At 44.3% G+C, this 60,948-nt stretch overlaps 1 long non-coding RNA gene and 2 pseudogenes across 1 annotated transcript; 2 read left to right on the top strand and 1 right to left on the bottom strand.

Moving 5' to 3' along the window:
- Positions 1–1,303: 1,303 nt before the first annotated feature.
- Gm39023 lies at positions 1,304–30,702 on the top strand. The gene is made up of 3 exons (XR_882151.2): positions 1,304–2,256; positions 9,849–9,948; positions 29,895–30,702. It is a non-coding gene; the product is annotated as a predicted gene, 39023 (long non-coding RNA).
- Positions 26,760–26,963, bottom strand: Gm44720 (annotated as a pseudogene).
- Positions 42,558–43,161, top strand: Gm7482 (predicted gene 7482; annotated as a pseudogene).

Below are 60,948 nucleotides of genomic sequence, written 5' to 3'. Positions count from 1 at the left end.
CATAGGCATACCTATGTATATATACATGTATGTATGCGTGCATGTCTGAATGTGCATATACATGCAGGCAAACAACTCATACACATAAAACAAAAATTGAAAAGAAACAAATAAGTTTTTGAAATTTTTTTTTATTTATTAACTTTTTGAAGGGTGGGACGTGTGCATGCCACAGAACACAGATAAAGGTCAGAGGACGACTTTTGGGAGTCTGTTTTCTTCTACCCCGTGGATCTCAAAGATTGAAATGAGGTGGTCAGGTTTGGTGGCAAGCGCCTTTACCCACTGAGCCATCTAAGCATCCTTTCCTGGTTGGTTTGTTCGGCAGTGTCTCATGTAACCCACGACGGTCTTATACTCTTTGTGTAGTAGAGCTTGGGAAGATGACGTTGAACTTCCATCCTCCTGTCTCTACCTCCTGAGTGTCAGCATTACAAGCTTGAGCAACCCCCCCAGCTTCTCTTTTCAACACTGAACCAACTCATGTCAAATCCTTCACTCAGCACTGTGTAACATGGAACCACGCGTTGGGAGCCAAGGCTGTAACAAAACTGCGGTCCACTGCTGGCTGAAGTGTAGATGTGATTGTTGCAGCTACAGAGGCTCATCTTGGACCGTGAGGCATTGTTGGGAGTGGAAGCCACAGTAAAGACCCAGACTTTATGAGTAGAGCCTACATTTTCAGTAGTGCGCAGACAGCTTTTGCTTTTGTGTTCTTACATGTGTGGTTTGTATAATCTACGATTGAGTTAGGGTTTCTTGGGCTGGAGGTGGCTTTGCCATTCAAGGTTAGACTCATAACTAAAAATATAAGCACTCAGGTTTCTTTATCCTATAGACAAAGACAATATTAACTGGCCGCTCTTAGTGAATCTACAGATAATATTTCTCATGCAAAAGTTAGTCAGTGGTTGTGGGTGGTTGAGACGCCACGGCTGAGGTAAGTCAGTTAACTTGTGGGATGTTTTGCCTTCGTTAGGGGACTCCTCCCAAACACTGACCTGTCACCAAGGGCATGACACTTGTCAGGATGAATGTTTGGGAGAGAGGGAACTACCTCAGCTCTGATGCTCAGAGGGAAGGGTGAACACCCTTCTTCTTCGCATCTCACAGAACTAAACAAAAGCAAAGTTGCAGGAGGGACAGAGGAGAAGCAGGTGGGCAGAGGTGGGCATCTATGGCCCCAACTTTCATGGACTTTCAGAAAGAAGACAGAAGACTCTAGCTGTACAACCCTGAGCAGTGGTAACTCAGGAAAGCATCAGGAGGGACTGGAAGCCCTGGGCAATGGTGAGAACCTTGGTGAACCAGACACTTCATTTAGGGGTATGGATATGAAAGAGAACAGTGGTGTTAGGCTCTGCTTGTCTCTAACCCCAGCTCTACTAGGCATGTGGCAAAGAAGCTGACAGTTCAGGGGTTGTACCAGAACAGAGCCAATGAACACAGGTTGGACATCTGCAGGGAAGCCTCACCCTGAAGGTGGTGGTGTAGGAGGCTGTGGTAGGTGATTACTTCAGGGTGGAGCCCTCATCAAGGGGATTAGTGCCTTTCTGAAAGACAGGCCAGGGAGCATCCACTGCATCCCAGCATGTGAGGACGCAGCAGGCAGAGGCCATCTGTGCCAGGAGGAGTACTTGCTGCAGACACCAAGTCTATTGCTCCCTTTGCTATTGGGCTTTCTAGCTTCCAGAATAGCCAGGGATAATGCTCTTGTTGGCATGGTGTTCAGAGTGTGGAATCTGTTCTCATGGCCCCAAATGAGGAAGGGGGTGCAATGGGGAGGTTTGGTGCCCACCAGAGAGCGGCCCTTGCCAGCCTGGCCCTGTGTGGGAAGAGGTGCCCTGGCACCCTCTAGTGAAGGCTGCTGGTTACTGTGACTCATCCACAAGGACATTCATGCCACCCTTCCCAGGAAGAGGAGCGGCCTGCTGAGTAAACAGACCTGGAGGCAGCAGGGATCCCCGCCAGCACTTGGAGCATGACTCTGCCTTCCTTTTGTGTGTGAGAACAGGTAGCCAACGATGACAACCACACGATGGAAGGGCCAACCAGAACAAACACTGCTCCTGGAGGAAATGGGTTTGTGAGTCGAAATTATCATCTCAGAGACTTCGGCGGGGATACTGTATCCACAAAACCAGAGCAGAAGCTGGGGAAAGGAGATAGCAGAGAAGGCTGAATAAAGGAAGGTACTGCTGTCAACATTAAAATACTGAGGGGAAGATGAGAAATTCATGCAACACAGTTCCCCAGGTATTGCTGTGTGTGTGTGTGCATGCATACATGTATGCATGGGTGTGTATGTGTGTGTCTGTGCATGTATACATCTATGCATGGTTTGTGTGTGTGTGTGTGTGTGTGTGTGTGTGTAAAAACAGATAGTCTGAGTGGACAGCTGGACTTACATATTGAGTGAGAAACTCAAATGTTCTGAGCAGGAGTTTAGAGAGAATAAACAGCCATTGAGATTGGAAGGGAGGTGTCCTGACTCCTACCATTGTTGGAACAAACATTTCTGAAAAGGGAGGCTTAAAAAAAAAACTCAACTGGGTTATGCTGCCTAGCTACAGCCAAAATGAGGAGCTAGCAGGACTTCTGGAAGCTATAGAAGAGGCGACTTCTCACCTTTCCCAACATCTAGAGGTCACCTTCATTCCTTAGCTGGTGACCTCTTCTCTGATTTCAAGGTGATCTCCAAATCTTCTGTGATTCCTGACTCTGTTATTACATCACTTTTTTTCTACCTACTGCACTATTGTATCTCTCATCTATAACCACATTGTCTGTATCATGTTTGTCTGTCTGTCTTAGTTTAGGTTTCCTTGCTGCGAAGCGACTCTACTACGAAGGCAACTCTTATAAAAGAAAGCATTTGATTTGGAGTTGACATAGTTTTCAGCGGTTTAGTCCATTATCATCATGGTGGGAATATAGATAGACAGGGTGCCGGGTGCTGGAGGAGCCCAGAATTCTCCATCTTGATCTGAAGGCAGCTGAAAGGAGACTGGATTCCACACTGGGCAGAGCTTGAGTATAGAAGACCTCAAAAACCTGCCCCCACAGTGACATGCTTCCTGCAACAAGCCCGTACCTACTCCAATAAGGCCACATCTCCTAATAGTGCCACTCCCCATGGGCTAAGCATTCAAACACATGAATCTATGGGGGTCATACCTATTCAAACCACCACACTATGTTGTATGTATGTATGTATGTATGTATGTATGTATGTCTACTATCATCTATCCATCTATCATCTACCTATACATCACTCTCTCTCCCCCCTCTCTATCCATCCATATATCATCAATCTATCAATCTGTTTTTTGCTATCATTTATCTGTCATCCATCCATCCATCCATCCATCCATCCATCCATCCATCCATCCAATCATCCTATCAGTTCTGTTCCTTTAGATAACCCTAACCAATACAGAGGCCAAAAAAGGGTCTTTGAAAAATTGGACCAAGAGCATGGAAGATGGTGACTGTTTGTACACAGATGTTCCTCATTCTTCTGTCACCCATCCAGTCAATCATTCATTCATTCTCTCCCATCCCCCCATTGTTGATTAGCTACCATGAAGTGATTAGAGGTGAGAAAAGCCATGGGAAGTGTAGATAGTCTATGTGTGCAGGTCATAAGATATTGTACTTGAGAACTTCAATACTCTACAGGAAAACGGATTCTCCAGGAAGGCAGGAAGCTGATGAGAAATCCAGCTTGCCAAAGCAAATAGACCACCATATGCTACATTTTCTTATACATCTGAAATTAAGCAATAAAACCAACTTCCTCAGGGAATCCACAAGGAAGAGCAAAGAGACTTGGCTGAGATTCCTAGTGGTGTGGTAACATCTCCATCTTGCCCCATTCTATAATACATAATGGAAAAGTCATAAGCTGGGAGAGGAAACTAACAGTGTCTTCCTTATGAGACGCTGGTATAGAAGCCTTAGCAAAAACCTTGCAGTAGCACTCACCTAAATAAAGGAGATGCAGAGTAGAAACCTTATTACATTGTGGGGTGAAGGCACCAGTGTGCCTTTCACTCAGCCCAACTCCTGGCCCAGTAAAGAGAACACCTCTATTAACATTCCATCAGAAGGGCTGGAGAGATGGCTCGCAGGGTAAAGGTGTTTGCTACCAAGGCTGATGACTGGAGTTTGACCTCCAGTTGGTTCAAAGAGAGTGCTAACTACTGCAAGTTATCTTCTAACCTTCATGCATGCACTGTAGTACATCTACACACACACACACACACACACACACACACACACGAATTAAGATATTAACTAAGTAAAATATGATAAAACATTAAAGACCCAGTGAATACCTATGTACCAGAAGTAGACAGGTATTCACTTTCTAGAACGAAAATTATTTACCTTTATCTGATTTTTTGAAGAAAAAAATGCTAGATTTTTTTAACATGTAAAAAGTCACTAGCATGTTAAACCTGTAAAGGAAAAGCAGCAATATTCAAGATTAGATGAGTCATTTTAGCAAAGAGTTGGAAACTGCAGAATCCAGGGGAAAAATGAGGAATGACAACCACCAGCAGCAGCACCACAGAGATGGGGATGCTCTCAGCAGCCAAGGGGAACTCGAAGCCAATCTCACAGAAATATTAGAAGAAAAGCAAGCAACACCACAGCGGTGAAAACAAAAGACCAACAGCCCAAGGGCAGTGGGAAGAGCACACCTTGGTTGCTCTTCTCAAGCTGAGACCAAATATCTGACACAAAGCCACTTAAGGAAGGAAAGTTTTATTGCAATCATGGCTCAGAGGAAGGCACTGGAGAGGAAGCAGCTTGGGCTGTAGTGCCAAGGAGCAAGCCAAGAAAAGGTAATACTCCTGCCTGGCTGGCTTGCTTATTTCTCCCCTTTAATTCAGTCCAAGACCCCATTCTACAGAATGGTGCTGTCCATACTCAGGGTGGGTCTTCTTCTTCAGTTAAACTTCTCTGGAAACTTCAGTTAAACCTCACATGAATACACCCAGAGATGTGTCTTCTAGGTGATTCTAAATACCACTACATTTGTATGGCTAATCATCATAAGTGCACCTCTTGTCATTTTGACACCCAAGGCAATGGCAATAAGAAGGCCACAATTCTTCCCAGAATGACATAGCCATTCCACTCCTAAAGCCTCCAGAATCCTAGACTCCCAATATTGTTTAAAAGTCCAGTTTGAAGTCTCTTCTCAGACTCAAAAGGAGCTATTATCTCTGAGACTCCTGTAAAGCCTGAAAAATAGACCCAATTCCACTTGCTACCAGGGATTCTCTAACAACCACATGTGACATGGACTCAGATAGGCTATCTGCAGTCTCCATTCATTTGGGTTATCCTACTCTTTTGGCTACTTTCCATGACACCCACCTTCTCTCATTCCATCTCCCTTGCCAGATGCCAGTCCAATCCCCACCAGGTACTCTTCAGTCATTACATATGACCCAGAGTGTCAGAGTTCTTCCAGCTGCCTGACTGGGACCCTTCAATTGTTCTATCTAGCCTTCAGACATAGAACCAGTTCACACTGCCAGGGGAACCTTGTGGAGTCTCCTTGAACAAACTGCTAAAGGCAGCAGACTGTAGCAGAGAAACACAAACACTGGATAGAGACTGTGATCCCCAAATACCAGACAGACAGCTATATAATACCAGGTCCCAACCCAGCTATAAAGTAGTGCCACCCTGAGTCTTATAAACACCCCTGTTTAAAGAAGAAAGGTGAATTGAGCAAGAAAGGAACTACAAACTCCACATGTACAAATCTGAACACACAAGAACAACGTAAAATCAATAGTATGTCACCTCCAAATAATACAAATCCCACAGGAATGACCCTAATGACAACAACATGGGAGAGCATCCAGACATGGTCAAACAACTCAGACATAACAAAGATATAGAGATGAATGCAATAAGGAGATGAAAATGAAATTTGAATTTTAAAAGAAATCTCAAAACGGAGGACATGGAATTCAATCATCATATATATTTTTTTAATTCTTAAGAAAAAAAGATTTGTTTATCTCATATATGTGGGTGCACTGTCACTGTCTTCAGACACACCAGAAGAGGGCATCAGAGCTCCATTATAGATGGTTGTAAGCCACCATGTGGTTCCTGGGAATTGAATTCAGGACCTCTGGAAGAGCAGTCAATGCTCTCTCCAGCCCTCAATCACCATTTTTTAAAGAAACAAAACATATAAGAGGTTGAAGACATAAAGAAAAGAGTTAACCTTTGTATTATAGGCATAGAAGAAAAATAGTGAAAACACAGAGAATATTTTTAGTAAAATCATAGAAGAAAACTTCCCAAGCTAAGAGAAGGGTCTCTCAATATTGAAGAATCCAACATAATACTGGTGATAAATAACTCAATCTTGTGCGCACAATAAAGCTTAAGACAAGACTTTGTAAAGTAGATGTGACATGTTCCATAAAGATGAGGGTTTTTTTTTGTTTTTTTGAGACAGGGCTTCTCTGTATAGCCCTGGCTGTCCTGGAACTCACTTTGTAGACCAGGCTGGCCTCAAACTCCAAAATCCGCCTGCCTCTGCCTCTGAGTGCTGGGATTAAAGGTGTGTGCCACCACACCTGGCTTGTGACTCCATCTATAAAGATGAATTCTATAGATTGACAAGCTCATAAAAAGGATTTGAGGAGAACCTGGTGTGGTCTCAGCCACACAGCACAAAGGACACCAGGCTCTCAGTCATATCTGCTCCTAGCTACATAAAAAACACAAACCAAGCTACCTTCTCACCTTGCTTGATTCATTACTCTGCCAGTGATGTTGGTCACAGAGAACCCTGCCGAGCACACCAAATAGAAAAGACCAGAAAATAAATTCTCCCTGGCATATTATAGTTCTAAGGTAAAACACAGAACAAAGAGAGTTCATTGAAACATTGAAATCTTAATGGCGAAACATCAAGTTATTTGTAAAGGAAAGCCTATTAGAATACCACTCTATAGGTGTTTCAACAGAACCTTTTTTTTTTTTTTTGGTTTTTCAAAACAGAGTTTCCATGGCTGTCCTGGAACTCATTTTGTAGACCAGGCTGGCCTTGAACTCAGAAATCCGCTTGTCTCTGCCTCCCAAGTGCTGAGATTAAAGGGGTGCGCCACACTGCCTGGGCTCAGAATCTTTTTTTTTTTTAATTGATATTTTCTTTATTTACATTTCAAATGTTAACCCCTTTCCTGGTTTCCTCTCTGAAAAACACCCTCCCCCTATCCCCTCCTCCCTCCCACTGCTCACCAACCCACCCACTCCTGCGTCCTGGACCTGGCATTCCCCCACACTGGGGCACAGAGCCTTCATAGGACAAAGGGCCTCTCTTCCCATTTATGTCTGACTAGGTCATCCTCTGCGGCATATGCAGCTGGAGCCATGAGTCCCACCATGTATGCTCTTTGGTTGGTGGTTCAGTCCCTGGGAGCTCTGGTGGTACAGGCTAGTTCATATTGTTGTTTCTCCTATGGGGCTGCAAACCCCTTCAGCTTCTTAGGTCCTTTCTCTAGAAACTTTTAAAGCCAGAAAGATCTGAAAAGATGCTCTACAAGTCCTAAAAGACCATAACTGTCAACTCAAACTATTATACCCAACAAAACTATTAAAATTGAAAAAGATATAAAAACTTTCTATCATTAAAACAAGTTAAAGGGATTTATAACACAAAACCAGCTCTACAGAGATGTTAGAAGGACTACTCAATCTGAAGGGAAAGATTAACACATTCAAGAGAGCACAAGGAACAAATAAGTCAGAATAGGTAATCAAAAGAGATGTGAAAACACACACACACACACACACACACACACACACACACACACACACATATTCACAAATGACAAGAATTAATACATGTCTTTCAACACTAACTGAATGTTAATGATTCCCAATCCCCTCTGCCCCTCCCCCCCAAAGGCATAGAGTAAAAGACTGGACTGAATAAGAAGATACATATTTTGATGTTTCCAAGATATACACCTTACTGTCAAAGACAGATACTTCCTGATGGGAAAAGGATGGGAAAAGGTATTGCAAACAAATGGAACTAAGCAACAAGATGTATAGCTATTCTAATATCTGACAAAATAAATATCAAATCAAAAGTAGTCAGAAGAAATAAGAAGGACAGTTCATACACATTACAGGAAAATTCCACCAACAGGGTATTACAATCCTACATATATATGCACCAAACACAAAGACATCAAATTTCATAAAAGAAACACTATTAGATCTAAAAATCACACTGATCCTAACGATAAGTATTAACTGTTGGTTGCAATAGCCCACTTTCATCAACAGATAAGTTATTTGAATATAAATAGAACAGAGCTACCCTGAAATGAAATGACACCATAAATCAAATGAACTCAACTTATATCTGCAGAAAACCCCACCCAAACATGAAAGGATGCATTTGGGAACTTTCTCCAAAATCAAGCACATATTAGCACACAAAGCAAGTCTGAACAAATATAGAACAAATTAAAGGCACGTGCTACTTTCTGTCTAAACATGATGGAACAAAGCTGGCTACAAAAGCAATAGAAATTACAGAAAATACACAAACTCAAGGAAATTAAACAGTGCACTACTGAATGACATTATTGGATCAAAGGTGAAAATTTAGAATTCCTAGAACAGAATAAAAAAGAAAATACAGCATGCCAAAATCTATGGGACAAAATGAAGGCAGTTCTAAGAGGAAAATTTATAGCTCTAAGTGCTTACATTAAAAAAAAAGTTCAAGAGCTCTCAAACTAATAATTTCATGATGATACACTTGGAAGTTTCAGACAAACAAGAAGAACCAACACACAGAAAGAGTAAACAGAAAGGAATAATTAAACTCAAGGCTGAAATTAATAAAATAGAATAAAACCCAAATCATACAAAGAACCAATTAGATAAAGAGTTTGTTCTTTAAAAAGATTTAGAAGACTAACAAACCTTTAGGCAAATTAACCAAAGAGAGCAGACCTAAACTAATAATATTAGAGATGAAAGTGAGATGCTATAACAGATACCACTATTATAATAGACATTCTAACATCATTATACCAGAATCATAAGTACATACTCTACAAATATATATTTCAGCAAAGTGGATAATCTAAAAGAAATCAATTTATTTTGAGATACATAAGTTCTCCAAAACTAAATCAAGATGAAATAAATAATTTAAATAGACTCATGACAACCAATTAGATAGAAACAATAATTAAAACTTTCCTAACTGAGGGAGAATTAGCTTTTCCCAGGCATGAGCCCTGTTCCTGGTTGTCCAGTACAAAGTAATCAGCCCTGAAACTATATCTACAAAAACAATGAAAACAAACCCAACAGCTTGTATTTATATTTTTATGTATGTATGTGTGTATGTGTATGTATGTACATGTTCGTATCAGAAATAACCAGAGGAAAAGAGGCTATCAGTTTGAAAGTGGAGGTGCATGGAAGAGGTTGGAGGGAGAACATCTGGGAGAGGCTGGAGGGAGAAAGAGGGTAAAGTGATGTAATTCTATTTTAATTAAAATGTATTAAAAAATAAAACTCTCCCAACTTAAACACAACAAAAACAAAACCCACAGGGCTAGAGAGATTCAGTGCAGGCTTCTACAAAATCCTCAAAACAAACAAACACAAATTTAACAATACTCTCCAAATTATTCTTCAAAATAGAGTAACATTTCCAAATTCTTCTTACAAAGGCAGCACCACTCTGATACCAAAGCCAGACAAAGATCAAACAGAAAAGCTCAGGGCTGGAGCGATGGTTCAGTGGTTGAAAACACTTGCTTCTCTTTCAGAAAGAAGATCCAGATACAATTCCCAGCATGCACACGGTGAGTCACAACTACCTGCGACTCCAGTTCCAGGGGATCTGAAGCCTTCTTTTGATTTCCTCAGGTACCAGTCATGTACAGAGTGTACATGCAGGCAAAGCATTCATACATGTATGCAAATAAAAATACATCTCAAAATTTAAAAAGAAAATTATAGGCCAATACATCTAATGAACATGGATGCAAAATTCCTCAATAAGACACTTGCAAACTAAATTCAAGAACACATTGGAAAGATTATCCACTGAAGTGAAAATTTCTGGTTTCTTTGGGAACTTAGGCTATAATGATGTTTTGCTGGGGCAGACAGGTAAAAGAATATTTTGCTAAAGCAGACATGTAAAAGAATGTTTTGCTGAATCTGACACAGGTAAAAGGCTATTCTGCTATATCATACACGTGAAAGGGCTCATGATATTTAGAAAGAATGTAAATATGACCTCACAGACAGTGGGAGCTCGGGGATTTGTTTGCATTGCTCCTACTTGCTAGTCTTTGCTGAAGATGTGTGTATTGGTTCGCCTTACATTGTGTTGCTGAGCTTCGCTAGTGGTGACTTCACAGAGAGAAATTCACCAAAGAACTTCTCAGTGAGGTTTCTGTGGCTTCTTGCTGCTTTTGCAGACTCAGGCCAATAGGCAAGCCTTACAGTTTCTTCTAGATTGAAGTGCCTTTTCTGATTCATGTGTGATATTTGCCTCGAGTGGACAGCACTGTGGCTGATGATTCATGTTTGGTGTTTGCTAGCCAACTGGACTAAGAGCAACAAAGATCGGAATCACCCCAAAAAACTGTTTCTAAACAGGTCCACTTCCTCCATATCCTAATAACTTTTCTTTTCCACTACCTCTGGTAGGTGATAGGCTAGAGGATAGGTTGAACCCTTGTTAAAGTAGGTTGTAAAAAATATATGCCTGCAATCCACCATGATCAAGTCAGTTTTATTCTAGAGATACACAGATGATTCAATATATATAAATCAGTAAACATGATCTGGACAAACACAGACTCAAGGACAGAAGCTGTATTTTATTACAGGTGAGCTGGGTTTTTCAGAGGGTGGGTTACAGAACAAGCATTTAAAATAATACAACATCTCTCTGTGATAAAGATTTTGTTGCATATTGTTACAGAGAAACAAGGGGAAAGAATCGGAAAGCTAAAAAGTGAGAGAATAGAGGAGAAGGTAAAGGAGGGTATCTTAGGTTTTATTATTGTAATGGGACACCATGACCAAGGCAACTCTCATAAAGGTAAACATTTAACTGGGGTTGGCTTACAGTTTCAAAGGTTCAGTAGGTTCAGCTCATTATCATCATGGTGGTAAGAATGGCACTGGGCAGGCAGACTTGGTGTTGGAGGAGCCAAAAGTTCTACATCTTGATCTGAAGACAACCAGGTGAAGACTGTCTTCTGCAGGCAGCTGGGAGGAGGCTCCCATTTCACATTGGGTGGAGCTTGAGCATAGAGACCTCAAAGTCCACCCCCACAGTGACATACTTTTTCCTACAAAGCCACACCTATTCCAATAAGGCCACACCATCTAATAGTGCTGCTCCCTGTGGGCCAACAGCCAAACACATGAGTCCATGGAGGCCAAACCTATTCAAACCACCACAGAGGGAATATGGGGAGGGACAACTAATAGTAAAGGCCATTTGAAAAACCATATAAAAATTTACTACTGTAGAATATTCTACACGTTATACACACACGCACACACACACACACACACACATACACACACACACATGAGTGTGTATATATATATATGTGTGTGTGTATATATATATATACATATATATATATATATATATATATATATGAATGAAAAGAATTTAAGTGAAGCCACCAAATAATAGGTGAGACAATGTCCTAACTAGATATTTTATGCCTCCAAGTAAAATCTCCAGTACCAAGAACAGGTTATATCTTGTTGAGTCATTGGCAAAAGGGTCCCCATGGAAACTCCAAATCATTGCAGATGATTGCCAAAGGTATTTGTTACTATCTATAGGGTGATGGTAAAGCCCTGAAGACACCATTTGCATCTGTCATCAAGCCTAAAGAAGTCAAGTTGGTGCCCAACTAGAAGCTTTACCTCTGCTGACTATCATTCATGGTCCTTGATGGTATGCTATACTATACAGGGAGAAAGATAATTATACACCTCTCCCAGCTATAAAATATGCAACTTACAACAGTAGTTTGCCTGCTAGATATACTGGTACAGTAAAGGTACAAATGTTATGGAAATAACCAACTGCTTTCTGATTGCACTTATGGCTTGCTATGTAAAATGGAACCCATACCCGCACTGCTAAAGTGGCCAAGAACCTGAGACTAGATAGGCCATGGGCCTAGAAGAAAACCTAATACTATTATTCTGCTAAAGGCATACAGCAATGAAATGACTCCCAGTGACATTCTCCTATAGCCACAGATCAGTTTATCACTCAGACATCATCATAGAAACTTCTTTTTGCAGTAGATGGGAACAAACACAGAGACTCTCAACTGGACAATGTGCAGGGGTGAAAGACCTTGGAGCACTTAGTCCTAAATGGGATGTCTTCATCAACCACACCCCCTCCACACACACACAAAGGCTCAGGAATCTATGAGGAAAGAGACATGGAAATATTATAAGAGCCAAAGGTGATGGTTGAGTCTAAGGAAATAGTATCTTCCAGACACAACAGGATTGTGAGCATGTGAACTCACAGAGACCATGGTAGCATGCCTAAGATCTGCACAGATTCAAGCCAGATGAGATTCCAGCACTGAGAGGGGTAAGTAGACATGGACTCTCACACCCAATCAAGAAGCTATCTGCAATTGATAGCCACCGGCAAAGGAGAAACCAGTTTTGTCCAGTGAAATCTCCCTGGATATATTAACCATACTTCAGGTCAGGCTCCGTGCCCAGAAGTAGATGGCTAACATAAAATGAACTCAGTGGAATTTTTGTAGAGATTTTGTTTCCTTTTGCTCTGTTTGGGCTTTTATTGTTTTAATTTTAGCTTTTTTTGTTTTTGTTTGTTTGTTTGTTTTTTTACTTACTGGCCTTTGCTTGTTTATTTGATTTCTATCTTTGTTGGGGAATTTGTACATGTTTCTTTTTTTTTATTGTTTGTTTTGTTTTTAAAGAGAGGTAAAGAGAGAGAACATAAAGTTGGGAAGGAAGGGAGGTGGGGAAGACCTGGGAGGAATGGGGGAAGAGAAAATGATCAAAATATATTCTATGTGTGAGGAGCAGATGTGGCGGCAGTCCCAAAGGCGCCAGGGACTGCAGCTAAGTCGTATGACTTGCACCTGATTTCCTCATATAAGCCACAAACATCTTGAGAGCTGCGCAGGTGTACCAGGATACTGATGAATCCATTTTGATGGAGATATGCCCCTGCTGCCCTGATTAGCTGAAGCTGCGTGCCTGGTGAGGTGGCGTGGCCTGCTGGGCGTGGATGTGAACTGAGAGTATAAAAGAGTGAGAGGCCCAGGGTTCGGGAGAGATATAAACAAGGGAGATATAAAGAAGAAGAAACAGGACTGAATAAACGTGTGCAGAAGGATCCTGTTGCAGCGTCGTTCTTCCTGGCCAGTTGGGCGCACGCAAGATCTATGGATTTTTTGTTCAATAAAAATCCACTTTTAATTACACTAGCAATAGAGGAGAACATCTTTAGTTGAATGTAGAGCATGATAAAGACCTGTAACTAACATATCTAGGCGTGAATAAAGACAAATGACTCTTTGAAGACTCAGTTGAGGCAAGGGTGAGACAAACTATCTTCTTCCACACACAGAATGAACTACAGGCAAATTTTTTAAAAATGCTTTAAACGTTTGTCTGTTTTCTAAGGTATCAGCCAGCAAAACTCAATTGCATTTAAATATATCAGAAAAACAAACTTCTAAGATGTTAGAGTGAATTTATTTATTCATTTAAGATTTATTTATTTAGTTTATGTATGCGAGTATACTGTAGCTGTAAAGATGGTTGTGAGCCTTCATGTGGTTGTTGGGAACTGAATTTTTCTAGGACCTCTGTTCACTCTGGTCAACCTTGCTCACTACGGTCAGGCCCTGATTGCTCTGGTCAACCCCACTCACTCAGTCCCTGCTTGCTCTGGCCCAAAGATATATTTATTATTATTCATTAGTCCACTGTAGCTGACTTCAGACACACCAGAAGAGGGTGTCAGATCTCATTACGGGTGGTTGTGAGCCACCATGTGGTTGCTGGGTTTTGAACTCACGATCTTCGGAAGAACAGTCAGTGCTCTTACCCGCTGAACCATCTCACCAGCCCCTGAATTTTATTTATTTTTGAGACAGAATTTCATGCAGCCTGAACTGGCCTGAACCTCTTACTAACTGGAGTTTGAACTTCTGATCCTTCTGCCTCTACCGCTCCTACCAAGTGCAGAGATTTGAGGTATGCACCACTCGGCTCAGCAAGGCTGAATTTTTAAGTGTCATAAATTACAATGTCATAAAATAGAATACAATTCTATAACAGAACTCAAAGACCTAATTCCCCCACAAAGACACTAACTATAACACATGGTCCAAAATACTTTTGGGACTCTTCTGCTTTCCAGTCACAGCTCCCTAGGCAAGATCAGCCAAGTCCAGCCCCACTGAAACAGACTCATGTGTTCTAGCTGTTCCTGAGAGTGAAAAACCAGTTTCCTCTTGGAGAAAAACAACTCTTTCGAGGCAAAGAGAAGGGTGAAACATACAGAGACCTTTCCCTTTCCAGCTTCCTGGCCACCCGGGAGGCTGCTATTGTCTCATCTGATTTGAAGAGCTGAAGAAAAAAACTTTGGCTATTTGGGGACTATAGTGAATAACCAAGAGCCCAGTGGTTTGTTGCAGTGACAAAGAACTGTCAGTATTGAATATATTCCGAAGAAGAAGGAAGGAATTACAGTGCTGAAAACTCAACCAGAAAAGCTCTGTCACAGGGAAGTTACACACCAACCCAGAGAAGATGCATGACCTGGGTAGGTAACCTAATGTGAAATATGTCCAGAAAGATGAGAGAAGGTGGCTGCTTTGAGGTAAAGATACAAACAAATCATGTGATGACAATACAAGTGAACATGGCTCAATCAAAGGAATAAAATAAATACCCAGAAACTGAGCCTTAATAAAGCTATCAACAAATTACTTTAAAAAAAAATTCAAAATGATCAGTGTTCTATAAGAAAAGTTTTAAAATGGAGAAAATAGACAATTAGGATCAAAGCTTTGGACCCAGGAAGGTGATGAGGTTAATCCAGGGCAGAAGACCAAGCGATGGGGAGACCCAGCACATGAGGGAGAAGCTGTGGACCCAGAGATGATGCCAGAGCTTACCTAGGCTAAGGCACCCAGGTGCCAGGAATCTCATAGTACATGTGGTGAACCTGCTGACCCATGGAAGAGGCTGGAAAAATGGCCAGCTCTACAGATCCCTTAAGGGACATTCAGCAGAAGTTGTAGACCCAGGGAGAGAATCTGGAGATGAGCAAGAGTGAAGTGCCAGATGTGTGGAGTCCAGGTGTGTGGGAGGCCATAGAAGTGGATATCAGAGTCAAGCTTATCCAGGGTAAGATGTGAACTGTTACACTAGATAGCAGCAAAGGCAGAGACTAGAAAAAGTGTGTGGACCTTCAGAAAGTGATGTGTTATTTCAGACAGTAGGACACTCTTAGAGGAATACTGTGGATAGATCCCAAGGCCCTAAATATCAGTTCCAGAATAGAACAATATCACAGCCCTACTGCAACTTAATTCTCTCCTAGATATTGCAAATACCTCCACTGGAAGAAAGGTAGATTGAAAAGAAGGAAGGAAGGAAGGAAGGAAGGAAGAAAAAGAAAGACCCAATAAACAAACTAATTCTAGATGTATAAGTATCATTATAGAAACAAAAACAACACACACACACACACACAAAACACACCTAAGACAACATGTCTACAAAAGTTACTAGTCTCATTGTAATGTGCCTCCAATGAGAACAACTTGGAAGAATGTCTGAGAAATTAAAATGATTGGTTATAACTATGTCCAAACAAATCGAAGAAGACATGAATGTTTTCCAAGATAACAAAACAAAGCACTAAAATGAAATAAGGAAGTCAACTTAAATTATGAAAGTATAACAGGGCAGCTACACCCATGAAATCTAAACTAAAAGATATGTGTCTTTTTTTTTTCTTTTCCCCTCTGATTTCTAATTCTGTCTGTGAAAGCACTTCCAGAGAGTTAACTGATAGGAGAAGAGCTCTTTGACAAGGGGCAGAATTTCCTAGTAGTGACCTAGATAGATGGAGGCCCAGAGAAGAAGTGGGGCTTCTTGCTTGCATGACCTCACTGCTTTCTAGTGAGCGTGTCCGCTCTATTGTTCCTATTGCCATTGGAACCCACCGTCTTGGACCTTCAAATGTGGGCTGATGACTAGCAGTTCTCATGAAATCCCCCAAGCCCTCATCATGAGACTGGGATTAAATAACCCCGAAAACCACTGACCTAACCAACAACACAGAATGCTCTATTCAGCGTGATCAGAACACATATTCTTCTCAGGCTCACACAGCATGCCTTGGATCTTAAGATTTTTAAGAAGATTAAAAGTAGGAAAAGCATTTCAAGATACAAGCACAGGCAAAGACTGAATAGGGCTCCAGTTGGTCAGGAAAGAATGCCTGCAACTGACAAAAGGGATCAATGGAAGCAAAAAGCTTCCGCACAGCAAAGGAAGTAGTGAGTGGAGTGGGGGAGGGGCAGCTGACAGAATGGGAGGCGCTCTGGCAGGTACCCATCTAAGTATCTACAATATACAAAGAACTCAAAAGTAAGAGGAGAAAGAAGGAGGGAAAACCTCCATCAATGATGAGAAACAAAAGAACCCAATCTATAAATGTGCTGAAGAAATGAGCAGGAAGGCCTCAAATGATGATGAAGTAAACAAACAAACAAACAGATAGATAGATAGATAAATAAATAATAAAATAAAAAAAGAAAGAATGAAGACAAACACTTAGCCAAACTAACTAAAAGGCAGAGACACCAACATACCAAATAATTTAAGTATGGATGTCTTAGGGTTTTACTGCTGTGAACAGACACCATGACCAAGACAAGTCTTATAAAAACAACATTTAACTGGGGCTGTCTTACAGGTTCAGAGGTTCAGTCCATTATCATCAAGGCGGGTGCATGGCAGCATCTAGGCAGGTATAGTGCAGGCAGAGCTGAGAGTTCTACATCTTCATCCAAAGGCTGCTAGTGGAAGACTGACTTCCAGGCATCTAGGGTGAGAGTATTAAGCCCACACCCACAGTGACACACCTATTCCAACCAGGTCACACCTATTCCAACAAGGCCACACCTCCAAACGATGCCACTCCCTGGTCCAAGAATAAACAAACCATGACAATGGGGTACATAGCTAAACAGAAAATTCTCAACAGAGGAATCTCTAATGGCCAAGAAGCACTTAAAGAAATGTTCAACATCCTTAGTTGTCAAGGAAACTCAAATCAAAACAACTCTGAGATTCCATCTTAAACACTTCAGAATGGCTAAGATCAAAAACTTAAGTGACAGCACATGCTGGTGAGGATGTGGAGCATGGGGAGCACTTCTCCATTGCTGGTGGGAGTGCAAATTGTATAACCAGTTTGCAAATCAATCTGGTAGTTTCTCAGAAAATTAGGGATAATTCTACCCCTATATGCAGCTATACTACTCCTGGGCATGTAGCCATCCACCATACCACAAGACACTAGCTCAACTATATTCATAGTAGCTTTATTTGTAAGTGGCAGAAACTGGAAACAACCCAGCTGTCCCTCAACTGATGAATGGATAAAGAAAACCTGGTGCATTTACACAATGGAATACAACTCAGCTATTAAAAACAAGGATATCCTGAAACTGGCAGGCAAATGGATGGAACCAGGAAATTTCATCCTGACTGAGGTAACCCAGACTCAGAAAGACATGCAAGCTATGTACTCATTTATAAGGGAGGATTAGCCATAAAATACAGGCTAACCATGCTACACTCCACATACTCAAAGAAGCTAAGTAAGAAGGAAGGCCCAAGGGAGGATGCATGAATCTCACTCAGAAGGGGAAGTAAAATAGACATTGGAGATGGGTGGAGGGAGGGAAGGTGTGTGTGTGGGGAACAGAGATGGGATCAAGTGTGAGGTTGGTTAGAGGACTGTGAGAGAGAATGGAATTTGGTGGATGGGTCTCTGGGACTAGAGGGAGACCTGGTAATGAGAAGACTCCCAGGAGTCTGTGAGGGTTAACCTTAGCTGAGACTCCTAGAAGCAGGGGATAGGGAGACTGAAGTGACCACCTCCTGTAGCCAAGCTGGACTTCTAGTGTTGGGAGGGGAACATCAAACCACCTACAAAATCTTCAATCCAAAAATTACTCAGCCTACATGATGTATAGGGGTAAAGATGGAGCAGAGATTGAAGAAATGGCCAACCAATGACTACCCCAACTTGAGAACTGCCCCATGGGAGGGAGCCAACTCTTGACACTATTATTGATACTATACTATGCTTACAGAGAGCACCCTAGCATAGTTGTCTTCTGAAAGGCTTCATCCAGCAGCTGATGGAAGCAGATGCATAGATCCACAGCCAAACTTCACAGGCGGCTTGGGGAGTCTTGTGAAAGAGTTTGTGTGTGGTGGAAGGATTGAGGGAGATACAGGGGTCAAGGACACCACAACAAGATCTAGAGAGTCAACTAACGGGGCCCATGAAGGCTCACAGAGACTGAACCACCAACCAAAGAGCATGCGTGGGCTGGCTCCCTACACATATGTAGCAGATGCATAGCTTGGTCTTCATTTAGATGGATCCTCTAACAATTTGAGCAGGGGCTGTCTCTGACTCTGTTGCCTGCCTTTGGATTCCATTCCCTAGCTGCCTTTTCTGTCCTCAGTGGGAGAGGATGCCTTAGTACAGCTGCCATTTGATGTGCCTGGGTGGGTTGGTACCCATGGTGCCATGGTGGGGTGGGCTTCCTCTTCTCTGAGGAGAAGGAGAGGTGTAAAGTGGCGGGGGGTGGGGGGGGGAGGCTGTGATCATGATGTAAAGTGAATAAAATAAAAATAAAGAACGACAAAGACCAAAAAAGTTTATAACACTACCGGCTATCAGAGAAATGTAATTAAAAACTACATTGAGATTCCATCTTTCTCCAGTCAGAGTATCAGCTAACAACAGATGCTGGCAAGGATAAAGATTTAGCTAGTCTAGCCATTATGGGAATTAACATGAAAGTGCCTTAAAAACTGACAATAGATCTACCATATGATCCAGTCCAACAATCTACATGCTTACCCAGACACATCTGACAGAAGCTCTTCTTGGACATCAGTGTGTTGGAGCACTAGTTACAGTAGCTAACCCAGGGGACCAACCTACACTCCAACAATAGAGGAGTGGATAAAGAAAATGTGAGAGATAAATAGGACTATGAGGGGCTATGCTCAACACACAGGATACATGTGTATAAAATGTATGTATGGGATACTGCACCATATACAAAGAATATATATAATAGCCACAAAATGTTTAAGGTGTAAACCAGACCAAGTGTTTTGTCCAACCACATAACTAAAGATCAGGAGTAAAAGCAAGCCTGGGAAATAGCAAAGAATGTGGAGATGAAACAACACATTCCTAAACAACCAACCAATCACTACATCACAAAGGAATTGACAAATGTAAATGAAAATAAAACAAAGACGTCAAAATGTTTGGAGTTCAAATAGAAAGTACTAAAAATTTTAAAAAAGGTAACAAACACCTACAGAACTGCATTTAAGAAAGAATAAAGTTCTTAAGTAGACTAATTTTACATCTCAAAGAAAGTATTATACGTGGAGAATACGTGTTCACCTGCTCACCTATAAACCGCCCAACCTACCACACTGATCCCTTGGAGTCTGGCCTGGAATGCCTGGCCAGTGAGTGCACCTGTCAGCTTTTCTTGGAGAAACATTTTAGAATATGTAGCGATCAACAGAGACGCACAACTGGTAAATGTGCAGGAATAAGAGCTCTCGGCCTAAGTGGAATGTCTGAATCATCTCCCTTCCTTCGAGAAAAATCTAAGACTTTTTCTCCCACTTTTCTCAGCTTCATCTCGACATAGTCAGACCTCCAAATAAGAGGCTGTTTTCCATTTGGTCAGGCATCCAATAAAGCCAAATGTTGGTCAGGGTGACTCATGGGACCTAACTAGGAGGCTCCCTGGTTAAGTTTCTTCTGGGCCTCACAGGAGTTGTTCTCGATTTTGAGATTCTCTCAAAAGTTCCAGGAACTTTCCACAGGCCCCCACAGGCTCCAAAACTCAGAATTTCCCAATGACTGGGAAATCTCTTGACTCCTGGAAGGTATGAGTCTGGGGATGCCTGTCCTATTTTCTAGGCACATTTGGTCAATCTGAAACGTGAGGGATTCCTTGGAAGCTGGATCTGACCCTCATTTTTAAAACCTTGATCCCTCACCTGCCTGGGAACTATCTCAGCCAAAAGTCTCTTTACAGGATAACTTAAAGGAGATCCAACAAAGAGAATGGAAACTTTGTGAGTCACTTTCATCTTTCAATGCAAATCTAGCCTTGATATACCCTGGACAATGATAACCGTTGGCCAGAGTTCAGAATTTTAATTCTAATATCTTAACTGGTTTAAGTAGCTTCATAAAACAGAATGGAAAGTGGCCCAAAGTCCTTTGTGTACAAAGCTCTTTGGCTGACCCTTTCTTTTTTTTAAAAAAAGAGATTTATTTATTTTATGTATGTAAGATCACTGTGACCAGAACAGGGCATCGGATCCCATTACAGATGGTTGCAAGCCACCATGTGGTTGCTGGGAATTGAACTCAGAGCCTCTGGTAGAGCAGTCTGTGTTCTTAATCACTGTACTGGCTAGTTTTGTGTCAACTTGACACAGCTGGAGTTACCACAGAGAAAGGAGCTTCAGTTGAGGAAATGCCTCCATGAGATCCAACTGTAAGGCATTTTCTCAACTAGTGATCAAGGGGGAAAGGCCCCTTGTGGGTGGGACCATCTCTGGGCTGGTAGTCTTGGTTTTATAAGAGAGCAGGCTGAGCAAGCCAGGAGAGGCAAGCCAGTAAAGAACATCCCTCTATGGCCTCTGCATCAGCTCCTGCTCCCTGACCTGCTTGAGTTCCAGTCCTGACTTCCTTTGGTGATGAACAGCAAAGGGGAAGTGTAAGCCAAATAAACCCTTTCCTCCCCAACTTGCTTCTTGGTCATGATGTTTGTGCAGGAATAGAAACCCTGACTAAGACAAATTGGTACCAGCAGAGTGGGATATTCCTGTGACAACCTGACCATGTTTTGGGGAGGACTGTGGAAGGACTTTGGAACTTTGGGCTTGAAGATCCATCCGTTGTTAAGAGCTCTGTCGGATGTTGTGTAGGAGCTTGGAAGATAATATTGAGAACACTGCAGAAGATGGAGGTCTGGTTTGTGAAATTTCAGAGGGAAAATTAAAGACTCTTTTCAGGGCCATTGCTGTTTTGATTGTGAAGATTCTGTAGTTCTGGTTAGCTGGGGCTGAAGAATCAGCTGTGATTAACAAGATACCAGAACTACCAAAGCAAAAACTTTGCATTACTGGGACTATTGATGCTGGTTAGCTGGAGCTAAGAAATTAGCGGTGATTAAGAAGAGACCAGCATCATTGAGGTGACATCTTTTGGGAAGTGTTTTCTGAAAGCACAAAGAAGCTGTGTTCCAGAGATAGCCAAGGTTGTACTCCTGTTGCAGTGGGACTTGGTAATGTGTAAGGGTCACCCAGGTGGTACTGGTTTTGAAGGCATGAAGGGGTCACGCAGAGCAGCTGAGGCTTGGCACTGTGAGAGGCCATGGAAGGCATTGGTGAAGGTGCAGCCTCAGTTGCAATTGACGGCCCAGGACTGAAGGGGTCATGCAGTGTTTTGGAGATGCCAGTACCATGAGATGACCACCAAGAGCAGCAGCAGCAGTGGAGTCCAGGCATCTGGAGCCTAGAGGACGACATGTGTGCTACAAAGGGCATGGCTGGAGAAGTGACCCAAGCCCTTGGAGGAGCCCAGAAGATTGTGAGTTGGATCTCAGACATTGGATGGTTAGAGATTGACTTTTGCTTTTGATTGTGACTGTGCTCTGATATTTTCCCACTTGAAAGAAGAAACTATTTTAGTGGAGCCCACAGTTAAGAGATTTTTAATTGTAAAAAGACTTTGGATTTTAGAAGATATTGGACATTTTAAAGGGATTGACTTTTAATATGTAAAGACTGTGGGACTTTTAAAGTTGTTTAGATCTTGGGGATGAATAAGAAATTAAGGGTTGAGGCTTACTAGTGATGTGTTTGTGTGTCAAGTTGACAAGGGGTCAATTGTACTGGCTAGTTTTGTGTCAACTTGACACAGCTGGAGTTACCACAGAGAAAGGAGCTTCAGTTGAGGAAATGCCTCCATGAGATCCAACTGTAAGGCATTTTCTCAATTAGTGATCAAGGGGGAAAGGCCCCTTGTGGGTGGGACCATCTCTGGGCTGGTAGTCTTGGTTTTATAAGAGAGCAGGCTGAGCAAGCCAGGAGAGGCAAGCCAGTAAAGAACATCCCTCTATGGCCTCTGCATCAGCTCCTGCTCCCTGACCTGCTTGAGTTCCAGTCCTGACTTCCTTGGTGATGAACAGCAGTATGAAAGTGTAAGCCAAATAAACCCTTTCCTCCCCAACTTGCTTCTTGGTCATGATGTTTGTGCAGGAATAGAAACCCTGACTAAGACAACCACTAAGCCATCTCTCCAGCCTGGCTAACCCTTTCTATATAACATTTCTTCTGCCTAACACATTTTCCTAATCCACCAAAGTCTCATCTCCAACCACTCAAACTCCACCAACCTCCAATTTTGACCCTGCAGATAACTTTCTACCTTGGTCACTCTACAGACCCCCATCTGGCTCCTGTGCCTCTGCCCTCAACCTCTCTCATCCCTTCATCCCCCCCTCTTTTACTTCCCGTATACAGACTGCTGATCTCCCCTCTATCTACCACTATAGGAAATTGTCCTTCCCCATCCTATCCTCAGCCCTCCCAGCTTCCCTGTAGACCCTGGTCCTTTCACCATCCTCACCTATGACATATGTTCCCCTTGAAGGAGGTAGCAGCAGGAGATGCTCTTCCTACCCTTATCCATGTTCCAGTCCCCATAACTGAGATGGATCACAAAGAGGGAAAACTGGGGTTCTCAGGAGAAGATTTATCACACTCTTCCAGGTTTAGTCTCTTACATGTCAGGGTGTTTATTATATAATTCATGTCTACCTTAACAGCAGATGAGGAAAAAAAAAAACCAGCTAGTGTCTTACAGATAGTGTTATGACTTACTGGCAACACAGAACTTAACTGTACAGGTCTCTACAGCCTGTCTTGACTGGTCATCAACACGTTGTAGCTATGTAGAGTAGGATCCTGAGGCCTGATGTTGTCCACTGTAGAAATCTGCTATTATAGTCTTTCTGCAGAATTTCACCGTTCCTGGTGGCTGGTCTGGGGCTCCGATCCGATGATTACATCAAATCAGTAACCATAATCCTCTGGGACATAGATCAGAGCGGGGGTGGGGAAGCAAGGAATAATAGTTTGGATAATTAAGCTTAAAAGCTTATAAACTCTGGGAAATGGAATTTTGGCCTCAAATGGTTATCTAATTGCAAAATGACCTCCTTACAAAGGCTACCCTCTGCCAGGAGCTGAAGGCTGTAGACATCTCTGTCTCTGTTCATACCTTGGATCCATGGAAAGTCTTGGCACCTCCCCTAATAATAAAACTCTCTTTCAGATAGAAACAGGACAGCCAATTCTCAAGCAGCCCTTTTGTTCCTCATGCTCCCCTCTTTGAAATGCTGCCTTTCATAAATGGTAGCCACAAGATGCTCTCTAAAATACAACCTGATCTAGAAAGACTGTTGGGTCTACCTGACAGCAAGACAAATTACGTATTTGGGGCATAGGCTTAACTAAAAATCCCTTCAACCAATGACACCACGCTCCAGGCCTGCCTCTGGGCCCTGCCTATATAAGCCAACTGAGTACGACCTCCCAACTGCACACCAGGCTAATCTCCAACTCAAAGAGTGCTTCTGATGGCACCTATTTTGTATACCAGTGGCCTCTTGTCCGGCTGCCCCATCAATTACCCCCTGTGCCAAGTTGTGTACTTAGCTCTAGATCTTACAGTCATCCGTGGGAAGAAAATAAATCACCAGCCCACCCCTATCTGAACAAAGGGGATGAAATATTACTTCCACTGCTGTTAGGAGTAACCATGGCAAGAGCTGTGGTCGAGGAGGAAGGGCCACTGGACTCCAAGTCCGACACAGCCACTTTCCCCAACAAATCAAGGCCGATCTGACACTGGTACAGAACAGCACTGAAAATCGCCATAGTCAGTTGGACTCCCTGGCAGCCACTGTACTATAAAACAGACAGAGATTAGATTTCACTATGGCAGAAAACGGAGGAGTCTGTGCTATGAGAGGGGAGGGATGATGCGCCTACACAAATTTATCAGATGTCTGAGGGAGAATGCCAGACAGTTAAAGAAAAAAACCAAAAAAACAGAATTGTGAGCCAGAATACAGCCCCTCCTCCATCCAGATGAACAAGGTTATGGGGCACATGGATAATATCAATAACCTCCTTTTGGGGGCCTCTCATCATGATAGTTCTAGCTTTAAGTTTTGGTCCTTGTATTTTAAGATTCCTTTCTAATCTGTTTCAGGAAGACTACAATCCCTTACTCAGCTCTTCCTAACTGAAGACTATGAACTCCTCATAGTCCTGCAACCAGATGAGCCCAAAAAGCCAATACACAGGCTTAAGGAACTGAGATTCATCTAAAGTCAAAAGACCTTGAACACCCCATTCTTCCCCTTTCTCTTATAGTTATCCCTTCAGAACGAAGCACTTAGGAAAGAATTGATTCTCCCACTGACAACATTCCTTAGTTGCCCCTAGTTCTTTGTGTAGGGTCAAGGCCTTGTAGGCTTTTCCCTGTTCCCTTTATCCATTTCTCTTGATCTTGTTCAGGTCATGTTTAGGCAGCCATGCTTGTGAAACCTTATTGGAGTAACTTCTGAGTTCCTAAGAGAAATAGCCTCAACCTAAATCCTTGTTGTCTGGCTCCCACGATTTTTCTGCCCTTCCCTCTGCAATGTTTCCTGAACATTAAGGGCTGGGCTTTTTTTCTAGACGTATTCATTGGTAGTGGGCTACACAACTCTGCATGTAATGGTCTCTATCTGTTGCAAAGAGAAGTTTCCTTGAGGGGTAAGAACTACAGTTATTTGTTGATATAAAGACAAATATTTAGAGTCTAGTTAGGGATTATGGTGGCACAGTGATGGCTGTTGTTCGTTCTCCAAGATCCACGATGTCACTAGCCCTGTGTAGTTGCTAGGTTTCCAGTACCAGGAATGGTTTCCCTCTTGTTGAGTGGGTCTTAAGTCCAACTAGAGAGCTGTTGGTTACTGCCAAGGTCCGTGTGCCACTACTGTGCTTCTGGGCCCTGTGTCTAAAATGCATTATATCTTTAACAATAGAGATTTATCTTCCTCCTCTTGGGGCCAACCAAAGGTAATGGCAGTAGCCTGTATTTTTTGGGAATCTCTTGGACAACCCTGGACAACAACTCAAAAAAGGGGGCATCTCATACCTGTTGTCAGGGGTTTCTCTAGGTGGGCTTTGGCTCTTAGAGGAAGCATTGTGAACTCAGATGAGAAAAATCCATTTAAACTACATATGTTTGTTTATATACTGACTGTGTCTATTATAGATTGTATGTAAGTAGTTCTTACTCTTTATGACTTTTTTTTTTTTTTTTTTTGGTTTTTCGAGACAGGGTTTCTCTGTATAGCCCTGACTGTCCTGGAGCTAACTTTGTAGACCAGGCTGGCCCCGAACTCAGAAATCCGCCTGCCTCTGGCCTCTGCTTCCAGAGTGCTGGGATTAAAGGCGTGCGCCACCACGCCCGGCTTCTTTATGACTTTTAAGAGATATTATTATTATAGTATTATTTTACCCTCCCTCCTTCTTCTGTATTTCTCTAACTCCATCTCCTTAGAGCTCCTTCTTCCCTATTCCCTCACTAGATTATTTGTATCCTGTTTTTTTTTTTTTTCCTGGGTTTGGTTTTTGAGACAGGGTTTCTCTGTTTAGCCCTGGCTGTCCTGGAACTCACTCTGTAGACCAGGCTGGCCTCGAACTCAGAAATCTGCCTGCCTCTGCCTCCCAAGTGCTGGGACTAAAGGCGTGCGCTACCACCACCCGGCGTATCCTGCTATTTTTGTCTTTATTGCTCCCCTATCTCCTACACTAGCAATAGCCTGTTTTTACTTTTTCTGTAATTACTCCAGGATTTTATTTATTTATTTAATTATTTTATTTGGAGTTATGAGAGCCTTCAGTGAGAGAGAACAAGTGATGTTTGTCTTTCTGTGTCTGAGTTACATAGCTAATACAAATTTCTCTATTTTCATCCATTTGCCTTCAAAGTTCATGATCTCATTTTTTTCTTTACAGTTGAATGGTATTCCATAGCATACATGCACCACATTCCACATTCTCATTATCCATTTGTAGGTTGAAGGACATCTGTTTACTCCATTTCCTAGTTATGGTGAATGGAACAGCAATGAACGTGGATAAGCTCTTTATTAAACTGAACGATGATATCTTTACACATTTTTCACAAATCTCAAAGGCACACATGGCCTACACATGTGGCCAAAATCTCTCATTGTCTTTTGTAAGCACTTAATATATTTTTAAGGCTTTGATAGTGATTTGTATTTACCATGCTTTATACACCATTCAAGAACTTCTTTGTAGCTTTGACAGACTCCATCATGAAGTTTTGCATTGATTTTCTTGCTCTGAACCCTCTTATTGAACTTGTCAGTTTTGAATGTGAACATATCCTGGTGCTCCTGAGACGTGGACTAAATCACGTTGCCTTTCTGGGAACTCATCGTCTGATCATAGGCTCTTTAGTCAGTGCAGCCTTTATGCTACCAAATATCTATGTTTCGGTTCATACGTTTTTGTTACTCTATACTGTAGAGCTGTAAAGCGCTTCAGAGAGTTCAGAAGTGATTGTGAATACTCACGCCTAGGTGAAGCATCTATATGCCTTGCCTCTACCGAGACTCAAGGAACACCACAAGAGGAGAGGTGGGAAGGACGCGTCACAGGCTGGGGAGGAGCACTGCGAAATGCTGTACTCCGGACGGGGCATTGGCTGTTGTACACATGAACTCACAGCAGCTGTGGTTACCTGAGGCGGACCAAGCTACTTGAAAATTTCAGCATGGTTGTGAACAGGGCTCCTGAGGCTCCATCTCTAGCCCAAGAACTATTGATAACTGAAGACCGTGGCAGGTGACAGAGTCCGTTTTCCTTGAGGGGTGACAAATGGAAGGTTGCCTATGCCTGGGTGGATAATCCCACAGCCATGCACATATGATGTGGATATCATTGATTAGACTCAGTGCCTTATAGATCAAAAGACAGAAATTGATGATAGACGGAAGATACATTAGAGAAGGGATCAGGGGTAGTTGGAAGGAGAGAATTAGGAGTGGATATGATTAAGATGTATTTAATGCATCGGTAAATATGTCAAAGAACAAAAACTTTCAAAAAATATATACCAAGGTAAATAGCATAAAGAAAAAAATATTCGACCAGAAATAAATGGAATACAGAAGGAAAAACAACAGAAACATAAAGCTGAGCTCGTACTTTTGAAAAGTCAACAAAATTGGCAAACCTGTAGTTAGGATAAGAAAAGGGAGATAATCCTAAATAAAATCAATAATAATCAAATATAAATAATCAAAACACAGATAATAAAAATAAATAAAAGAATAATAATAATTCTAAACCACAGCTGCCTCCCCAGCGTCTCCCTCCAGATCTTACATTCGGATCATTCACCCCTTTCAGCTTTTCCCTATGCTGTAAGCTAGGAATCATATGTCAATCAGGATGTGGCTATTCAGCTCTCCCAGCTCACATCATCAAAGATGCTGTCTTTTCCCACTGTACAGCCTTGCACTGCTACAGACATTAATGGCCATAAAGATAAAGATTTATTTGAGTATATCATCTGCCTGTTATTCCAGACTCTGAAGGCAGGGATAGAGGATCCCCACAGCTAGCTGGCTAGCAAGAATAGCTCTATTGGTGAGCTCTGGGTTTGACTAAGAGGTACTGACTCAATGAGTAATGTAAAGAGTTGGAAATAACTTCTGTCATCAACCCCTGGTCTCCATATGCATGTGCATACGTGTGCCACATATACATTATGCATGCATGTGCCCTCACACAACACACAACACACACACACACACACACACACACACACACACACACACACACACACAAGATGAAAGGAAAAAAAAGGACCTGAAACCATAAGGCCCTAGAAGAAAATGGATTAAAGTTCCATGACATTGGGTTATTGGGTTTGGTGATAATTTCTTAGGTATGATATTTATGCACACCGAAAAAAAACAATGAACAGTGAAAAGGCAGTGTATGAATTGGAAAACAGTATTTACAAACCGCACATCTGAGGAGTCAATATCTGTAGTCTCCCCTCCCCCAGCCTGAAACCTGCTTGCTCAGGGGTGGAGCTTCCTGCTCATTCGTTCTGCCACGCCCACTGCTGGAACCTGCCGCTTTGCTGTTCGGAGCCACACACGTGCTCACCTTTCTACTGGACCTGAGATTATTCGGCGGGAATCGGGTCCCCTCCCCCTTCCTTCATAACTGAGTGTCGCAACAGTAAAATTTGAGCTTTGATCAGAATAACTGTCTTGGCTACATTTCTTTCTCTCGCCACCTAGCCCCTCTTCTCTTTCAGGTTTCCAAAATGCCTTTCCAGGCTAGAACCCAGGTTGTGGTCTGCTGGCCGGACACAACAAATATCTATACTATATAAAGATTTGCTATACATAAGTAGCAACAATGAAACAAATACCTAATTTAAAATGCCCCAAGAGGGACTGGAGAGATGGCTCAGAGGTTAAGAGCACTGGCTGCTGTTCTAGAGGTCTTGAGTTCAATTCCCAGCAACCACATCGTGGCTCACAACCATCTGTAATGGGATCTGATATAAATCAGTGTACTCATATAAATGAAATAAAATGCAGTTGAGACTTCCTGGAACCTGTGAGGGTGATCCTAGGGAGGACTCCTAGTAGCCGAGGATATGGAGCCTGAACTGGTCATCATCTGTAACTAGGCAACACTCCCAATGGTGGGACTGGGACACCAAACCAACCGTGAAACTTCGACCTACAACCTGTCCTGCCTGCAAGATGTGAGGGGACAGTGGTGGCTCAGAGGTTGTAACCAACCGAAAACCGGCCTAACCATGAGAGGGAACCCATGCCAGACTGTGCCGGAAGTCGAACATTCCCCGAGAGGGGAGTGAGGATGTTTATAGGAAAGATAGAAAAAAGATAGAGACAAGAGATAGACTTGGGAAGACTGCCGGTGCGTGCTGCCACAGTTCCACATTTATTTTTCACAACCTTTTTATACCCCATTGTACCATGGGAAGAAAAGCCACAAGCTAGCAGAAACAATTGCTGAAATATACACAGTACATCTGTTCTTATTCAAAAACTTCCCTGTTCCTTCCACCAAGGTCAATAGATCTTTCAGCCCTCGCCTTGAGGCTCAAGTGTAGCTCCTCCTATCGTTCTGTGAATGCCTCCGCAGTTCAGGAAATCTGCGAACAGACCCTGACCTGTGACGCCGCCAGACACTGCCTGGATAGCCAGGAACAGGAAGCTGGATGTCTTAGAGACCCAGGGCAGAACCAAACACAACTGGCAAAAGAAATAAAAGTCAATGAAGTGATTCCCAGTAATATTCTACTATCTTCATAGGTTGGTGCCCAGTCCGATTGTCATCAGAGAGGCTTCCTCCTGTAGCTGACGAGAGCAGAGGCAAGTATTATTTAGAGCTTGTTGGAACACAACAGAAGAGGGGGAGGAAGGATTGTAGGACCCAGAGGGCTTGAGGACACCAGACAACAGGGTCCAGAGAATCAACTAAGCAGGCCCCAGAGGTTCTCACAGAGACTGAAGCAGCAATCAAGGAGCCTGCGTGGGTCTGTGCGAGGTCCTCTGCATATATTATGGTTTTTAGCTTGATGTTCTTGTGCGACTCCTTTCCTGGTGCTACAGAGTTACAAGGGTGAAAAGAAAGCATGCCTGCTTTAAGCTGTGAGGTTCTGCAGAGCTGCACACCAAATAATCACCAACACAAAGCTTCACACATCAAAAGACTAATGACACCAAATGCCACTAAGCATTTGGAGTTTCAGAAACTGAGAACACTGCTAGTAGTATAGTCATCTTGGACGATGATAGTGCAATGTCGTCCCCCCCCCCATGAAAGATGTAACCATTAGCCTCTGATGTTACATTTCTACTAGTGTGTGCATTGCAGATGAATACAGAAGAGATATTCTTAGCAGCATTCTCAGAGCCTGTGGTGGTTCAAATGAGAAGGGCCCCCATAGGCTCGTATGTTTGGATATGTGTTTCCTGTTTGGGAATAATTAGGGGGTGTGGCCTTGTAGGAGGTGTGTCATCGGGGGTGGGCTTTGATATTCCAGCCTTTGATGTTCCAGCTAGATCTCTCTCTCTCTCTCTCTCTCTCTCTTCACCTCCCCCTCTTTCTCCCTCCCCTCCCCCCTCCCCACCCCCTTTTTTGTGCCTGGTGCTTACTGATCAAGATGTAAACTCTTAGCTACTGCATTAGTACCCTGCCTGCCTGCCTGCCTGCTGTCATACTCCCTGTCTTGGTGGCCATGGGCTCACCCTCTGAAATTGTAAGCCCCAATAAACTCTTTCTTCTATAAGTTGCCTTGGTCATAGTGTCTCTCACAGCAATGGAAAGGTAACCAAGATACTACTTGAAGCCTTGATTTTTATTCTCTGCCTGCTGGTGAGATGGGATGCTTTTAATATATTTATAGTTAAATTTTTCTACTTGTTTTTTCATGGTGACTGGGCCTTTCCTTTGCCTCATTTCATCTTTTCTTATTTATCCAATACAAATACCAAACCCACTGTTTGATTATGTATTGTATATATATTTTCCTCTTTATTTCTCTCCACATAGCATAAGGCCAAGAGTGTGGACTTCAGGACATCCCTCCAAAAATAACTTCTATCTTGGATACGTCCTTTGTGACCTTGGCCAAGTTTTTGCACTTCCTCCAGTTCCCTCATCTGTGAATGAGACTGGGAAGGGTCAGAGGTTTGAAGTAGCATTTTTGTCCTTTTTCTGCTATAGCAGAACCTCACAGGTTGGACAATTTATAAAGGATAGATATTGCAATGGTTTATAGTTAGTTCTCTAACCCACTGGAACCATGATCACCAGATTAAATACTTTCTTTTAGAAAGTTGCTTTGGTTATGGCGTTTTGTCACAGCAATAGAGAAGTAACAAAGACAACCCCCACCAAGGACAGAATTCAATTACCAGCAAATGCCTTTCCTCCTGTAGTGGACTTTACCCTCAAACGGTGAACCAAAACAAACCTTTCCTCCCTTAAGTTGGTTTTGCCAGGTGCTCTGTCAAAGTCTTTGGCAGTGGTCAGATCCTGCCAATGGGGCCTCATGAAAGGTAAGACTTAGGGCCTTTCCTCTCCTCATGAGGGCGGGGCAATAAGGAAGTCATCTGCAACCTCACAGGATTTTGACTGATCTCAGACTTAGAGCTTCCATGCTGTAAATGGGAAGTGACTAAGCTTGAGGTTACCCACTTCTGTGGCCTAAACTGTCCCCTTTGACCCTTAAAAGGAAGAAAAATGTTCCATCCATAGTAGGAAGGAATGAAGAGCATTTGTTCATGGAATGGATTTTACAGTGCAACAAAAATGAGTTCTCAGCTGCATTGGGGGGGGGTATGTGGTTTTATTCTTAGGACCATAATATGAAGGAGGAGGAGGAAGAGGAAGAGGAGAATGAAGAGAAGGAGGAAGAGGAGGAAGAAAAGGAGGAAGAAGAGGAAAAGAAAGATGAGGAAGAGGAGGAGGAGGAGGAGGAGGAGGAGGAAAAGCAGCAGCAGTAGTAGTTGCTGCCAGGTATATAGAGAGCCCTGTCCACTGGATGTCTTATGACCACAGAAGGTGTGATGTGGGAATTTGCCAAGCAGCTGAAGGGAGTGGTGCTATGGTGTCCGGGCTGCAGGTGGCAGGGTGGCAGGGAAGGGAGCCCGGAGGCAGAGGGATGCTCTAGCTGCCCTGGCTCTATCGGTGTTTGCTTTACCAAACTGGCTAAGCTGAAGGCCCACGTTCAAAAGACGCTTCTGAATGTTTACGTATTTCTCAGTAAGGAAGACTGGAGAGGAGGAAGGAGGCGAGAGGAAGCACAGAAGCCTCCAAGAGCATGGTTGCCTGAGGTATGGATGGGAATGAGGCTTTTCCCTGGATCTTTCATGTATCCAAGGATAACTGCCCTCCACTCCTCTATCCATAAGCTTGGCCACCTGTCTCTTCCCTCTGCTCTCTGTGATGGGCTTTGAACCAGCCCATTGGACTGGCTATTGGCCCTTTCTTGTGATGTCTGTTTTCATTGCCTGGTAAATATCTGTGTTCCCACTTGGAGTTCTGCAGCTGTTGCTTTGTTTTGTTTGAATTTGTTTGTGTACGCACTTGTTTACTTCATGTGTGCCTGTGTGTGGTGCATGAATGTGGTGAGTGCACGTGTGCTTGTGCACACGCAGACTCCAGAAGAGGGCATCGAATGTCCTCCTCCGTCACTCCGTGCTTCCTTTATGCCTTTGAGGCAAAAGTCTTTCCATGAACCTGAAGCTTACAGAGTTTTGGCTAGGTTTCTGGTATGTGTTGGGGTCCAGTTGTGGTTCTACATCCTCTGTTTCTTCCTTTAGGGTGTCCAGGTGTCACAGTACACCTGGCTGGAAGGAAGAAGTGGACTCTGAAACAGGTGGGGTCTGCAGGATCCTAGTCGGGCTGTGAGTGAGTGCAGGGGTGGGGAGGGCATGAAGATTTTAATGAAACACCCCTCTTAGATGATCTTAACTTGTGCATATACACTTTATTCCGGGTGACTAAGGTCTCTATATGAACCTTGAAGACTGGGAAGGAGTTTTCAGGGTGAATGTAAAATCACTGGATAGAGTTTAAAGTAGGGTCAATACCTCATTTGTATGGAGAGGCATTCCAGGAATCTCAGGTACTTGCTGGGCTGGTTCTTACTGGGAAAGGGGAAGGTGAACTTGTAGCTTTTCCTAGTGCTAGGTGTCCTTCCTCAGGTAGATGGTGTGGGGAGTGAGGCTCCCCAGACAAGAAGAGGAACCCCTGCTGGAAAAAGGACTCCTCCATTTTTCACCAAGCTCAGAGGAGCTATTCAGACATGGTAGACTTAATCCTTAGGTAACAGAGTTTGCCAACGTAGGCTGGCAGCTAGCCCTGGCAGTCTTCCTGTTTCTACCCCTCTCCACAGCAATGAGGTTACAGGAATATTCAGGACTTTGCCTGGCTTGTTACATGGGTTCTGGGGTCTGAGCTCAGATTGCCATTCATATACAGCAAGCACTAATATCCAACCAAGCAGTCTTGGGTTTCAAGATAGGGTTTCACTGGGTAGCCCTTGGCTGGCAATGGACATTTGTAATTCTTTTTTGCCTCTGTCTCACAATTATTGGATTACAGCACCGTACCCAGCCCGTAGAAACATTGCACCTATTTATTTCCCTTCTTTCTTTTTCTTTTTCTTTCTCTTCCTCTCTTTCTTTCTTTCTTTCTTTCTTTCTTCCTTCCTTCCTTCCTTCCTTCCGTCTGTCTGTCTGTCTGCCTGTCTGCCTGCATGCCTTCTTCCCTCCCTCCCTCCCTCCCTTCCTCCCTGTCTGTCTGTCTTTTATAATACTGGTTTGGTATTATAAATATTTGGTCACCTTGAATAAAGTGTATGTGCACAAGCTAAGATCATCTAAGAAAAGTGTTTCATTAAAATTTTTTTTTATGTCTGGTCCTAGCTCAGTCCCATGGCTTCACGCATGCTACATAGCCTTCACTGTTCTGAGTTCTTTTTTTCTTTTTAAAGATTTATTTTATTTATTTTATGTATGTGAGTATACTGTTGCTCTACAGATAATTGTGGGCCTTCATGTGGCTGTTGGGAATTGAATTTTAGGACCTCCGCTCACTCAGGTCAGCCCTGCTAGCTCTGACCAATTCTGCTCACTCAGTCCCTGCTCGCTCTGGCCCAAAGATTTATTTATTTATTATGTATAATAAAAATACATAATAAAGTACACTGTAGCTATCTTCAGCTACACACCAGAAGAAGGTGTCAGATCTCTTTATGGGTGGTTGTAAGCCACCATGTGGTTGCTGGGATTTGAACTCAGGACCTTCCGAAGAGCAGTCAGTGCTCTTACCTGCTGAGCCATCTCTCCAGCCTGCTGTTCTGAGTTCTTATGAAGATTCTGGAGCATTTTTCTGAAGTTCAGTTAAGTTGCTTTGGAGCTGTCTGCTCCTATCCAGTATGTCTTTCATGATCTGTGAGGAGACTTGGGAGCAGAGCTCAGCTCAAAACAAGTTCACGCTGATACTGAGATGTCTGGTCTGGGAGGGAAAACCACAAAGGCAGAGTTAGAAGTCCTAGCTTTCTGCCTCTCTCTGCCTTGCTAAGGCCTCAAGCATCTTCCTAACAAGTGTTACACTGAATTCTCTCAGCCCTTGCTGATCCAGGGCCACTTCCTGCCACCCTTCCCCTGTCCTGAGGCCTCTGACCATCTCACTTCCCAGAGCTTGGAGTAGCTTCTTCAACCCAGGGTCTCCACTTGCTCTCCAGGGTTCAGGCTCACAGCTGACCAGCCACCTCTCTGTTTGCCCCTCATCTCTGCCCCCCACATTCCTGTCAGAGTGTTCTCAGAGCAAGACAAGGTGTGTAGAGGCACTTCAGTGTGGGGAACATCTGATCCTTGCTCCTCTGTCCCAGGGGAAGAGGAAGATGGAGGGTCAACTTAAACATAATGTGTTGAGGGCAGTCTTGGAGAAATGGAAAACTGGTGGTACAGAAGAGAGGGACAGGAAAGCCATGACTAATGTCCTTGACTAGATACGACGGGACCAGTGGGCACAGCTCTTCCCAGCTGGGATTACCAGGCATTGGGTACAAGTTGAGGCCTTGGACTTACTCCGAGGGTAGAAGGTCTGCCATGACAACCGGAAACATTGAATCAGTGTAGCTTGTGTAGGGAAGGTTAAGTCCAAACCCTACTGTTTCTAGCTTCAGGCAGCAACAGTCTTACTCCAAGATTGCCACACAGAGATGCAATCGATTCACTCCACTAAGGTCGAGGCCAGGTGTACTGGTCTGCACAGGGCCTGGCATCTTCACACTCTTGGTTCTGCAGAAATATCCAATGGATCTCTGACTTGGAATTCTGAGCAGTGAATCTGCTTTGGCACTGTACTTGGCTAGTCCCACTAGAGGGAGTTATCACTCTTGGGCCTGGCTTGAATGTCTACATAGCTCTGATCCTGAGACCCTGCCTGGAAGGTTTAAATGACCTTGGCAACTCCACTAGACACAGCGGTAGAGCATTCTGGTGGACAGCGTGGGCCTCCTGCCTCTCCCTGCATGCTGGCTGCAGTCTGCCTGAACACAGGTGCTACCACTATAGAGTCCAAATGGCAACTCCAGAGAATACCGGGTCTTGGTGCTGGGTGGTGGCCAGTGCTTTCCAGATTTGGTGTCTCCAAAGGTCACAGGTCAGGGTCCACTCATAGAAAGATGTGTCCATATGACCTTTATTTTTAAACCACCAAGAGAATTTGGTCACCCAGGAATGGGCCAAGACAACGACCCTCTGAGAGTGATCCCTATAGAGTCCTGGGACATTGGACTGGTTTTCTCCTTCCCTGGCCTTCAGATTTGTACCCTGTTGCTGTCCATTCATGGAGGCAAGGACAGTCTAGGAGAAAGGGCTCCAGCTCCTCAGTTCCAAGGCCAAGTCCATGACCTCTAGCTCTGTTCTGACTGTCACCAGTCAAGAAGCCTCCCTACCTGCAGGCTTTGTTGTCCTGGGGAATGGCACTTCAATGCCACCCACTCTGAGAGCTTAGCTGTAAGCTCTCTATGGAGGACCCAGCCCTGTTCCTGTGTGGGCCTCACTGACTGGCACCTGTAGTCTGTGAAATGGGTGTCTGGCCCAGGCAGCCCCTAACAGTAAAGGCTCCATCTGCTCTCTATCTGTTCTTCTCTATGGGAGAGGTTGTTGGCTCTTCTGGGGTTTTGGCTGCCTTCCTCTACGTGGAGTCTGCTGGCCCTCAACTACATGTCAGACCTACCATATGCAGGCAAGACTGTGGGTGGAGATGTGGGGGAACTGGCTAATCTGATTGAAGGGGGGGAGTGGCCACTGCCTGGAAAAAAGATCACTCAGCACCCTCTGCCCTGGTGTTAGTGTCTACCAGGGTCCTGGACCAGCTCTAGGTGCTCAGCTCCTTGCTTCACAATGGTTGCTTCATCTCTGTTGGCATCTCTCAACATGCCTACCCTACAGATGTAGAACTGAAGCTCAGCAAGTTGAAGTGACTCAGTTGGACTCACATGGCTGGATACATAGTTGCCATTGGTTATGGTGTCAGATTAGAGGCAGTAAGAAAGAGGGACTTTCCATCTGGAGAGTCCAGAAAGTTGCTAAAGCTGACACCAGATAGGACGTGAGCAGAGGACAGGGAGGAAGGACAGAGTGCCAGTGTCCATGGCAGAGTGGGAAGTGCCCCAGTGTTCTTGCCTACCCTGCAACAAGAGCTTTAACAGAGGGGAAGCTTTGGACACAGAAGGGCAGGGGATGGAAGAGCTCAGAACTGGATCCTTCCTGTAAGCCCTCCCAGTCACAGACACAGAGAAGAAACTTCCAATCCAGGGAGGGTCCTGTTTGGAGAGACCCTGGAGCTCAGAGCTGGATCTGCTGAGACCTGGAGCTAGTTATGAGCAGAAACCAAAAACAGGTTTGCTGATGAGTCATCTCCGGGAGTACCCAGCAAGAGGCAGGGGGGAATGTCCTCTTCCCTGCCCACCAGGCAGGGCCTGGCCCTTCCTGCTCCCACCACAAGCAGCTTGTGCCTCTCTTGCTTGCTTCCAACTCCAAGACCATTGAGCAGAGCAGCCTGCTGGATGACTTCCTGCATGGGCACCCACCCTTGTTGCTGTGTCTAGACAGCAGCTGCTGCCCATGTTGGTGGAGGGTCCAGGAGCGACACAGCAGGGGGCTGGGGACTGGCTAGAGCTATGTCTGAAATCTTGTTCAAAACCACAGGCAGGGTGAACTGGTTGGAAAATATTCCTTCCTGGAGACATTGTAGCCCTGCCTCCTTGAATCAGCCAGCCACTTCCTTCCTGTGTGTATCTTATACATGCTAAGGGGGTGGGCTCAGCCCTGGTGTTTTTTTGTTTCAAGGTTTTTGTCTGTGGTAGTCCTTTGGTGTGTTGTAGGGCACAAGAATGGGGCTGCTGCTAAAGGGACTTTGTCACAGGGTTGTGGGAACAGCTTGGGCTAGTGTGTAAGGTGAAAGCTTTTGACTGTGAGAGTGAGGAAGAGCCCTGGCGTCACGTCTGGATCCTCGTATGAGGCAGTTTCATCACAGACAGGTCACAGGAGCTGGCTCTGATTATTTTACAGGTAACTAACTGCTTAAGAAGGCCAAACTGCTTAGGGCGTCAAAGGCAGAGAGGCTAGACTGACTTCCTGCCTCCCACGCCTGAGCCCTTCCGGCAGTCAGTTCATAGGCCCTTCAACACTGGCTCAGATCCTGCTCTTACTAAAAATCCTGCCAGCTTATTTCCTGAGAAGCCAGGGCGCTTTCGGTTTATTAACATTTTCTTTCTCTTGGAGTGAACAGGGCTGCTCAGCAGCGGACGCACCAGAAGTAATACAAGTTACCTGGAAAACCTATACACATATGTGCATATATAAACACACACACACACACACACACACACACACACACACACTACGTGTTATGGTCTACAAGATGATACAAGTTTCAAGAAAAATCTGTATTCAGCCTACAGGTGATGACTTTCCGTTGGCATGTGTGCACGTTTGTCTGTCCCTGTAGATGTCTGTACATACACATGCCAGTGGCCTGACAGGACTTTTTGACTAAGCCATAGTGTGAAATTGGTGTGTATTCAATAGAAACCATACACTGAATAGTGAGTTTGGACTTTTTCTCAGGCTAGTGGTATATACTACAATCCCTTTTCATGATGCTGGGCCCCGGCTTTGAGCTGACACATCTAAGAACTAGAGACCAGTAGAGGAAACAGTCAGTCATCGCTGTGCAGTGCGTGCGGCTACGCTGGAGGTAGACAATCAGCAGAATTTTTTGGCGGGGGGTATTTTTCAAGATAGGGTTTTTCTGTAGAGCCCTGGCTGTCCTGGAACTCACTTTGTAGACCAGGGTGGCCTCAAACTCCGAAATCCACCTGCCTCTGCCTCCCGACTGCTGGGATTAAAGGCATATGCCACCGTGCCCGGCGACAATCAACACATTAATTGTACTTCACACATTTTTCATGTATGGTGATTTTTGAGTGAGTGCGCACACGTGTGTGTGTGTGTGTGTGTGTGTGTGTGTGTGTGTGTGTGTGTACACTTGATATCATTAGCATGAGCCAACACCCATCCCACAGAATTACAGATTGTCTGACTGAAACACTCTCCTTTTTACTGACATTCATCCACTGAACCAGCACTCGGTTCTGATTGGGTCTCACACTGAGGTCTGGCAAATAAAACCACAAATTGCACTTGTGGGGTCTCAAAAGCACTGTGCTTGTGGGGTCTCAAGGGCCCCCAGCACTTAGTCCTGTGCACCTATGCTCCACCCAGTCAAACACAAGCACTCTGGAAGGGAGGAGCCTCTCGCCTCAGGCTGTACCATATGAACTGAGCCTTGGGGGACACCCTCTTGCCCTTAGACTGGATTTTCTTTCTCTCTCTCTCTTTCTTTCTTTCTCTCTCTCTCTCTCTCCTTCCTTCCTTCTTTCCTTCTTTCCTTCTTTCCTTCTTTCTTTCTTTTTTCTTTCTTTCTTTCTTTCTTTCTTTCTTTCTTTCTTTCTTTCTTTCTTTCTTCCTTCCTTCCTTCCTTCCTTCCTTCCTTCCTTTCTTTCTTTCAGATTTATTTAATTATTTATTATATGTAAGTACACTGTAGCTGTCTTCAGACATACCAGAAGAGGGCATCAGATCTCATTACAGATGGTTGTGAGCCACCATGTGGTTGCTGGGATTTGAACTCAGGACCTCTGGGAAGAGCAGTCAGTGCTCTTAACTGCTGAGCCATCTCTCCAGTCCTAGATTGGAGTTTCTTAATGGATGAAGCATTTCTGAAGTCCCAGGTATAGCTAGAGATTGCACCTCCGAGACTTTGAGATGGCTTATTGCACCTCTAGCCCTTCTGAGTCTTTTTTCTTCTAAATGGAGGGTGGGGAGATACCACATGCAACTGGCAGCCTGCTCACATCTGGGAGCATCTGCTCACCATAACTTCACATGGTAGGAGTGCAGGTGGGAGAGGGCCTGCAGAAGACAAGAGTCTCTGACCTTGCAAAATATTCACTTCCTAGGAAAAAACCACAAACCTGTCCAGAGAGGATAGCCTGGGGCTCCACTTGCCCTGTGGCCATGGAGTCCTTTTATACCATGTCACGTGACAACATTGCCTGTCAGGAAAGAACCTGAGGACTAAGCCCTTTTACAAGTAGATATTTTCAGTCTGGTGATGGTAGTACATGCCTTTAATACCACCAGCTCTTGGGAGGCAGAGGCAAGTGGGTTTCTGAATTTGAGGCCAGCCTGGTCTACGGAGTGAGTTCCAGACAGCCCAGGCTATACAGAGAAACCCTGTCTCAAAAAACCAACCAACCAACCAAAAACAAAAAACCAAAACAAAACCAAAACAAAAAACCACATATATATTTAACATTGTGTGTGTGTGCACATATGTACATGTGCAGACATGTACATGTCTGAGGAGGAATTGTTTCTCTCCTTGTATCATGTGGGCTCTGGGGTTCAAACTCAGGGCATTAGGTTTGGTGACAAGTGCCTTTACCATCTCCCTGGTTGAACGATCATTTTAAATAGTAGTTAGTCTGGCAGGTCTCCCCATGTGAATGGAGCCAGTTATCCAGCCTACTGTCCTGAGAGGAATTCAGCTATCCCAGGTCTGGGCAAGCTCAAATACCATTGCCAACCTTTAGATCACTCAGGCAAGCACTGGGTCTAAGGATGTAGAGTGCACAATGTCCAGAGGCCTTACTTCCCTTGGGTTACCTCTTGGTGTGTGAGGCAGCATCCCTGCCTCCAACAGCATCCCTGCCTCCAAGGGTCTGAATGATTGTCTCCTGGACACTTAACATGGATGGAGCAGCAGTCTTGGACCAGTTTCCAGGTTTGCTCTAGCTTCAGAACAAGCACCAAGGCTACTGTGTGGCTTGGCTTCACACAATCATTGCTGGGAGCAGTCATCTGCAAAGAGACAAGGTGGTGGCTGTCAGGTGGCTGTGTCCCAATGGGCAGTGGGGGCAGCTTGCTGCCTTTTCTCTATCTTTGTTCCGTATGATGGTCTTCTTTGGTGTTTCTTCTGTAACGTCTGTAGCTTCCCACTGTGCATGGGGTGCTGCTGGGGTAGCTTTAGCGGCATCAGTGGGGGCAGGCACACACATGGGTGAACTCAGAAAACAGCTGGCAGGAGGTAATTCATGCTTCCCACACTAACCATCCTCCACACTGGGTCTTCCCTGACTACTGCTGCCAGGGTTTAGCAAATGAAATTGTTGGATGGTTTGTTGTATTTGAATTTGAAATAAACATTGCAATGATGTAGTCGAAACATATCCTGAAGGTTTGGGGAAGTGTTTCTATGTTCTCTCTGGCAACTCTACCTTCAAGACCTCCATGGCTGGGCCTGTGAACCTGTGGTTTGAGTCTGCTGGCCTAAGTTAGCCAGAACTTCCAACAGGCAGCAGAGCCATAGACAGAGAGCAGGTACCTGAAGACCTCTATAGAAGCCAGACCATGTAGGCGGCGGAGAGCAGTTCTGTGCTTCCACATGGGTGGCCTGGGGTCTCCAGCAGCTTAGGAAATCCTGCTTTACTTATGTTTACTTGAGAAGACCTTCTGCTTCCTTGTTCCCAACAGTACCCTGACAGTGCGGTGGGACATGGCTCACCTTCTCCTCCTTCGTATGCTACGGAACCCAAATCAGCTGATCCAGGGGCCACCAGCATTAGAGAAATTTCTGCCTATCCTGACCTCCCCCAATCCCCTCCCCTTGATCTACAAGACGTAGGAGTGAGAGTCAGGAGATGATAAGGTACTGGAGGGGAACATGCTGTGGTAGACACACCCCAGCAGATGAAACTTTGTATTTCCAGCCTCCACACCAAGGTCAAGGAACTTGTTGTTTTGTTTTGTTTTGTTTTGTTTTGTTTTGTTTTGTTTTCCACTAGCAGAATGGTCTCTGTGGAAAGGACAGCTTCTGGAATTCTAGGGACGTATTTGAGCAGTACAGCCCAGCTCAGAACTCTGTGCTGAGCTTGGCAATCCAAGCCAATTGGTCATTCTACCATTTGACAACACTTTACAAAGTAAAACACAAAGCAAAAATGATGGATACACTTCTAGACCTGAGCCTACCTGCTTGCCTGATCCTTCTAGATCCTTGGGAGATGAAACTTCTGGGTCCCTCCCAGTCTGTGGGTCTCTGTGCCATTGGGGTACCACACCAGACTGTCACCTTCAGGGGGAGATTCAGATCTTTCTCTTCCCTGCCATAGGGACCAGGCAGAATATCTCCTTGGCAATCAAACCATAGGACGAATTCAGCTTGGCCGGCTGCCTGCCACCAGGCCAGTAGGGGAGCTAGGCCTTCTTTGGCGTTTATACATGGAGATTTGTTATGGCTGGTGGCTGCAGTTTTCATGGCCTCTCTGACACCTTAGCAGATCTTTTGCCAGGGTGAACCCCATCTCATTAGGCTGGCTTCCATTCCCCTAACCCCTAGCAAGGCTCCCGGATCTTGCTCCAATCTGCCTTCTTTGTTTGATATTCCTGGCCTGCTTGTTGGAGATGCTGATTTGAGCCATTTTCTTGATAATTTACTTTCAGTGGAAGAATAAAAATTGTAAATATTTCAGATAGATAACCAGAAGTTTTGAGGCTTGGATGCATTACAACAATGTTAAATCAAAATGATTGGCACACTCATTACCCCCTAGTGTGTCTCATTACTCCCTAGTGTGTCTTAGGCTACAGCCAGTCTCCAAAACTTATTCTTGACATTTTGTATTTGTTTTTTTCTCTTTTCTTATTATTTTTTTTCCTTTGAAACAGTCTTTCTATGAAGTCCTGTCTGTCCTGTAGGTCCCTGTGTAAATCAGACTGGCTTTAAACCCAAAGAGATCCTGCCTCTGCCTCCCCAGTAATGGGATAAAAAAAAGCTTGCACCATGCCTGATTATTTTGTATCCTTAAAAAAAATGATTTCTTGGAATAAGGAAGCTGGGAGTGGGCCTACTCCTTTTCTCAGGCTGCCTGGAAGATGGTGGACATTCAGAAAGAGTGTGCTTACCCAAAGCAGCCTACAATCTTTCAAAATAAGAAGCATACTTTGCTGGGAGAAACCGGCAAGGAAAAACTCCCTCGGTACTACAAAACCATCAGTATAGGCTTCAAGATGCCCAAGGAGGCCATTGAGGGGACCTACATAGACAAGAAATGCTTCTTCACTGGTAATGTCTCCATCCGAGGTCGGATCCTGTCTGGAGTCGTGCATGACGAAGACGAAGATGCAGAGGACCACTGTCATCTGCCGAGACTATCTCCATTACATCCGAAAATACAATCGCTTTGATAAGCGTTACAAGAACTTGTCTGTGCACCTGTCCCCGTCCCCCCGTCCCCCCACCCCACCCCCCGTTTCCAGGATGTACAGATTGGAGACATTGTCACTGTTGGAGAGTGCAGGCCCCTGAGCAAGACTGTTCCACTAAATGTGCTCAAGGTCACCAAGGCTGCTGGCACCAAGAAGCAGTTTCAGAAGTTCTAAGGGGACTCTGGCCAATGCCCTAGAACAAATAAAGTTAGTTTCCAACTTAAAAAAAAAAAAGTGTTATTAGACGCGTTCTCACGACCGGCCAGGAAAGACACAACAAACCAGAATCTTCTGCGGCAAAGCTTTATTGCTTACATCTTCAGGAGCCAGAGTGCAAGAAGCAAGAGAGAGCGAGAAGCAAGAGAGAGAGAAAACGAAACCCCGTCCCTATTAAAGAGAATTCTCCTTCGCCTAGGACGTGTCACTCCCTGATTGGCTGCAGCCCATCGGCCGAGTTGACGTCACGGGGAAGGCAGAGCACATGGAGTGAAGAACCACCCTCGGCACATGCGCAGATTATTTGTTTACCACTTAGAACACAGCTGTCAGCGCCATCTTGTAACGGCGAATGTGGGCGCGGCTCCCAACATCTCCCCCTTTTCTTTTAATAAGAGCAAATAGGCCACCCATATTAATGAGAGTGGAGATAGAGGTCAAATCCCCAGTGTGTAGGTAAAGGAGCCATGTACAGGATTAGCTCTTAGGCTCACAGGCTTTTACCCAGAGCAACCCTGACCTGCTCCCGTGTCGTTTTGCCTGGGGGAAGGGAACTAGGACACTGAACCTTCATGAAAGATGACATGTCTCCCTAGAATAGGCTCATATATGCCGCAGAGCCTTTCCATTGCAGTGCTTAGCCGTGCAACTCTCTCGGGCTGCTGAAGCACACTCACTCTATCCCGTGCAATGAGTCTAGCCTCGTGAGATATAAGAGCTGAGTGGCCAGCGACCTATTGCCTAAGCATAGATAACCATATATCAGGGGGAGCACTATGTTCTAGAGCTGCAAGCGCCTGGGCAATAACCACCTTGTCTCTCCTAGTTTAGGCCTTAAGCTTACAGACCAATCAAAGAAGCAACACTAATCCACAGCAAAGTGTATCTCCAAATAATATTAATCCCACCCATTTTTTAAAGAAAGAAAATGCTGAGGAGATCCAATTGGGTAATCCTTTGGTCAGGGACAGGTCCAAGCGCGTGGAGTTGACCTGAAGTCTCAATTCCCGAAGGATCTGTTCAAATTCAGCCATCCAATTCTGTAACATATACTGAAAAAGACTTTTTGACAATTTAGCTGCCCTAGTAAATTTAACATACTGAATGGAAATAACACACAATCCCGGAAACTTTTGTTCACATCCCAGCTGAGTTATTTGTCATAATACATCTAGTTGTATCTGGACAAGATCTATGAGTTGATTAACCAGCATGAGACCTCTCTGTATCTTGACATTAGCTGAGGCCTGTTCATCTGTGACTGTAGTCACTGAGGCTGACAAAGTGTTAATGGTGTCAGTCATCTGGACCTGTCCAGACAGAGCCAAGGCTGTCTGAATTAAGGCCAAACCCAGTTCCTAGTTAGTGGTAAAAAAGCAGGAGAATACTTGAGCATTATACATCACCGTCATTGGGAGTGGAAATGTCGACATTATCCCCCAACGCTGCTCTCTCTTTATTATTGACGCCCTGGACATCACCAAGACGAGGGACATTAGTATTCCCTTGGTCAGTCTGGATTTTTCGGGTGAGTCTTTCTGGTACCCAAAATGGGTTGTCTTCATTCTGTGGGAAAACACAGATAGCTCCCCTGGATCTTATCAAAATAGGATCCGGGCCATACCATTTATTATCAAGGACATTTTTCCATTTAACCATCTCATTGGGCCTATCTGGCTCTGAACAATGACGTTCAGCCGCAGTATGGCCATGAACATCAATATTTAAAAAATTGAGTGTAAAGAGTGCCATAGACACCGACACTCTTGGTGCTCGGGGTACAGTCTCCTCAAAAGTTCCCCTCTTCTGTTTTATAAGATAGGCTTTGAGGGTGCGATGCGCACGCTCAACAATACCCTGTCCTTGAGGGTTGTATGGAAGTCCAGTCAGGTGGGTTATGTCCATCTGACGGCAGAACTGCTGAAATTTTTGAGACGTATAAGCTGGTCCATTATCAGTCTTAAGGAGTCTGGGTTTCCCCCAAGCACTCCATGCCTCAAGACAATGTTGAATCACATGTGAGGCTTTTTCTCCGGTTAACGGAGAGGCAAACATGATGCCAGAACATGTGTCAATGGACACATGGAGATATTGAAGTTTTCCAAAGGAAGAAACATGTGTAACATCCATTTGCCAGACCTGTAGAGGTCGAATACCGCGTGGGTTAATTCCCACATGAGGAACTGGCAAGAACTCACAGCAGCTTTGACATTGAGTAACAATGTCACGGGCTTCTTTTCTTGTCAAGGAGAAACGACTGCGTAATGTTTCAGCCGTCACATGAAAATTGTTATGAAAATTTTTTGCAGCCTCTACCGGGGATGATAGGGCAGCAGCCACCACTTTAGTGGCCTTATCTGCCAAATCATTTCCCAGAGCCATGGGGCCAGGTAGGCCTGAGTGGGCTCTAACATGAGTAATATAAACAGGAAATCTTCTAGATAACAAAACTAATTGTATCTGCTGAAAAATATTGGCAACTCTACTGGAAGGCTTAATCACTCCAGCCACTTCTAAAAGATTTACTGCATTAACCACATAACAGGAATCTGACACAATATTAAGGGGTTCTAAAAAGGTTTTTAAAACTTCTAAGACCACTAAACATTCTACCACTTGAGGTGAATTTTCATTATACTGTTTGGATACCACTTTACCATTAGCCACATAGGCACCTATGCCAGTTTTTGATCCATCAGTATATACCACAATCCCATTTTTAAGTGGGTTTCTTACTGTTATTTGTGGAAACACAACAGATTGATTTTGGGCAAACTGTAAGATTGGATGCTTTGGATAATGGTTATCTATTTTTCCTGAAAAGGAGGTAACTAAAACTGCCCAATCATTAGATGCGGCTGCCAAGGTTTGAACCTGTGCAGCGGTATAAGGTACAATTAAAAGATATGGACTTTGCCCAAAGTGGGTGATTGCTGCTTTTAGACCTTTAAGGGCAAGCTGTGCAATTGCATCAGGATACCAATCTATTATTTTAGCTGGGGATACGTTTGGATGGATCCACAACAATGGCCCATTCTGCCACAAAACTGCAGTTGGCAATTGTGCTGTCTTAAAGACACACAAACTGAAAGGTTGAGAATCCTCAATACGTTGTAATTGTGCATTCTGTAAGGCCTTTTCCACTTTTTGTAAGGCCTGGTTAGCAGCTAGAGTAAGAGTCCTAGGGGAGGAGATATGAGGATCTCCTTCTAAAATACTAAACAAAGGCCTTAACTCAGCGGAAGGAATCTTTAAAAAAGGTCTAAGCCAATTAATATCTCCCAACAGCTTTTGAAAATCATTTAAGGCATGGAGGTGATCTCTTCTTATCTCTACCTTTTGGGGCACAATCTTATCTGGGGACACCACAGAGCCCAAGAATTGTCCTGTATCAGAAATTTGGACCTTTTCTGTGGCTATCTGTAAACCCCACTGACTTAAAGTTTTAAGTAGAAAAGGATATGCCTTTTGTAGCATGGTAAGGTCTTTATGGCACAGGAGGATGTCATCCATGTAAAGGAGCAAAATTAAAGAGGGGAATTGTTCCCTCACTGGCAAAAGAGCTTCTTGCACATAAAGTTGACACATTGTAGGACTATTGGACATTCCCTGTGGTAAGACCTTCCATTGATACCTCTTATCAGGTTCCATGTGATTAATAGAGGGGATGGTAAAGGCAAATCTGGGCCTATCCCTTGGACACAAAGGTATAGAAAAGAAACAATCTTTAATATCTATAATAATTAAATTCCAGCCACGTGGTAAGGCGGAAAGTACAGGGAGACCCCTCTGTACTGGGCCAAATAAGTTCATTTGCTCATTAATGGCTCTGAGGTCATGGAGCAGTCTCCACTTTCCTGACTTTTTCTTAATTACAAAAATTGGAGTATTCCAAGGTGAGGTAGATGGCTCAATATGGCCTAGTTTTAATTGTTCCTCTACCAGTTGAATCACAGCTTCCAGTTTTTCAGAGGATAGGTGCCATTGAGGAACCCACACTGGGTCCCCTGTTTTCCATGGTATGGGTCGTGCTGCCCCAATGGCCGCTAAGGAAAACCCAGACCCTGTCTGTCTTGGTTTCCATTAGGTGAGATGGGCTCTATCCTTCCCTGTTCTTGATGTCCTAACCCTTTTCCTTCTTTATAACCCATCTTTGCCATGATATTTTTTGCTTTAGCTGAATACCCTCCCGATGGGGCGTTTTCATTGGACAAAATAAGGCCCAAATGCTGCATAATATCCCTTCCCCAGAGGTTAACCGGGAGTGGGAGCACATAAGGTATGAATTTCCCTTGCTGTCCTTCAGAGGATTCCCACGTCAAGGCAACGGAGCTTATAGTGGGACATGATTGATATCCTAGGCCCTGTAATGAATGAGATGACTCTGTGGTGGGCCATGCTTTGGGCCACCAATGTGTAGAAATTATACTTTTATCTGCTCCGGTATCAAGGATGCCTTCAAACTCTTTTCCGTTGATCTTAAGGCGGAGCTTAGGTCTATCATTTAAAGATACAACCAAATAGGCAGAATCATTTCCTGAGGAGCCCATTTTCTTTATCTCAGGTCCTGCAAATTTCTCCCTGGTATTATCAGGGAGGAGCAGCAGCTGAGCTATCCTATCTCCTTTACTAATAGAAAAAACGCCTTTAGGGCTTGAGCACAGGACCTGTATTTCAGGGGAATGTTGACAATCCATAACTCCAGGGTGGACTACTAAGCCCTGCAAGGTGAGTGAACCCCGGCCGAGAATAAGGCCCATGGTTCCCGGGGGCAAGGATGGTATAGGCTCCACTGGCACTGGCTGAATACTCATTTGAGGCATTAATAGGAAGTCGGAGGCGGCACGCAGGTCCACCCTTGTGGGTCTTCCTGGGTCGCCTCTCTGACTGCTTCCTGGGTCCTGACAAACCGGTTCCCATATCTTTGAGGGCCCTGGGACCGAGGGCCCGATGACCCGTTTTTTGGCACATCAGTTGATTGACTATCAGGTGGGGGAAGAATTCTGCCCTTTATATCCCTCACAGAGCGACACTGGTCAGCTCTATGATAACCCTTGCCACACTTAGAGCAAAGAGTGAGAGTCCCTCCCTGTTTATCTGGAGCTCTGCAATCTTTCTTAAAATGCCCAGGCTTTCCGCAGTTAAAACATGTCCTCTGATCATTTCTGCTCATGGAGCGGTTCTGAGATTGGAGGATGGCGGCCGCTAAGCCTGCATTGGTGAGAGGTCCCCCAAGCTCTCGACAGACCCTGAGCCAGTCTTGTAAGCCTTTGTTCTTTCTTGGGGCTATGGCCGCTCGGCACTCCTTTGTGGCTTGCTCATAGATTAGCTGTTCTATCAGAGGCGCAGCTTGCTCTGACTCTCCAAAAATACGCTCTGCTGCCTCTGTCATTCTGGCCACAAAATCTGAGAAGGATTCCTGAGGTCCCTGGATTATCTTTGTTAACTGACCAGTGGTTTCACCTGCTCGAGAGAGCGCCTTCCAGGCCCTAATAGCCGTGGAAGAAATCTGGGCATAAGCTCCCCAATGGTAGTTTGTTTGATCAGCAGAATAAGCTCCCTGACCCGTTAACAAGTCAAAAGTCCAATCTCTCTGCTCTGGAGTCAAAGCAGCTGCGTTTGCTCGGGCCTGCGCTTGTGCAGCTTCATGCCAAAGAGCTCTCCATTCCATATATTTGCCCATACTAGGGAGAGCGGCTTTTACAACCGTTTGCCAGTCAGCAGGAGTTAGTGCCATGCCGGCAAGCCTGTCTAACTGCACCAAGGTAAAATTAGCATTGGTTCCGTATTTACGGACCGACTCGGCAATTTCTTTAATTTGTAAGTATTCTACCGGAGCGTGGACACGCCCACCCTCGGCTCCTTCAAAGACCGGAAATGCCTGTTGTATTTTCCTTTGTTCCTCTCTGGGAATGAATGAGTCTGCGCACTGCCTCTCTGCGCACTGCCTCTCTGCGCATCTCTCTGCGCATTGCTGACGCACTACGCAGGGCGGGGACTCCGCATAGGGCGGACCTTGAAGCCGACTGCCCTGAGGCCAATCAGCAAACTGGCCTTCGCCAGCCGCTTTTGGCTTTTTTCTTGACCAATTAGCTGGCTGGTAATGGGCTGCTTCTTCCTCCCAGTCTGTTTCCTCAGAGGAGAATTCTTCATCTGCTTCAGAACTACTAAGAGCTGGCTTCCTGAGCTCATCTAGTGACGAGTATCTCCTAGAGACCTCCGCTAATTGATCTTTCTTCTTTTCCCTTTTTCCTCTTTTTCTTCTAATCTCTCTCCAGGTATTCCTACCTAACCTTAACTTTTCCTCGGGTTCAAGACCCTTGGAAAGGCCTGTATACTTATTTTGTGTACCATATTTTCTCTTTGCTCCTACTCTCTCTCCCCGCTTTACTTCTGATAGCTTGTCCTGAATTTCCTCTAGAATTTTCAGCCCTATCTTAATCACTTGATAACATGTGAAAAGGAACAAAAGGGCTCCTAACACCAGAAAAAATTCAAGGCCAAACATATTCCACTTTACTTCTGATAGACTGTCTTGAATTTCCTTAGAAAGTTCAAGGCCAGGCTTACCTCGTAAAGCTGTACTCACTGGTACTCTCGTTCCCCAGCTGAAAAGTTCTGAATTCATACAGTTGAATCCTTCTTAACAGTCTGCTTTACGGGAACCTTTATTACCGCGACCCGCAGTTCTGGTTCTGGAATGAGGGATCTTCCTTGCGCCAGTCCCGAGTTTTTTCTCGTCCCGGAATTCGGCACCAATTGTTATTAGACGCGTTCTCACGACCGGCCAGGAAAGACACAACAAACCAGAATCTTCTGCGGCAAAGCTTTATTGCTTACATCTTCAGGAGCCAGAGTGCAAGAAGCAAGAGAGAGCGAGAAGCAAGAGAGAGAGAAAACGAAACCCCGTCCCTATTAAAGAGAATTCTCCTTCGCCTAGGACGTGTCACTCCCTGATTGGCTGCAGCCCATCGGCCGAGTTGACGTCACGGGGAAGGCAGAGCACATGGAGTGAAGAACCACCCTCGGCACATGCGCAGATTATTTGTTTACCACTTAGAACACAGCTGTCAGCGCCATCTTGTAACGGCGAATGTGGGCGCGGCTCCCAACAAAAAAGATTTCTTCTAGTTTTTGAGATTATAATAAAATTACAACACTTCTCACTTCCCTTCCCCCTCCAAACCCTCCCACCTACCTCTCTTGCTCCCTTTCAAATTTATGGCCTCGTTTCCCATTAATTGTTGTTACACACATGGAGGACCAGGGAGTCTGCTATGAGATTGTGTCTCCTAGGAATGTCAGGAGGTCATAAAATCTCCCAACATGACTGCCTAAACATGGCAGAACAAGAACGATGACAGACATGCTAAAGAGGCCCGGACAGTACACGACGTTTTGTATCCTTTTATTATTCATCTCTCTTCAATCCCTCTGCATTCACCCCCATCTCCAAGGCTTCATTCATCAGAGAGAAGGGTTCATCTTACACTTTGGTGTCTACACTTCATCAAGCACACTCTCTTTTTCAGCCTTTGCTAGCCTGAGCCTCCTTGGTTTCTCTGGGGCTAGGAGAGCCCCTAGTTCCAAGACTCAGTTTCAGACCAGGCCAGTTCCTGACGTGAACCGAGAACAAGCTCCGGATTCCTTGAGACTTCAACGCCTCAGCCTTGCAGTACCTCGGGTGGCTTCTGCGCATGCACATGCGACAGTCAGGGTGTCCCAGCCTCATTTAAACCCTAGCTCCCCGGCCAGAACGACTCGGGCAACTCACCAGCACTAGGACGCCCCGCCCCGGTTGTGGGAGGGGCTGAGGGTGGCTGAGACACTCAGAATGCTGGGGTTCCCCAGCTGTGTCGCCCATGTGGCCGTCTGGAGGGCAGCAGGAGTAGCCGCCCGCGGAGACCACGTCTCACAGTCCTCAATGTGCCAGCGGAAAATGCAGGTTGAGTCAGTCTGGCCTCAAGGTCACCGTGACCTACCAGGAGCCAGTTGTGGGCGAGTTCCCTGGCTGCTTCGCAGTCCTCTACACTGGAGAATGAGGGAGTATGCCTGACTTCAGCTCTAGCGAGAACTTCTTGGGGTTTTTTGTTGTTGTTGTTGTTGTTTTAAAAGATTTTATTTATTTTTTATACATGAGTGCAGATAGCAAGAACTTCTTAAACCTGGGCGTTGCATAGAAGGTTGCAAACAATGTTTAATAATGTGAAGGAAAATAAAAATGATAAACTTTTTTTAAAGTTATATGAATGTAAGAAAAAGCAAAGGGCATTAATTAGCAGCGTTAGTGAGTTGTTGGTCACACCGACTTGCTGGCTTTTAAATGGCTAAACAGCCAGGGCTTTTATAAAGTCTATTTGCTTCCTGGGCTTTCTGTCAGCTCTTTCCATGCCATGAGCTATCAACGTTTAGTTGTTGAGATAGAGAACAAGTAGGGAGTATGGGATGAGGAGCAATCGCAATGGCTGCTGGACTGTGGAATCACTCACTGTGTTGGGTAATCCATGGCTGGAAGGAGATAGAAAGGAGATGGTGAGACACAAAGATAAACAACCCAATCCAAGTTATCCAAAATTAAGAAGCAGTTAAATTAGAAGGCTGGACTCAGGGCGGACATATTGGTCTCAGAGGCTTCCCAGCACAGGGGTCTAAAGTTCATTGTCCTGAGTGGCTCAAACACAGGAGTGAGCTGATGACATTGTGACTTACACTCTCCCTCACACAAGCACTTGGAACTCCAGCAGACAGAGAAAAGTACCCCTGGAGTAGCTATCTACCTGGGTCATAAGGCTATAGACCCACTGGCTTTCTCCAGCTTTGAGGCACCTCTGGATGTCAACAACCAGGAGAGGAGTTTAGACAGGTCCCATCCATGACTTGCAGTGGGATGTCTCTTTTTTGAGGCAGCCCTCAACTTTTTGTATCAAGACCAGATTGCTCACTTATTTATTTAGTGTGTGGAGATGGAGTCCAGGGCCTCATACAAACTCAGCCATGCTCAGCCACGGAGCTACAACCTGAGATAGTTTTCCCCTAGTAATTCATTTTCTGTTGTTGTTTTTATCCTGGTATGTGTATCATTTAAACACACTGCTGGTATCTTATCTTCTTTTCTTTTGTCATTTAGGTCCTTCCTTCTGTCTGAGTAGCAGTCAGGCTGGACTCCCTGGGAGGTCTGGGCAGTATCCTCCTGTTTGTGGATGGCGAATTTCCATGCTTCTTGCCACTGACATTTCCTTAGCTGAATGCTTTTGTTTTTAAGAAAGTCAGACTGTATACATGCGGTATCTATCATTTACAAACAGTGCCTCCTAAAAGTTAAACTTTAGGTGCTGGAGAGATGGCCTAGTCATGTTCTTCCCGGGGACGTAAGTTCAGTTCCCAGCACCCACCTTGGACACTCACAGTCTCCTGTAATTCTAGCTCCAGGCAATCCATTACCTTCCTCTGGCCTCCTCCACACATGTGATATACACATACACAAATACAAACAATAAAAAGGAATCTTCAAAAAAATTACAACTTTGGGGCTTAGAGATATGGCACAGTGATTAAGAGCCAGTGCTCTTAACTACTTTTGCAGAGACCCAGGTTCAATCCCCAACAACCACTTGGTGGCTTACAACCACCTGTAACGCCAATTCTAGGGAGTCTGATGCCCACTACTGTTTTCTGCAGGCACCAGGCATGCACAAATTGCTTGAACATACATGCAAAACACCATAATCATAAAACAAGGCTTCTCTTGTTTTATGGGTGTCTTGGAACAGTCTGTAGACTAACTAGGCTAGCCTTGAATTTAGAAATCCGCCTGCTTCTGTCTCCCAAGTGCTGGGATTAAAGACGTGTGCAACCACCACCCATCAAAACAAAGTATTTTTAAGATTACACTGTTGTTGTTGGCAGTTTACTGTGCTAAAGTGTTTTTGTTTGTTTGTTTGTTTGTTTTTGTTTTTGTTTTGTTTTGTTTTTTCGAGACAGGGTTTCTCTGTGTAGTCCTGGCTGTCCTGGAACTCACTCTGTAAACCAGGCTGGCCTCGAACTCAGAAATCCGCCTGCCTCTGCCTCCTCAGTGCTGGGATTAAAGGCGTGCACCACTATGCCCGGCTATTAATAAGGGCACACTTTCCCAGGCAGGAGATAGTAGAGCCCAGCAATTGTGTCCAAAAGCAAGTTGATTTTTTTGTTTTTGTTTTTGTTTTTGTTTTTTTTTTCAAGACAGGGTTTCTCAGTGTAGTCCTGGTTGTCCTGGAACTCACTTTGTAGACCAGGCTGGCCTCGAACTCAGAAATCCTCCTGCCTCTGCCTCCCAAGTGCTAGGATTAAAGGCGTGCACCACCACGCCCGGCTCCTGTGCTAAAGTTTTTGTGTCTCAATAAACTTGCTGCCTTTTGATGTTTATTGAGAGTTCCTCTGTATAGCCAATATGTAATCAGTGTTTGTGAATATTGCGTGAGCGCTGGGAAGTTCTCAAGTCTTACATAAAGTATGCTTGTAGACCATAAGCTTCTGGCAACACAGTAACATATATGTCCTTCTTAGACTCAAATAATGGAGCTGGGTAATGGTGGCACACACCTTTAATCCCAGCACTTGGGAGGCAGAGGCAGGTGTTTTTCTGAGTTCTAGGCTAGCCTGGTCTACAGAGTGAGTTCCAGGACAGCCAGGACTATACAGAGAAACTCTGTCTCAAAAAAACCCCAAAAACCAACAAACAAACAAACAAAAAATTGAAGACACAGTAAGCTCCCCTCCCCTACTCCACTGCCTAGGGCATGGTTCTTCACAGATATATCCTACTCTTTATAGTGGCTGAACCCTAGAGACCCCTAAAGTCATCAGCTTTAAGCCATACTTTGTCACCTGGATCAAGCAGAGTATCCATTTTGCCCCAGGCTAGTGTCTAAAATTTCTTCAGCAGATAGTTGATCTCAGATGTCCAGAAGTTTACTGGATTATGCAAGAAAGCATTATTCCTTAGCTTTGGGCTCTGTAGTAGTTACTTTTTCTTGCTGTGATCAAACACCACGACCAAAAGTGACTTAAGGAAGGAGCTTATTTTGGCCTATGGTTCCAGAGGGAATAGTCCATAATGGTAGGAGAGGCGTGGCACCAAATGGCTGAAGCAGAAGGCTGAAAGATAGCATCTTCAGTCACGCTCAGAAAGTAGGAACTGGGCATAGGTGAGGCTATAAAAATCTCAAAACCCCATCGACTACTTCTTCAGCAAGATTCTGTCTCCTAATGATTCTATAGTTTCCTCAAACAGTACCACCTACAGGGGACCAAGTGCTTACATACAGGAGCCGATAGAGGCCATTTCTCATTCAAACCACAGCAGCCTCTCACTCAGGGTCTCAAACATGATACAACTGCAGGCAGCACTGTCCCTCAACCCCAGCATCGATTCCCACCAAAGGTTCTTAAAGGAAAAAAAAAAAGCTCACATGACAACGGATGTATATGAACAAACTTTCGTGCTGGACGAGATGGGAGGCGGCTTCACTGACTATGTCGGTTAAAGCAGGGTTATTTATGGCTCTCACTGGGGCTTATATATTTCTTTTGAACTTTCATTTTTTTATGCTCTGTGCTAGTTGGCTTCCCATTGCTTTGACAAAAACATCCATATGGTTTATTTTTGCCCAGACAGATGCCTCAGTCCATGGCTTCTTGGCTCTGTCACTCTGGGCCTGAGGCAAGGCTGAACATCCTGGAGGGGACTATGCTCCAAACCAGAGCTGCACACCTCTTGGCACATGGTAAACAAAGAGCAAGAAGAGGCCAGGGTCCCACTGTCACCTTCGAGGACCCTATCTCCAATGACCTCATGTCCTCCTAGGTCTCAGTTCAAAAAGGTTGTACCACAGCAGCACCACATCTGGCACTAGGCTTTAACACTAGCCTTTGGGACACTTCCTATACTAAAAGTGTTAGCGAGGTTTCTGTTGCCGTGATAAAAGATTTTGAGGAGGAAAGGGTTTACTCGGTTTATAGGTCATCAGGGGTAGCCAAGGCAGGAACTGAAGCAGAGACTGTGGAGGAACACTGTCTATTGACTTGCTATTCATGGCTTGCTTAGCCTGCTTTCCTATACACCCAATGCTTCCCAGGGAGGGGGTGGGGTTAGAGGGTGGAGGGCGGTCTCACTGTCCTTAGGAGGCTGGCTCCTCCCACATTAATCAGCAATCAGGCTTGCCTACAAGCAATCTGATAGAGGCATTCTCTCAATGGAGATTTCTCTTTCCAGATAACTCTAGTTTAGGTTAAATTGACAAGAAAACAACCTGGGTGCTAACTGTGGTTTCTGCCTCCACCAGAAGTCTGTTAAATATCCAACTGCAATTACATTTTGTGGCAGTTTCTTGTATCATAACATCTTTTATTTTACACATTTTTTATTTTGTCTTGTTTTTTGTTTTTTGTTTTTTTCCGAGACAGGGTTTCTCTGTGTAGCCCTGGCAGTCCTGGAACTCACTTTGTAGACCAGGCTGGCCTCGAACTCAGAAATCCATCTGCCTCTGCCTCCCAAGTGCTGGGATTAAAGGTGTGTGCCACCACCGCCCGGCTTATTTTACACATTTTAATGGAATAATATTTTACATATAGGAAGGATCATGGGAAACTTTCAAGAGGAGTGCTGCCCTCACAGATTTCTTCCTCTTTGTAATACTGTTGTTATACGTATCACAATGCCACATAGTTATAATTACCCTGCATGCATGTTAGGTCTCAAAGAACCCCGGGATAAATGACTGAGGTGCCCATTTAACATATCAAAGCAGACTCCAGTGCCAGTCTCCCTTGGTCCCTAAAAGTACCCTTTACAGAGTCATCCTGGTTGGCATACCCCTCCTCCTCTCTCAACCACACCTAGGAGCAGTCATGTGCTCATTTTGTTGTTCAGCTGGTGCTGAAATCTAATGTATGTACGGGTCGTTTGTTTCCTTTGCTGTTCTGTACAACAGCTGAAGGTGTAATGCTATTGTGTGTGGTAGCCAAAGACTGCCATTCAAGACCACGGGAACCTAAGGTAACCATTTAGGTAGTGGGTAAGTCTCCGTCATTTTAGTTGACACGTGAGCCATTTGGATTATACTTCCTACTCTTACTTATTCTTCTCAGATCTCTGATGATATTGCTGGCTCACTGTTACTTTATGTCAACGGCAGCAAGCAAAACAATTTCCTCCCCAAAGTAGTCACTGTCTATTTAGTTCACACCGAAAGAGACTATTCCTTTATTTAAAGGAACTTGCTTTGCGCCGGCTGTTCTCCATAGTCAACCACCTGTGTCTCACGGTAAATGACTAGAATCTAGAAGGAAAAGATGTGAAGTTTCAGTTGTAAAGGTCTAAGAAAGTAATTCAAGGTATGTAAAGGCCTGAGGATAGGAAAGCTTAAGTAAACAAGTTATACAGGTCTAAGACTGTTTCAAATGTCTTCCACTCTCACGATGTTATTGCTATATTAAGACTTCAAATGATCAGTCATTGAAACTATTCAGTGGAGTTCTGGTAAGCTATTAATCTAGCCCTGGTAAAACACTGCTATATTATCATTATCCCAAGTCCAACATTTTAAATTTCCTTTGGTTGTCAGAAAGTATAGAGTTAAAAGTGCTTCTTAATCATGCTAAAAAACCCATCTCTGTCTAGTCTACATATCCATCCCTCTGGAAAGAATGTTCAAGCTTTTAACCCAGAATCTATTTTTGGGGTCCGCAAGCAAGCTTTTGCTATCACGCAGAGGTATGAGACTATTGCCTTTTCTACAATGTGCACTTTAGTACAGATTACAAAGAATGGTAATGCTAATATGTCTAAAATTTTTATCGACTTTGAAAACGTAAAAAAAAAAAAAAATCATGTAAGCTTCCGGGTATTGACTTGGAGCCACTTCCTGAAGGCCAAATGGACTCCAGATAAGCATTCCTGTCAATCAAAAGCCTGTGTTTCCCCATCTGCCTATTCCTAAGGGTGAGATAGCTCTCTCTTTTCTGGTCTTGGGACTCCTCTATACCCCTCAACTACCAGGACCTCAGGCTTGAAAATTACAAAGATAAAATAGAAAATCCCTTAAGCTCCTTAACTTTAACTTTCTGTCTCTAGTCTATATTTTCCCAGAGGATTTCCAATCACCCAAACACTGCTCCAAAACTGCTCCAAATGTGTCATCTAGATGCATCTGATAGAATTTCCCACCAGCCTGAGCTGCTTCAAAAAAAAAGCATCCTGGACCGCTTCAAAGAGGCTTACTTAGCCCTGGGTGGTCCGACATCACAGACTGTTCCAAAGCCGCCAGCACTTCCCCAGCCTGAGGTGGTCCTAGAAAACCAGGGCAGCTAGTGAAACAGATGTCCTCCCAGCCTGCCTCTCTCTCCTTGCTCTCTGGCCTTTATCCAGCCTTCCTGGGCCACAACACCCGATGCCCAATTTCAGCAGGAAGGAGTTTCAGAAGAGATTACGTTGCCCTTTATCATCAACAAAAGGCTAGAATGGCAAGCCTCAAAGAAACCTGGGACAAATTGCTAACCAGAGGTGCCTATTTAACATATCAAAGCCGACTCCGGCCATCAGTCTTCCCAGTCCTCATTCTTGTTACAGATTTATCCTGGCTGGTGTGCCCTGCCCCTAGCCTCAAACTTCCCAGCCCAGGGCTGGGCTTCCCTCACCCGCAATCCTCTGCTCCCCAATAACCTCAGGCATTTTGGGTTCTCACTTGTTGTCTTGGTTCTGCTGCTTTCCTGGTTCCTGGCCTTGGTCTCCTCTCACCCCCTATCCTCATGGCCTAGTTCAGTCTGGTGACCCCATTTGTTCTGGACCCTTCCAGATGCTTCTGGCTGTTCTGTCTGACCCTTCTATCTACAAGAGCTCTTCCCTTCAACCATATCTTGGGGTAGTAATCATTGCTGGGTTCAGACCAGGGACAAGGGACTGAGGTACATATTTTGCATACCAAAGCAGACCTGGCCTCCAAGTTCTCCCAGCACCCTCAGTCCCTACCTGGCATACCCTACCCTTTCCCCAGAGGCTCTTGACTATATAATCCAGGTGTTATGGTCTCTTTCCCCATTTTTCCTTCTCTCCGTGCACACACTTACTCTTTCTCTTCCCCATGCCCCCCTCTCTCCCTTCCCCTGGTGACTTCCTTGGCCTCCTTCCTTGTGGCCAGTAAACTTTCCAGAGAAACCTCTGTGTGTGTGTGTGTGTGTGTGTGTGTGTGTGTGTATACATTTCAATCCGGCTTGAGTTGACTCATGTGACTGGTGGAGAAATAACCTATCAGTCATGTCCTTATTTTTCCATTCAGTATATGTCAGGCTTTGCTTAAGGATGGGAAAATTAAATACTTTTAGGAGATTTTCGTAGTTCTGCAAACATTCTGTAGTGTACTCCCACAGACACGGTTAGATGTAACCTACTATTGGTTGCCTGGGATGGCCTGCTGCCTCTCAGTTTCAAATTCACACAGCATGTTATTGTACTGAATACTGTAGGCCACACTACACAGTAATACGAATTTGTGAGAGAGAACATAGAACAGTGTGGTAGAAATACTCTATAAGAGATCAACTCTGGCTGATGAGATGGCTTAGAGAGGGAGGGAGCAAGCTACCAAGCCTCATATTAGATTGACCGTGGAAATTCACTTGGTGGAAGGTAGTACCTGGCTCGCACAAGGTGTCCACTGACCCTATACATACACGCCATACATTCATGCCCACACACTCATTTACACATAAGTAAATGAACGGAATTTAAAAATCAAAAGAAAAGAATAAACAGGGACCCACCAATGCAGGCACACAATGCTAGATGCCTACAGGGCTGGGAGGTTCGGGGCTGGTCAGAAAAGGACTCTTTAGAGAGTCCTTCAGGCCTTGATCAGGGACGCCCATGCAGGATGCTTAGGATACAGGAGATTCAAAAACATTCTTCTTCAATAGTAAAGTTTTCCTTTCAGGAACCTTTTGATTTTATAAACTTTAAAGATTTAAAGAAAGAATTTTGACCCGCTTTTAATAATAAATACTAGCTTAAAACACAAACACAGCTGTGCAACTGCATCTGCTGCTTTGTATCTGCATTTTGTAAACTGTTTCCTTTTTTTTTTTCTTTTTAAATAATTTGAACATTTTTCTGCTAGGAACTAAAACACACACACACACACACACACACACACACACACACACACACGCACACACACACACAGACATGCACACACTCGCACATGCACACATACACATCTGGGCCTCCGAAAGGTCAGGGCTTTCATTGTCTTCCTTACTACACCTCATTCCTCTGAAGGTATTTGGGGACAGCAGCTTGCACAGAGCTGCCCCCCTCTCTTATGGCTGTGTCTTCTGGTATATCTCCTGAGCCCAAAAACTGTCTTACTGCTTTTTTTTTTTTAAATAAGCAGGAGGAAAACTCTGTAGAGTAACGATATCAAGTACAGCAGAACGACTCCCTCAACTACAGCCCGACCATATCAATGAGTGTGATAGCCTGTGCCCCATGCCATTGATTCCAAGTGCAGTGTGCTTGTTTACAGCAGCCTTGCTACACACTGTGATACCTCTGATCTCAGGGAGCTATAAGACTCTGTCACCTCCATTACAGTCTAGGGGACCACCATTGTATGTGTGACCCACCATTGTCTGGACTGTTCACAGAACAGGGCTGTAACTTTCTGCCTTTTAAAGAAGATGAGAGGAGGAAGGAGGGCGTGTGTATGTGTTTACAGTTTCTGTTCTAGGGGTCCTACTTGTGTGTAGCTCTCTCCCTTGTTCCTGCAGATGCTGGGTCCACTCAGGGATAATGTACGTCCACACCCAAATTCAGCTTTACTGCCACCTACCTTCCTGTGATGCCACAGGGAAACACACTGTGTCCTGTGCTCTATGTCCAGCTACACAGGGTGTGCATATTGTCTTACACAGACTTTTCTTAAATAAGCTATGAGAAAAGCACTCTCTATAATGTCTCTTATAATTACACAAGTTACTTACAAAATCACCAGTATTGATGCAATAAATGATTGTTATCTAATCATATTACAAAGTCACTGGTTTCCTCAAGACATACTTCCGTTAGTCCTTTTTATAAGCAAAGAAGTGTTTTCTGCTAACAGTACCATCTGACCAATTTTTTTTTAATTTTTAAAAAGGTTTATTTATTTATTATATATAAGTATACTGTAGCTGTCTTCAGACACACCAGAAGAGGGCATCAGATCTCATTACAGATGGTTGTGAGCCACCATGTGGTTGCTGAGATTTGAACTCAGGACTTCAGAAATAACAGTCAGTGCTCTTAACGGATGAGCCATCTCTCCAGCCCTGACCAATTTTCTTTATTTTCATCTTCACCCTTGAAAGGTGGCCTCTGTCTGTCAGGTTCACGGTTGACAGTTTCTCTTTGAGCAGCTTAAGTGCACTATTTCCTTTTGGCTACCATAATTCCCCATAGGAAGTCAGCTGTTAATTTCTGTTTCTTTGGAAGCTACAGTATTTTTTTTTTCTGGCTGTTTTCAGGCTTTTCCACTCGTCCTCGGCTTCCAGTGTGTCTTGCTGTTCATATACAGTGCCCTGTATTGTCTGTGGATCTCATAGCTCACCATGATTCGAGGTTGCTGAGCGTCTTGAATTTGTTTTGTCTTGAATCAACTTTGGAAGTTTCCAGTCTTCATTTTTTCTTTTTTCCAGGATGTGCTTGCTGGTTTGCTTATCGGGCTCACACATACCTTCGAGGATCTATTGGCTTTTCTCTGCATTTGTTGGCTGTGCA

The sequence above is a fragment of the Mus musculus genome, chromosome 7, assembly GCF_000001635.26.
Source record: "Mus musculus strain C57BL/6J chromosome 7, GRCm38.p6 C57BL/6J".
In the NCBI taxonomy this organism is placed as follows: Eukaryota; Metazoa; Chordata; class Mammalia; order Rodentia; family Muridae; genus Mus; species Mus musculus.
This window is presented reverse-complemented; position numbering and strand designations above follow the sequence as displayed.